General features: G+C 36.1%; 7 protein-coding genes and 1 pseudogene across 12 annotated transcripts; 6 read left to right on the top strand and 2 right to left on the bottom strand.

Moving 5' to 3' along the window:
* Positions 1 to 7,689: 7,689 nt before the first annotated feature.
* LOC132171578 (serine/threonine-protein kinase haspin homolog) lies at positions 7,690 to 13,925 on the top strand. Of its 2 annotated transcripts, XR_009439050.1 has the most exons (16): positions 7,690 to 7,821; positions 7,923 to 8,049; positions 8,147 to 8,233; positions 8,602 to 8,692; positions 8,934 to 9,532; positions 9,897 to 10,020; positions 10,515 to 10,624; positions 11,072 to 11,183; positions 11,519 to 11,611; positions 11,704 to 11,765; positions 11,845 to 11,975; positions 12,061 to 12,131; positions 12,212 to 12,264; positions 12,427 to 12,493; positions 13,181 to 13,386; positions 13,665 to 13,925. XR_009439050.1 is itself a non-coding variant. In XM_059582940.1 (15 exons), the coding sequence occupies exons 1-15, from the start codon at positions 7,806 to 7,808 to the stop codon at positions 13,304 to 13,306; spliced, it is 1,869 nt and encodes a 622-aa protein (XP_059438923.1). In that variant the 5' UTR covers positions 7,690 to 7,805; the 3' UTR covers positions 13,307 to 13,653. The 2 variants fall into 2 exon arrangements, 1 of the variants encoding a protein (XP_059438923.1); XM_059582940.1 differs by lacking the exon at positions 13,665 to 13,925 and having other exon boundaries at positions 13,181 to 13,653.
* Positions 13,926 to 16,457: 2,532 nt separating this feature from the next.
* Positions 16,458 to 19,489, top strand: LOC132171041 (uncharacterized). Its single transcript, XM_059582246.1, has 4 exons — positions 16,458 to 16,796; positions 17,026 to 18,471; positions 18,588 to 18,735; positions 18,844 to 19,489. The coding sequence occupies exons 1-4, from the start codon at positions 16,730 to 16,732 to the stop codon at positions 19,031 to 19,033; spliced, it is 1,851 nt and encodes a 616-aa protein (XP_059438229.1). The 5' UTR covers positions 16,458 to 16,729; the 3' UTR covers positions 19,034 to 19,489.
* Positions 19,490 to 20,505: 1,016 nt separating this feature from the next.
* Positions 20,506 to 26,359, bottom strand: LOC132172070 (nuclear envelope-associated protein 2-like). The gene is made up of 6 exons (XM_059583504.1): positions 26,141 to 26,359; positions 24,761 to 25,138; positions 24,484 to 24,591; positions 21,648 to 22,109; positions 21,423 to 21,524; positions 20,506 to 20,898 (listed from the first exon to the last, which is right to left on the bottom strand). Exons 2-6 carry the CDS (start codon positions 24,983 to 24,985, stop codon positions 20,731 to 20,733), a joined length of 1,065 nt encoding a protein of 354 aa, XP_059439487.1. The 5' UTR covers positions 24,986 to 25,138; positions 26,141 to 26,359; the 3' UTR covers positions 20,506 to 20,730.
* A 4,135-nt stretch (positions 26,360 to 30,494) lies between these two features.
* LOC132170791 (pentatricopeptide repeat-containing protein At1g63330-like) lies at positions 30,495 to 34,006 on the top strand. Of its 3 annotated transcripts, XM_059581896.1 has the most exons (3): positions 30,495 to 32,981; positions 33,259 to 33,437; positions 33,650 to 34,006. In XM_059581896.1, exon 1 carries the CDS (start codon positions 30,582 to 30,584, stop codon positions 32,766 to 32,768), a length of 2,187 nt encoding a protein of 728 aa, XP_059437879.1. In that variant the 5' UTR covers positions 30,495 to 30,581; the 3' UTR covers positions 32,769 to 32,981; positions 33,259 to 33,437; positions 33,650 to 34,006. The 3 variants fall into 3 exon arrangements, with proteins under 3 accessions (XP_059437879.1, XP_059437880.1, XP_059437878.1); XM_059581897.1 differs by lacking the exon at positions 33,259 to 33,437; XM_059581895.1 differs by having other exon boundaries at positions 33,259 to 34,006.
* Positions 34,007 to 34,975: 969 nt separating this feature from the next.
* LOC132168525 (pectinesterase-like) lies at positions 34,976 to 37,413 on the top strand. Its single transcript, XM_059579513.1, has 2 exons — positions 34,976 to 35,915; positions 36,716 to 37,413. Exons 1-2 carry the CDS (start codon positions 34,976 to 34,978, stop codon positions 37,411 to 37,413), a joined length of 1,638 nt encoding a protein of 545 aa, XP_059435496.1.
* Positions 36,575 to 39,397, bottom strand: LOC132171195 (uncharacterized). Of its 3 annotated transcripts, none has more exons than XR_009439014.1 (3): positions 38,600 to 39,397; positions 38,418 to 38,473; positions 36,575 to 37,095 (listed from the first exon to the last, which is right to left on the bottom strand). XR_009439014.1 is itself a non-coding variant. In XM_059582448.1 (2 exons), the coding sequence occupies exons 1-2, from the start codon at positions 39,323 to 39,325 to the stop codon at positions 38,468 to 38,470; spliced, it is 732 nt and encodes a 243-aa protein (XP_059438431.1). In that variant the 5' UTR covers positions 39,326 to 39,397; the 3' UTR covers positions 38,210 to 38,467. The 3 variants fall into 3 exon arrangements, 1 of the variants encoding a protein (XP_059438431.1); XR_009439015.1 differs by having other exon boundaries at positions 36,575 to 37,087; XM_059582448.1 differs by lacking the exon at positions 36,575 to 37,095 and having other exon boundaries at positions 38,210 to 38,473.
* A 3,076-nt stretch (positions 39,398 to 42,473) lies between these two features.
* On the top strand, positions 42,474 to 45,025 carry LOC132172306 (putative receptor protein kinase ZmPK1). Its single transcript, XM_059583782.1, has one exon. It carries the CDS (start codon positions 42,518 to 42,520, stop codon positions 44,921 to 44,923), a length of 2,406 nt encoding a protein of 801 aa, XP_059439765.1. The 5' UTR covers positions 42,474 to 42,517; the 3' UTR covers positions 44,924 to 45,025.
* Positions 45,026 to 52,170: 7,145 nt separating this feature from the next.
* Positions 52,171 to 54,568, top strand: LOC132168523 (putative receptor protein kinase ZmPK1; annotated as a pseudogene).
* The last annotated feature ends 1,494 nt before the right edge of the window (positions 54,569 to 56,062 follow it).

Raw genomic sequence — 56,062 nt, 5'->3', positions numbered from 1 at the left:
AGATAAAATGATGCATTTTGAGTTGCCCTAACGGCTGTTAAAAAATTTTAACGGCAGAAATTTTATTGTCATTTCAATTGACCAAAAGATTAAATTTTCGAGAAAAAAAAAAACTTAGGGAGATTAAATTTTGGAGGGTTGACTCAAAAACTTATTATACATTTTCCCTAAAATTTATATATAGAACTACAAATGATGACAATTTGGTACCCAATATAAGCTGTCAACTTCTTTCCTAGTACATTTCTTGTAGCCCAATCTCAGCTTTCACATAAAAACTTAATAGGGCACCTGGATTTGCTACCGGGGTCCAAAATAATATATTCCAGGATTACTTTATGAATTATATATAACGGTAATTATAAAATTAATTAAGCCAGGGTCCTATTAATTTAGTTGACTAGTTCATATAGTTTTTTTTTCCTCCTTATTAATTAGTCTAATCATAAGGGACCCAATCAATTGCATGTCTTCCTTATTTCTCTTATATTAATGGTCGTATTTCTAATGTTATTAGGCAGACATGTTTATTGGGCACCAAACTTTCAATTAATTTTTGTGCATGGCATTGCGTGTTAGCTGGAAACTCTTTGTGCATCAAATGCTTATTAATAATTTGCAAGCCAATTTGATTTGCTACGATTTTCTTACATTGAATAATGACAATTATAAGGCTCAATCATGGAAGACCACTATTCCATTAAACAGGCCAATGCTAAGTTATATACTCATCCAAATTCTATTAACAAGCAGAAACATGTCGCCCCTCAGGTTTGGACTGGTGCATGGTCCCTTACAAAAGGGACATAAATGTTAGGAAGAAGCCCTATTCAAAAGAATTTGCCTGGTAGATGCAATGGTTACAGTCTAATGTGCTGTTGATTTGATTTGATTTGATTTTTAAATTTTGGCGTAATTCTGTAACAATGTGTTTGGCCGATGAGAATTGGATATCTATATTTGTGACTGTTTAATACACAATTTTGTACAGTTGGACTGAATGATGAGTTGTCCGCAAAATAGAAAAAAGGAAAAATCATCAGAGTGATGCTGGCCTGGTGCCAACAAGGAAGCTCTATGGTCAAGTATGTGCGTTTGTTTGAGAAAGAAGACCTACTTGAATTTAGAGACCGAGCTTTTGTGAGAGTGACCTTTAATTTTTTTTTTCTTAATTTTTTAAAAAATAATTTTCATACCACTTTCCAAATATCAGTGGCGGAGCCATTTGAGGCTTTGGGGGTGCCGTGAATAGGGCTGTTAAGTGAGCGAAGCGTCTCGCGAGCAAGCTCGGGCTCGGCTCGTGCTCGACTTGAATATTAAATGAAGCACTTCATGAACACAAATCCTGGCTCAAATATTAAACGAAACAAGCTCGGCTTGATTCAGCTAAGCTCGTGAACAGCTCGTATAAGCTCGTGTGTGTGTGTATATATATATATATATATATATATATATATAAACTAAGTAATAGATAATTAATTATAAATCTCATAATTATTAAAACCTTAAAATTGCATTTATATTTAAGCGTTAGAGAATGAAAAATTCAGGACCCTTCGTGATCAAAGAGAGAGAAAGCAATCATTAAAAAGACCTCGATTCAATTAGAGCAGACCCAAACTAAAGGAAAAAGAATCAAGCAGAAACTATTGAGGGAGATTGCGAAAGACATAAACTATTGAAGAATCAAACAGACCCAAACACTATCACTACCTGTCTTGTGAGCGAGAGTGAAGGAGTGAGAAATGTTAGTTCAGGTGGAAAATCCATTGTGACTGGTGAGGGGGATTGAGAGAGAGACGTTAAAAAAATATTTTTTTGTAGGGGGCGTTGTCCCAATGCAGTATGAATGCAACCTGTTAACTTGTCCCACATTGTTAAGAAAACATCAATCTCCAAGTTTGCTTATTTATAAAAGTATGCATATCCTCTCTCTTTGAAACCAAATGTCTTACTGTATTGACTCAGGCTCCATACTCGACTAGCCAGGCTAAGCAAATACTCATATGCAAACTAACTTCTTAAGCCGTTTAAGAGTACTTGAAGTTAAAAAAAAATTTTAAAACAAAAACATTAAATATAAGAGCCAGCTCGCGAGTTGGCTCGGCTCGACTTATTATTAGCTCGAGCTCGATTTTTTTGGCTCGCCCTGGAGCTCGACTCGAGCTCGAGTAAAATTTAAACGAGCCAAGCTTGAACAAGGAAAGCTCGCTCAAGCTCGGCTCGTTTACGCCCCTAGCCGTGAAACCTTTAAAAAATAAAAAATAAATAAAATAAATTGTTGTTTTCCTACCCAAGTCCCCAAACAAAAAAAAAAATTTATTCTCTCCTATTTACGCAAGTTACCGCTCGGCAACCTAAAAAAAAATTTAGTGACACCCCCAATCAGAGACGGAGGGAGGGTGGACCGGGGTGGGCCATGGTCCCCCCCAAAATAAGGAAAAAAAAAATATTATTAAGTAAAAAAAAAAAGTAAAGTTAAAGTTTTAATTTTAGTCATTTAGCCCCCTCCCCAAAAAAAATAAAAAATTGGCCATATTTTTAAATTTTTTGGCCATATCTAATAAAAACTTTTAGCCCTATTTTTAATTTTGTTGGCCCATACTCACTAAGTTTTTTTTATTTTTGGCCCTTACTTTCAAATGTCCACTTTTTTTGGCCCTTACTGTTGTCTTTAGTTCATAAAAACACAATCAAAATATTTTTTTTTAATAAAAAATTCTAAAGAACCGAAAAAAAAAAAAAAAAAATTTGGCTGACCCCCTCCCATAAAATTTCTTGGGTCCGTCCCTGCCCCCAATATGAGTTGTCTGGCTCCGCCACTGTGAATATGTTTTCAAAACAATAGACAATATATATATTAAAAAATAAAAAATAAAAAACTTGTGAAAAGTATTTTGTGAATTGTGTTATGAAAAATATTATCGAAAAAGAAAATTAAAAATTATTTGTTGGGGGTTATATCTGAAAACTTGTTTAAATAACTAGTAAGTACTATACCGAAAGTATTTTTTGGGTGTTAGATGGCCTGAAATTTTAGGCATGCACTACCTGCCCATAAGAATTTATGAAAAATTAAACTCAAACCCATTATTGTTGAATTTGCTGCACCGGTGTAAAATAAATTCTCGTGAACCATCTCAGAATATATATATATATATATATATATATGAAATTCGGTGGATCCAATCCCGTGAAACCAAAAAGGCATGCAAATAACTTTTTTTTTTTTCTTAAGGGTTAATTATTTTATGTGTCACTCGACTCACTCGTACTAAAGTTAGCTCCCTAGGTTCTGTTATCCTCCCCTGATAGACTCAAGCTGATTCCAAGACAAACGCACGACAGAAGGACAAAGGCATAACTGTTGTTCTTGTTTTTTTTTTTTTTCTTTCTTAAAAATAAAATAAAAAATATATAAAACTATAAAATGAGGAAGAAGATTCTCAATACAATCATAACAGCACAAAATGAATTGAAAATGATCCAATCCCATACCTCTTTAACCAAAGGGGCTAAAAAGAGGGCCGTCTTTATGGCGGGTTTTGAAGCAATCCAAAGGTAAAACCGCTAAGAAACATTTTGTCACACGTTAGCAAAAAAATGTACATTTGATAATAACTTAGATGAGACCGTTGATAAAGATTACCTTTCTTCTTGGCGTTCTGGCATGACGTTTTTTTGACAATAATGTATGAATGCACAGCATTAAACAAATCAACATAATTGTCACATTATGCCGTAATTAAAGCATATGATATGATACCTACTGATGTAAGAGTTTGGTTCCTGTATGTGACATAATATGTACGCTACTTGCACAACCCTAAGATTGTGACTTCCCCTTCAATTTCATTTGGATTACATTTCCCGTGACCCACAGATTGAAATTTTACATTGCCCTAGATTCCTAAGATCCCGGGGATTGTTAACTTAATCTCTTAATGATGATGTTTAGATTAATAAATCATCATAAAAGCATACCATAATTCTATCTAATGTTCATCCGAATTGGCTGACGTGACACTCCCAAGTAACTCTATGTCTTCCCCGAATTACAATGTTTCGGAATCGACTCTCTAATTTGATAATAATTTGCAATATCTACCACACATGTCCAACTCAATGTAAAAATTAAAAGATTAATACACTGTATTTACTATTTAGGTAGATATCACAAATTAGTGTATACTTATTAATTTCCATTATTGCAACTTCATGTCTAAGTGTGTGGTTTATTGTAGTTATCAACCCTAAAAATTAGATCATTTGCAAATTAATACGTACCCCCTTATACTACACATTTTTAACCAGAATCCTAATTTAAGATTAATTTATAATCTCTATTTGATCATCCAACTTAGTGTACAAAATTAAAAATTAATTGGATAGAATAGTTAGATTAGATGCACTAATATGTAAGAATTAATATATAGATTAGTGGATATCTACCTTACTTACTGCCTGTCATTTTTTTTGAATGGTGAGGTGGGCATTTGCAATTACTCTCAAATTAGGATGTTGATTATAAACAATTGTAGTTTAAAGGGACATTGTGATTAATCTCATGATGTAGATAGATAGCTATAATTAACATTAAACTAAACCCATTTTTACGGGCCAATAATTGAGATTAGGACTAATTAAGATTGCACTAACGTTGGAAGGCTTGTGACGGCACATAGGAAAACAAATATATAAAATAAAAATATACAAAATCACCAACATATAGAATGAATTAGATTCTTAGGACTTCATGCATCAAGCCATCAAACATATGCTCTATAACATCTTTCTTTAAATATAATTCCACATAAGAAAAACGTCTACTTGTGCAAGGACATTTTACATGGAATTATTTATTTATTTATTTTGGATGAATCATGGAATTATATATTTATTATTCCCTACCAAGAATTATTCATATATTACACAAGAGTCCAAAGCATAAAACGGCCTGCTTTATGTTTCTTCTATGGAGTTTGAAACCGTCACCTTTTCTTACGTACTTCTTTGACCCTTTGATAACAAAGCTATGGCTTTTATTTTATTTTATTTTATTTTCTTAATTTTACTTGCTAGGCAGGTGTTTTTATGTGCACTTGTAAAGGTGACAATTTAGTGGTCTAATATACCATGTGTAGTTCATAATTGTTGTTTGACCAACAAGTCTCAACTAACATCTCTTTGGAAGATCTCCGCCGCGGTCTCAAACAATCACCAAGCTCCTTAGGAGCGTAAATTTTCACGCTCATAATTTAGCTAAATGAACCGTTATGTCTAAATTTATTGGACGCATTCTCTTTTATTATTTTCCTCTATTCGATCTTCGACTTAATTGATAGTGAAAATACAACACCCAAGTAGTATATTGGGAAGATAAATATATAGTTTATATAAAATGGATAAATTATAAATGTATTTACGGGTGATAGTACAGATGTAGCTAATGCTTTCTCCCGGTCGTTACAGATATGAACCTTGATCTCTTTGTAAGTCATTTTTTTTTTCTTCTTTTAATTGTTTATTTGGTTTCTTTGTTATTCTTTGTGCCTTATTCTCTCTAATAAAACCAAAAGAAAGAAGAAAAAGCAAACGAATTCAGAAATGACAGTCACAATTAACACGAAGGAGATCAGTAGGTTGGGTAGTCGACCTAGCCCATGAAACATGAAAAGGAAATCCTAACAAATATGATTTGAAAGACATGGGTCAACTATAATTAATAGGAAGATTATGGGTTCAATTAATCAAAAACCCAAAATCCACAAATATTCAGCAAGATCATGATCAATGGACCCCTTGCCTTATTATATTATAATCACTTGCAAATGAGGCTCAAAGTTTTATACATGTCGGTTTTCGCACGCATGGCGCCATGGAGTGCATGCTGTTAGCCAGTAGCAGTCCCATCTGATCAAATCACAAGATTCACAAGATTCATGTGTTGGATATATACATAATTAGTATTAGAGAGCTTAATGATTGAGATTAGCTATGCGAAAGAAGCTTCACTTCCCAGTGATTTCCTATTAATTGAGCATGTTTTTTTCTGGGTTCTTCTTCCATTTACAATTAGCAATAATATGTCACATCCGCGTGGATGGTAGCATAGCATTATCTAAAATCTCACGGGGGGGGTGGGGAGGATATATATTTGGTGGGTTGTTCTATCTAATTGTCCCATTGAAATGATTTATATCTTAATCAAAAATCTTTAGATCAGGATCAAAAGCAAGAGTGCATGGTATCTTGATTGATGAGGCCTTTTGTGGGACACAACAAGTTGAAAGATTTTTGACTTTTACAAATTGGAGTCTTTCTTTTTTAAAGGATTTGATGCTGGATGTTACTACTGAAAATCGATGTTGGTTGTTTAAGCTGAAAATATGGAGTTTTGTTTTTGCAGCTTTTCTGTTTATTTGTTGTATTATTAGAACTTAACTTTTTTCATAAGCAAAACAATTATCTCTAATCCTTTTTTTAAAAAAAAAAAAAGAAAAAAGAAAAAAAGAAAAAGTAGTGCAACAAAAAATTGTAGAGTAGTTTTTTTTAGTACAACCGTTAAAGAAACCCGTTAGAAACAGAGGGCGGAGCATCCGTTACGGATTGGAGAAGAGGGTAAGGGATGAATGGGAATGCTGCTAAAACATTTTCTAATCACGGTATAATAAGGCACATGATGGAAGAAGAATTTTAGACTTTTGTGAACTTTTCTAACCTTTTAGGAAGAGGAAGAAGGAAAGGTGGAGAAAATGTCTAAGAGTCTGTTTGGAAAATGTCTATGTCTACTTTATCTCTTCAAATTATTTGTAATTTTATGAATTTTACAAGCTAGTCATCATATTTAATAGAGGTTTGGATATTTTACTCTTGCTCAAATCTTGATGTGACGACTGATGAGCATTTGTTGTCGATGAGCTCTTATTGAGATTTTCTAACCTATCTTGCTCAAATGACTAATTTCATTGAATTACTTATATAAGTTATACATGCTATCTCAAATGTCAAATGACAAGCATTCAATATATTGAATTGCTTAAAATTGATGTTGACAATATATTATTTCAAATTATTGACTAGAAAGAGAACTTTTAAGGAGCGTCGATGACTTTTCTTATGATTAATTGCTACATCATAACGACATTAATGACATGTGCAAAACTTGTAAACAATAGCACAATTAGGTTTGGTAATTGCAATGTTTTGGTTTTTATAATTTTTGTGAGAAAATTAGCGAGCTTTGAAAAGCTTTAACCCTTTTATTTATTTATTTATTTATTTTTTATTGTACTTTTCCTATCACAAATGTCAGAGAAACTACTACTTCTATCCTATAGAGATCACAATCAATATATTCACAAAGCTTTGTCATTTGGCTTTAGCTTTGTCTCTGCCTCTCTTTTTTTTCGGTCGTTTTTATTATCGCATATATTTTTTAAAGAGAAATGTTACTTCTATTATTACTCTTATACTTTTAAGTGCACACTTCTTGATGTGACAGAAAAAATCATTATTAGATACAAAATTCAATAGTAAATTTAGATATCATATCAGGAAACGTGCACTTGAAAATGTGAGAGTGGCAACGTTTTTTTTTTTTCAAGAACTCCCTCCCTCGTACTTGACCATGGACGGGTTGCCCATGAGATTTTACAAAAATTTCAAATAGACGTGGCCCAAAATGAAATCACTCCGGTCCAAATGGAACTTTTCCCACCAAAACGCACCGTTTTCAAACTCCACTCCCGCCCAGAGAGAGCCATTTTCAAACACTCTCTCTCTCCGCGTAACAGTTTGATCCGATGAATTCCGAAGCAGGTAGAGAGAGAGAGAGAGAGAGAGACCCTTATTTTTCATTTGGATTTTTCTCATTTTCAATTCAATTTTTCATTTCTAGAATGTGTTTTATCTGTTTTCAGGTGGAAGTTCCATTGATTTGTGGTCAGAAATCGTAGCCACTGAAAACCAACAACAACAACAGCCACAACAAGTTGGAGAGATTTACAGAAGGAGAAGAACCCAGAAAACCCATCAAGATGTAGACTTGTAAAAATCCTTCAACCTTTCAAATTCTCATTTTCTGTTTTTTGAAACTTTTTTGTTGGGTGTTTTTGGGGAATAAATTTTTTGTTGTTGTTTTCAGGAGGCAGTCAGGTTCTCGTCGAAATGGGAACCGGGTGAGTTTGGCCGCCCCCAAGCGAGTTAGTTGGAACCGCTCACTATCCACCAGGTTATATAATTTGGTTCCAGTCTTTAATATTCACATTTACTTGAACATTTGTCTTCAAATTAGTTATTTAGTTATTTTGTTGTGTTCGTATTGAATTTTTTATTGGGTTTTCTCTTTTTATTATGGGGGGTGTTTGATTTTTTTGACATTTTACTTGTATTGGGATTTTGCATGTGTTTTTGAGTTTGATTCATTGGTAATTGGTTTATTAAGTGTTAGTTTGTTTGTTTTTTAGATGAGACCCTTCTAGTGTGGGAATCCATTTCACTTGCTTGATGATACACAACCGGCTTTGACCCATTTGGTAGTGTTGTTTAAGGTTGGCTGCTGTTGTATTTTCTGATTGAATTTAATTTTCTGCTTGACAGAGGAAGGACAAGTATTGCTGTTGGGGCTTGTGTGGATTATCAGCCTCAACTGAAGCAGGCGAAGAGAAAAGGAAAACCTGCTCTACCCAAAGTATGAATCTGTTACTTCTTTTTGGTTTCTCTGTTCATGCCATTAGTGGTATATGGTATCCCCTCAATTTCAATTACTCTCTCTAGTTTTGTCAAATTGAATTATGTTGTTGGTTCGTGGTTTTCCAATTGTTGTTCCTATTATTTTGTAATAGTTTATGATTGGTCATTTTGATATTATAGGTTATTTGTATTTTTCTATCTGATAATTTCATGCTGTCTTTTGGCTTTGCTTTTTCAAGGGAAAATTTGTACAACCTCCAGCCTTTGAGAAGGAGAGGACATACTTTCAAGAGGTTGATGCCTTTGAGTTGTTGGAGGAGAGCCCGTCACCCAAGAACTTTGGTACATGGGCCATGGGCAAGCAAAGCAACAATATTGCAATACCACATTTGTCCTCAAGATTAGAGAAATGGCTGATTTCCAAGAAACTAAATCATAGTTGTGGACCTTCCACCACACTGTCGAAGATATTAGAAACACCAACCATGCCCTTGGAACCTATATGTGACGATGATTTTGAACCTTCGAATTTGAGAACTCCAGAAAAATCTTCTACGAAGATTGATTCACAGTTGCTTTCGATCAATAGCAGATTTAATTCAATTTTAGTCGAAAAAGATGTGCTTGAGAGGGAAAACAATTCACAAAAGACAACTGCAGTATTAGTGAGTGAGGGTCATGAGGATTGTGAACATCTAGAAGTTGCGGTTAAGAAACTCTCCCTGACATCAACAACAGCTTCATTAAATCACGATCAGTTAGATCCATTTGCCGCACTATTAGCAGTTTGTGGACAGTCATCTCCTTCAACGCTAAAGGATGCGTTCTCCAAATATTGGTTTGTCTCTTATTCTCAACTTGCTAATGTGTTCATGAGTAGGTATTTTATGTACATGGAATGCCTTGCTTGATTTCCTTTTTATGCTCTTCTATATGTTTGTCACGAGCTTTGTGGATAAATTTATCTGATATTTTATTTTTGTAACTTGATATGGGTTATTGTTAACTTTAGTTTTACAAAGATAAAACTATGAGCTTGTAGAGAAAATTAGAGAGGCATATACTGATTGGAATTTCTAACTGTTACAGACTTACAGTCATTTGCGACACTTTACTTTTTCTCTTCCTTTTTGCACGATGTTTTAGTTGAATGTGGTACTGCATCCTCAAGCTGATTAGAGATTAAACTTTTTTTGCACCAGTGAACTGGAAAATATCATTAAAATTGGTGAAGGTACTTTTGGAGAAGCTTTTAAAGCTGGTAACTATGTCTGCAAAATAGTTCCCATTGACGGAGACCTACGAGTGAACGGTGAAGTGCAGAAGGTATTTATTACAATTACATTTCTGGATTCTATAAAGTTTTTTTGGCTTCTGATAATATTTGAGGCTAAGGGGAGGGAAAGGAGGGGGGAAGGGGGGAACATGTATAAGCAATGTGGGCAAATAGCCTTCTCTCTGGTCAACACTGCCATGTATATATATCTTGACGCTTAACTTTTGAAAATTGCTTGCTTTCGGAAATGACCTGAGGCTGTCATCTGAGATAATTGTTTGAGTGTCAAAAGTTCTTCAAATTTTCCAAAAGGGGAAAAAACAAAGTTGATTTGCTGTTTTTGTTGTGCAATGAATTGAAGCATAAGGTGACACTATGTTTGGAGTAAGAGAAAACACTTTAAGATATTTTTGTATGGGAGGACTTCTAATCTTCTATTAATAGTGTGATGACCCTTCATTTTGTTTCTTCTTTTTAAAATATTTGTAGGCTGAAGTTAGTGAGTGTTGATTTATTACTGAACTATGTCGTTTTGGTGCTTCAGAGATCAGAAGAATTGCTTGAGGAGGTCATTCTCTCTCGAACTCTTAATTGTTTAAGAGGAGACGCAGGGGATGTTTATAACTCATGCACTACATTCATAGAAACAATAGAGTACGTATTCCACTTAATATGTTCAAAACGTTTTCCATACTGCAACTACTTAGGATCTTATAGAAAATAAGATTGCAAACTTTAGATTTCCCTTTATTTAGTAGGGTACTAAGCTCACATTTTAGTAACGAGTAAAGCCTACTGCATGGATATGCCCTATGATGTGCAAATAGTTCTGCAACTTGGATTTGGCTTACGCAATGGTTTCCTGATCAGCCCCATTGCCGAGACCTCTGTTTTAATGTGTTGGGTTGGGATTGGTATTGGTCAAACAAGACATCAAATTGAATTTAGACTGGATGTAGACAGAAGTTTGGCAAGGTCAAACCCTTCATATGCCCAACATATTGCAAGACATGAACCTCACTACTAAATGTGTTGGTGTATATTATTACTTGTACTGTATTTATAGCTTTTCAGCCCTTTACTGATTTGTTTCTCCGACAGTTTAAGGGTATGCCAAGGTTCTTATGATGCTGCATTGATCAAAGCTTGGGAAGATTGGGATGAGAGACATGGTTCAGAAAATGATCACCCTAAGGGGTTTCCAGAGAAACAGGTTACTTATTGTCTCTATGATTGATGCTTGTAAAAGTCGTGTGCTAAGTAAACTACTCTCCACTTCTAACACCAAAGAAGACACACAAACACAGTATATGAAGACATTTATTTGGGCCGACAGTGCTAATTTTCTGGAAACATTTATTATGTTAGAACTATGTTAGTTTTTTTTTATTCGTCGTATTAAAAATTTTAAGTTGTGGTGTTAAGCTTCCATGAATAAGAAAAATGACTACTGTTCTAAACTTAGAGGATTTAAGGTGTATAAAATATGCATGCGCTTTTTTTTTTTTCTTTTTTTTTCCCCAGTTTAACTAACGAATTTGCATTCAGTGCTATGTCGTATTTGTTTTAGGACATGGTGGCAAAGATCTTGAAAGCTTTGTGCTTTTGAACTTTGATGAGGCACGGAGTTTATTGGTACAGGTAAATTGCAGATTAGAATCAGATTTTTAATTTGAACTTGAGTCATGAAGCTTCGATCTTTTATTTAACTGATTGTCCTTTGCACATTGCAGGTTACAGCAGCATTGGCTGTGGCTGAAGCTGCATATGAATTTGAACACCGAGATCTTCACTGGTCTGGTTACTCTGGAATCTATACGTGCAATAGTGCCTTCTAACTGGTTGGCTAACTCATGATCATGCATTTGTTACAGGGGAAACATACTTTTAAGCCGGAAGGATTCTGAAACATTGAAGTTCACTCTTGAGGGGAAGCACATGTTTGTCAGAACATTTGGATTATTGATATCAATAATTGACTTTACTCTTTCAAGAATCAATACTGGTGATTTTTTTTTTAACTTTTAACTGTGATAATTTGGTGGGGTAAAGGGTAAGTTTCTTTCTAACAAGGATTTTATAATGTACAGGTGAAGATATACTCTTTTTAGACCTATCCTCGGATCCCTATCTCTTCAAAGGTCCAAAAGGAGATAGACAAGTAAGGGATTGGAGTGGAATTTATAAATTTCTTTTAGTAAGTTTATTTTTCTAATTTTACCCAGTGTTTCTCATATGCAGTCAGAAACATATCGAAAGATGAAGGAGGTAACAGATGATTGCTGGGAGGGAAGGTATAGCTATTGTATAATTATTTTTTTAGTTATGAAATTTGTATGGGAAATATTTTGGGGGGTATTTTTTGATTCCTAAATCTTTTAAGAGAACGATCCAATTGTTTTTTATTTCTGTGATTTTTACTGATGCTGAATCATTTTTAATTTCATATTTTACAGTTTTCCTAGAACAAATGTGTTATGGCTGCTGTACTTGGTGGATATATTACTCCTGAAGAAGTCATTTGTAAGTTTCCTCTATAATTTTAGCAAAGTGGTAACTCCTGATTTTATGTTTGATTTAGAACTTTTTTTTTTTCCCTTAGCATGTTAGTTTTTAGAACTTAAAAACTATGGGAGCATGACACTCAAAGCAAACTATTGTTTTTATTTGTTTATATTTATGTTACTTCTAAATTCTAACCTAGTGCTTCTCACTCGGCTGTCGTGCTCAACATATGCCCCTCACAATGTGAAGCAGCATCTTCAAGATTCCTTGATTATTAGAAATCTGACATGTTTTAGTTGATGTTATGACAGTCATGATTAAATTTTTATCCTAATTTAGCATCCATGGGGTGAACTTCAGATTGATTAATGTTATCTCTTTTCTGTAAGAGTGTTATTAGGGATACTACAACTTTTACTACAAATTTCTTACAAATTAATGTGACAATTCACGTGACACTTATTATTTCAACCACTAAAATGCGTATTATTACATAACAGTCCACATGACACTTACCACATTTAAATACGGATATGACAATCTACGTTGTACTTATTTCTATAAAATATGAACTGTCACGTGAGTTTATAAGGGGTTGTAGTAAAAATTCTAGTCCCTCAAGCATTTTCCTTTTATGTATTCCCAATATGAACCTCAAGAAGAATAATAATGACTCAAATTATTTATTGATCAAATATGCGTCAGGAACGCACTTCAAAAGACGAGAGAGATTTGCGCTCCTTGAAGAAGCGTCTAGACAAGTATCATTCCGCCAAAGAAGCAATTTTTGATCCTTTCTTCAGTGACTTAACTGTTGATCATGGCATGTGAGTGATACGTGGAGAAGCAGAAAAGGGAGAAAAAAAGAAAAGAAAAGATGAGTCTCTATCTTGTACATATTTAGCAGGAAGGTGAGCAGATGATCATGTCTAAAACCTGGATTCTCTTCAATGTTCTGTGAAATGTATGCTAATATAATTTTGAAAGGATATGGCTTCAACTTCAAGAAAAACAGTTGGGATAACTTAATGGCCACGCTAATTACCATGGCTGATTTTGCTAGTGAATGGCTTTCACATATTGCTTCAATCACTTTTTTTGACCAGAATATACAAGTTCTTTTTGCATAGTTAAGTTTTCTGGATCATGTTTACACATCACCACATTGGAGGCTCTGAGGTTTGTACAGGCACTAGCAAAAATCAGTGGCTGCGGTGCAAGTACATTATGAACAAGCTGACAAGCTCAAAAGTTCAAGGGGCTTTATATGATCAGCTCAGACTACTTTTTATCTTCTCTCACCAGAATATCGCATGATATGTTTCCAAAAGTTATGGACATACACCTCATGTCTAATCTTATTTCCACCGTTCCCTGAAATTTCTTATTCTAGAGTACCATATGACAGATTAAAGATTTGGTAAGATAAAGATAACTTCTTCTTTCTTTTTCCCTTTTCTTTCTCTCTTTTTGGTTTGGCATGATGGACCGGAATCCAATGCAATTAACGGCTTTTATTGCATGCAATACGAGTAGCTCATTTGAGAGGTGTTTGGCCAGAAGTTTGCATTTGCTCAAATTGTGTAGAGCTCACCTATTTTCTCACATTAACGGTCTACATTGCATTCAATACGAACAATTAATTGCACCCGATCCAAATCTTGGTATGATTAGTCTTGTACATCCAAATCCAAATCGAGGGAAGGAGTTGGTGCTCTTTACATGTAAACTATTTCAACTTCCATTTAAGACTTGGCCAAACAATACAAAAAAGCAAAAGACATGAACTTAATGGTGCCCATATCTCTTGACTGCTTTTTTTTTTTTTTTTTGGTTGTCTTTTCGAGATCTATATGAGGTTACTTTTCAAATTCTTATTAAGTTTATGACCTCATCATCGCTGGTATGACTGTGCAACCATCTCCGCTCTATATCTTGCCTGCTTGCTTTCGGCTGTGACCTAGTCAGACATGGAGCTTTTGATTCACTAATTTGAAAGAAGAGAAGCACAGTAGATTATTCCACGTGGGGTGTCCCCACTAGTGTTGTATATTCTATCTTAAAATCTCCAGAAAGAAGATGCCGCTGACAGTGTTGCTTAAAAGGATGATCCCCATTCCTTTGCAAAAGGACAGTCTGTGAAGCCCTGCTATATAGTATATAGTCCTACCCACTTACCCAACAGTTTTCGGGCAGCTCGTCTCCCATGTTCTGGCAGTTCGAACTTATAAAATTTTTTCATATTTATTGTCTAAATTACTAGTAATTTAAATAGCAAACTGTTGAATCTCACATGTTCAAACTACTCAAATATTTGTCCGAATAAATAGACCGACCTCATGCCCCTTCCTGTTTCTTATTGGTTAATAGTTTGTTTTGTTTACATAACTTTGCCTACTTTAACCACCTTTTTTAGTGGAACTTGTGCTTTTGATGGGTCGAGTCATTTAATTGACTCATTCTCAATCATTCTAAGAATGTTTTTTACGCTTTTATTTTTTATTTTCTTATAATTTTTTCTCTTTTCCTTCTTTCCTGCATTGAATAGGAAAAAAAAAATTTTTAAAAAAAGAAAGTAGACCGACCCTTTTACATGGGATGCCCTAACATTTGTAAACAATAGATCTCATTGAAATGCATGCCAAAGCAGGGCTTATGCATCAACGTGTTTATGTGTTGCTTTTGCATAGGAAATTGTGTCAACCCATTTATGGGCACACATTTATGTCCTACTAAGGCTTTTTGCCTATAGCTTAGGAAAAACATGGTAAAGGTTATGAGTTTGAGATCCATTATTGGGTGGGTTATATCATATATGTTATTTATTAATTAAAAAAAAAAAAAGTTATACTTTAATCCTTATTCACGTAGCCGAATTAATAAAATAATATTATTTAAAATATAATTTGTGAAGTACTAGAAAACGTCATTTAAATTAACAATTCTTACAGTCTGACAAAAAGTTTCGATTTTCAGTTATATATATATATATATTGTACAAAAAAACGTAAAAACACTTGTCTACTACTGACTAAAGGATTTTGTTCTCCAGTAGGTTGAATTAGGGTTTTTCGAATATTGTTGGAATAATTTTTCTTTTGATTAGGGTTTTTCTTTTATCTTCCATAATTATAAGATTTTTTTTTAAAAAAAAAATTCTTAGTAATTCGTTTTTATAATGTTTTTTTTAAGGAAATTTTTGACTAGGAGTTTTTTTTTTTTTTTTTTCTGAAAAATTTTGGGATTTGAGGGGGAAGCTTCGGAGGGGCCATGGCCCCCAGGGGGTCTCCACCACTGCGTTAATGATGTCCCTTATCATAGTAGGGAGACAAAGGAAGCAGCACAAGATTTGGTACATCATACATGGCAGAAATTCACATGGATCTTAATCATTTACAAAAAGGCCCATGTTGAAGTGCCTTGTTACAGCATATTGTGGGATACAGAGGCTTTTTATCCCCAGAAAACCTTTTTTCACCTTTCCTTTTTCTCTTTCTTTACAATATATTTACCTGTTCTTGTAATGGTTTCTGCTGAGCTAAGCCTAATTAACTTTGTTATCCTCTTTGGTGCCATCCAGCCAGGTTCAAATCTTTCTGTCCCATTATAATCCTAACCCTACGGACTATAGTTAAACAGTTCATTCATATCGGTTTAAGCTTTTAATATAAATATTGATTTAATAAACGACAAAAAATGAATAATATCTTTGCGGGTTTTATGGTCAGAAACTTTTGATCATCTTCCTTTATTTAACATTACCATATTTATCAATACCCTTTGACACCAAAATGTGGCCCAGTGGGAATCCACATTAAATATCATGAATTTACTTGAACACCTTACTGTAATGCATGTGTGTTTGTACATGCATGTGCACATGTTCTTCCATTTGCTTTAGACTTTGAGGCCATGGCTTTGGGAAAGATAACAAAGCAAAAAAGCATGTTGATTCTTTATACTGTTATGAGTTATCAGACAGAATATTTGCAGCTCCATATCCTTCATGACAAAGTAACATCTTTTCTTTGTCATCACAACTTGGTCATCTTTCTTTAACACTTTTTTTTTTCTCCCATTTGCTCTCACCTTTATCTACAGAAGCTTTAATTTCCATATTCCCCCTTGCCTCTAACGGCGGCAGTTATAATTCCAGGTGCAATTAATACCCTTGAGGCATCGACATTATATGTATCACATTAAAAATCCAGTCTGGTCTCTTCCAAGTGCCCAGACACAGATCCTGTCGTTAATATGGTCAGAGGAGCTTCTAAATGCCTCTTCCTACTCTTCCTGTCTCTTCTCACTATCTGCTGTTCTGGTAAGCAATTACTATTACTCAAAAAGACAGTTTCTTTTCCTTCAAGTTTCTATGGGAAAATCCAAGGAAATGTAAACTTTACTCTTTTGAGTTTGCTTTCATTTCTGAAACCCACTGGTGATTTATGATCAATTTCTTGTTGCTGTTTTGGTTTCTCACTTCTCAGTATATTGCAGCTGCTTAAGTTAAAGTAATTTGAAGTTCCTCTCATCTTCTTTCTCATTTGCAGGAACTCTGGTGGGTTTCTCCTATCATGCAGGAAGCACTGCAACTTCATCAACAGCTAGAACTTTATCATTCCTGAAGCAAAACAAGGTCACCCCGTCTCAGATTCGGGTTTTCGTAGCAGATCATAGGGCTTTAAGTACTCTGTCTGACTCTGGTGTAACTGTTGATCTTTACCTAAGTAAAAGCCTACTTGGGAATTTGTTGAATTCGAAAGCTTCTGTTATTTCGTGGCTGAAAGCCCATGTATTGACATTTCTCCCGCATGTGAACATCAATAGCATCATACTTGCTAGTGGCAATGACAGTTCAGAACAAAGTGAGCTACCAATGCTTTTATCCACCTTAAAATCAATCCATTCGGTCCTCAGTGCTCTTCATCTAGAAAGCCAAGTTAGGGTTTCAGTAGCATTTTCATTGTCTTTCTTAGAGAAGTTGAATAGACCACAGGAAAGAGACCTGCATAGGATTTTTGGTTTTATCATGAAAATGAAGTCTTATGTCATGGTTGAAGCCAGTGTTGATGGACAGATAAGCATGGGAGATCAGTTTGTTCAGTCTATGATTGAAAGAGCTACCCTTTCCAGTTTTCTTCTTCCTCACAATGATGTTCCAGTGGTTCTGACAATTAAGAGCCCTGCTGTTCCTAGTGCAACAGAAGTAGCTCAATTCAGTGATAAGGTTTTGAAGTCTTTACAAAACAAAACTCAGATTACAGGACAGATAGTTGGGTTGTATGCAGAAGTATCATCCATGGAAGATTTTGTGCAGAAAGAGCTCAAAAGGGAAGAGGAACAGATCTTTCCTTCTTCCCACAGAGAACTCCTAAGCAAATCCCACCTCAAAGCAATTCTACATGACACTGTCAACCCGCCAACAACAATCTTTCCCACAACTCCAGGCATCACCCCTCCAGATAATCCCACACCACCCATTATCACAGTTCCTGCTACTAATCCTGTCACAATTACGCCAGCAAATCCTGGTTCCACACCATTAACATTTCCTTCCACCCCTCCCATCACAATACCCTCCACATATCCTGCCAATTCACCAGTACCAATCACCAATCCAGTAACAACTCCTACCACAGTCCCAGGGGCACAACCAGTGACTAACCCTGTGACAACTTATCCAACCCCATCAGGAGCTGTTCCCATCACAAACCCGGTGGCGCCTCCGGCAACAACAAATGCTCCAGCGATTCCAGGACAAAGCTGGTGTGTGGCCAAGGCTGGAGCTTTGGAGACAGCAATTCAGGCAGCACTGGACTATGCATGTGGAATGGGAGGTGCAGACTGTTCACCAATCCAGCAAGGTGGGAGTTGTTACAACCCAAATACACTTCAAAACCATGCCTCATATGCATTTAATAGCTATTATCAAAAGAATCCAGCGCCAACTAGCTGTGACTTTGGAGGGACTGCCACGATAGTTAATGCCAATCCAAGTAAGAGCATCTTTCAATGATCATTTAATTTTGTGTTTCTCATGTATTATAATTAGTGTGTGCAATATGCTTTGCAAAATTCAAATCACAGCTGCGACCCTTTTGATTGTCAATAGGCATTGGTTCTTGCATTTTTGCATCATCAGCAACAGCAACAGCAAATCCAACGCCAACGCCAACGACGACAGCAACAACACCACCAACAACACCAACACCAACACCAACACCAACAACACCATCACCATCAGGAGCAGGTGTATCAGGGTAATGTGTTTTGTTCTCTTGAATCATGGCTATGGAAACTCTCTGTTACTTCTAATCCCTGAAGAATAACCTTGTACATGCCTCTGTTTTATTATATCTACTTTGCAGATATGGTACTCCACCTTCAGTGTTAAATTCAAGCGAACCAGCTTCTGGTACTACGCCCTTTTTGGGGTCTGAAGGCCCTCCTGCTGCTGCTAACACATCAACATCCTTTTCATCTGGTTTACATCCCATCATTGGCTGCATCATTTTGGCAACATCCTTTGTTACTGGAAAAATAGTTCTGGAAATGTAGAACTGCTACTTCTCCATGCACGTCAATGGCTCAAGAGATAATTGCTTCACTAGCAAGTAACAAATCTGAGTTGTAGCCGTTCAAGCCATGTACAGATCCATATTTTGCAGGTTAGTTTAACAAAGCAGAACTATAACGACCTACATCCTGCTAAGTGCTAACATATTCACTGGCGTGCATGAGCTTGCCTGGGATGCAAAACATGTTTACTTCTGAAGCTAAAATTTCTAGTTGAAGCAAAATCACATGTTCGATATATAATTTTAGCTACTGTGAGAAAACAACCGTTTCAGGTAATGATGGTAGGAGTTCATGAACTTGTACATATTTTAGACGTTGTGGAGATCATAGCGTGCGTAGTGATAATGACAAATTGTACGATCGAATTGCTTCAGAAATTACCCTGATCTGCAATATTTTGAGGCAATTTCACCATATATAGTCAGCAGTTATTCATTCTAATCATCTTTGAAAGCAAGTTCGTCCACTAATTAGTAAATTTGTAAGACTAGAGCAAAGCTCGATGTTCTAGTCAAATAGAAAGGAAACATTTCACGGTCTAAATTAGATTTTACAAATCTAATAGTATATACAATGGTGGTACCAAATACACTATTAGATATAACCAAACAAAATATGAACCGTGAAATGAAAAGGACCATATTCTAACATTCTATAGAAAATGAATGCATTTATTACAATGTTCGCATAAAGAATTGACTCATAGCAAAGCATTGGACACCATCCTACAGGAATTGGCCAACCACTCGCTTGGGATGGTCTGCTATCCCCACAAAGGATGAGTGATGGTTAGACTAAACACATCACCCTTTTGGGAGTGGAGGGTGATCGGATTACCCCAACCAACCATTCCCCTTGAGGGTTGCCAACCGTCTTAAGAGGTGGTGTGGTCACCCCTTGAACTGTTTTGACTTTTTTTTTTTTTTCCCTTTTAATGCTTATGTAGCTTAATCTAAGATGTTCATTTTCAATGAACAGCCCAAATTGCTTAATTTACACAGCCCCTTTAAGATGTCTTTTCATTTCCATGTGGTGCGGTTCGAGTTAGGCACGAGGAATATACAACTTAGTCAAAAAAGCATATCCTAATGTCCATGACAACATAATAAAGTAAAACAAAACCAGTGTTTATCATGTGCTTGGTTGTTGCTAAGAAAATTTCTCCTGACAACTATTATTAGTAGGGCCACTGATATGTCTTCCATGCATCGGATACCAAATGTATTACCAATAAAGATGACTTTGATCAGCAGTTGAGGATCCAATGGATGTGAGATTCCAATAGCAATAATCCGCCACTGCAGGAGGAATGATGCAAATTATCAAATCGTCGACATTTTTAAAGAACAAAAATTCAACAACCTCCACTATGATAGAACTGGCCAAAATTGTAAGCAGTTGGTCACCATCATGGTCGGCAGCTAATGAACCACTTAAAGAAAACTAGCCAGTACATAATGACAATACCATACATTGATTCAAGTTATGAGTACAACTGATGCAACAGAAATAACAGTGAGAACAACAAAAAGGCATTCTCAGCTAAAACTACATAAGAGAACCTCTAAAATGTGCATTTCTACAAGGAAAATGGCCTCTGCAGCTTTATCTGAACTCCTCAATTAAACTAAAAGGCGTCGATTCTTTATACACAAGAACTGGATAACACAATGATTTCATCTCTTTGAAAACACCACCAAGATCAACATTGACATGGAAACAACCATCTTGAAACCAGAAGTTTCCCAGAAATTTTGTTTTTCAGCACCCAGAGCTTCATTTTGTTGTTTTGCTGCTAACTGATCTCTAAGTTCTTTTAGGGCTCTGTCCCTTCTCTCTCCCACCTGTTGATGAATGGAGTAGAGATTAGCGATTCAAGTGTTTACAGGAGCAAGCAGAGAGGTAAAAGGCATGAAAGCAGTACAGAGAACTCAAATTTATTGGTAATGAGATTAATTTATGAAGCTCTCAAGAAAATCGAATCTTTTTAAGTTGCTGAAAACTAAAATATTGATGAACTGGCCTTATTAAGTATTCTCATTTGTCAGGGTGAAAAAAGAAACCAAAAAGAATGGGAATAAAAAAAAAAAAAGAAAAAGGCTACAGCATTCAATAGTGGCACTTTCTACAAGGAATAGCATATCAGAGGTCAATTACACCGTGATGGTGCGGAGCATTAAGTTGACCAGGATCTGATCCAAAAAAAAAAAAAAGAGGACCACTCACACCTTGCAAGGTGTGGTTCATCAAGTCAATGAGAAACCTATATGTTGTGTAGACAGGCTTATAATTAACTTGTGTGCTTAAGGTTTGTAATGCAAACTCTGAATATTGACCAACTGCAGACAAGTGAAGCATTAAATGATACCCTTTGGAGCTTTCGTGTCTGGGAACGAGCTTCCTGGAGGCAGAATTCCAACTTCAACACCCTCTTTTTCAGTTCCTGATCAGCTCGCCGTTGCTTCTCTAACTGTTCATCAAAACAGGTTGAAGTGCATAAACAAACAAGAATAGGGGACCTTAAAGAAGTGAAGCACTAAAATAGTGAACAAATGGACGAGTAGATTATAGAAGGAACTGAAGGTGAATGTACCTGTGACTCCAACTCCTTGGTCTTGTGTTTCCAGTGAGCAGACATTATCTTGATTTCATCCCTCAGTTTTGCTATTTCTTCATCCTTAACAATCAAAAGCTTATTAATCTTCTCAACGTTCTTTGGAGATACCTCATCTAATAATTTCCTCAGTTCACAATCCTTGCTTGCTCCAGCTTTGGTAACAGCCTGCATAATATCCTGCTCAACTCTCAAAACTTCGTCTTTTAGTTGCTTTTGTGAAGATTCTCTTGCTTGAAGATCCCTTTGCAGATTATCTAATTGCTCTCCTAACCTAATTACACGATCCTCATGCTGTTTTAGCGAACTGCTCTTCTCTTCTAATTCCTTTACAAGGGCTAAACACTGGAGCTGTGCTGATTGAGCTGATGCAGCACTTGAATCTGCAATTGCTTGACTAGCTGAAAGCTGTGATCTAAGACCATCCAACTCCTTGAGGTACTGTATCCCATAAACAACTTACAATTAGGATACAGAATGACAACATGATGAGAAATAACAAAGCTCGAACTAGAATACGTAATGAATTGAATGTGAATATGTTTCAAAGTAAAAACCGTTGCTAAATATAATTCATGAAATTGAATAGTGACTGAATCATTCAATACTAATATCATTGAATCATTAGAATATAAATTCCCTTAAATATGCTCAGCAATATGGTTATTAAATTCACAATCAAAGTCTTAAAATCTTAAAACCCAAAACAACCTGGATATTAACTAGGATCTTAAACAGTTACCTTCTTTTAAATACTCAGCCAAATTTGTTCAAGTTACGGGAAGAAACATCTGACAAGTCATTAATGAGATGAATAGTGCATGATTAGAAAGTGCAAAATAATTTTGGTAGTAATTAGGATAAGGAATTCATAGTGTTATATCTTTCATTTTCACTATGAAGCCAAGTTATTTTTATCACACAGATTTAGCTACTCCCCATTTTCACTTGAAGTTATAAAATAGATCATTTTCTAACTAATAATGAATGCATGAAAGGATTTATAATCTAAGGCTCTTCTATTGCAAAATCAAACCCTTTCATGAAAAATATCGGAGGGCCCCCCCCTTCTGTTTTTGAAGACATTTGTTTCCATGAAATCCCTCTGCCACAACATCTTTAGGGGGTGCTATATATTGTTATGTCGATAAAATCATTTGAGTTAAGACTTTTTTTTTTTTTTTGATGTCGGGGAACCTCTCCAAGGCAGGACCCTTCGGACCCACCCCTGCAAAGTAAACCCCGGTCCCGTGCACCGCATCCTAATCATTTGAGTTAGACTTTACCATGTTAATCTTCAATAGCATAGCTAAATTGGGGTTTGAAATGCAAGTCCTTCTCCAATGTCAACTAAATAAATAATAGTATTTTCTGCTTGACTCTGTAAGTCTTAAAGATAGCATAATATAACACGTGTATATAGCACACTTCACTATTCATGTAATAAATACCAGTGAAAGATTAATACACATTAATTACATAATTATTTAAGCTGTTAAACTATTACATAAGCCATAAGATGTTATTCAAATTTTCCTTTGCTACAGAAAGACACTTAACATTTTTTTTTTCTTTTTCGTAATATTTGAAAAGGCTAAAGTTCAGATGATCTTTTTCTTCAAGGGTAGATGCTATTATGAAGTGCTTGCTCGAATGTAAAAATATGCCAGAATTGAGGGCAGAATTTGACATTTTCCACATTCAAAACAATTTATTTGCTAATTTGCCAAATCGGTTGATGGAAAATGCTGTCAAATTTTTATTTGTTTAATTACAAAATTTAACTAATATCAGATAGACTTAAGACTTCATGGTTCCAACAAACGCAATCAGCCCCATCATTCCACACATCATTCTTTCTGTAATCACCCAAGAGATAAAGAATGCAATCTTTCATTGAATTACAACTTTCCAACCTTAATTTCAACAGCAACTATTTAATTAGGGGAAAATGGCAAATGCATTAATATTAAATCACCCCAATACTTGGTTGTCTTCAAATTGAGGATCGATTTGAATCACCAGTCAGTATAATACTTGGGTTTAGAAAGTGTGGGTAACGTCAAAAAAGTTTGATCCAGAATTGGATTCATGTCTTCAGGGAAAATCAACTGTAGCAGTGAGTAGTGACTATCTCAATAAACAAGCAAATGGTTGACCATTAACTTTATAAAATTGGTGGGTTGGACTTGTTGGATTAAATTTCAGGTAATTATGCATTTCTCTATTAATTTATACAAGTTTTCCTTATAAGATGAGTGAAGAAGTCTACCTTGCTCCCTCCGGCACAAAAAAAAATGTATCACCACAATATGCCCTTTTTAAAGAAAATTCAATTGTCACAAGTACAGCATAGCAAAAAGATTGAAAAGTTGGGGCAAAAAAAAAAAAAAGAGAACAAGAAATTATGGTTATAAATGATTTTATTATGAATCTCCCTCATTTTTGTCACCCATGCAGACAAAATTTTCTTAAATCATTCTATGTAAATAAAGGAAACAGTAATATAATATCAAACACTTGATATCTTGGGTCATCTTTCCTCGCATGGGCTCCGCCAAAAAAACTAAAGGGAAAAAGCCAAAAGGCATCCAGCACCTGAGCATAAGATGCTCGGCTTATTTGATTACTTCAAAAGAGCAAGATGCGAAAAAACAAATAAACAATGCACGAAAAAGCAAAATGACCATTATTAGTGAATGATGGCCAAAGTTCAAAGGATCAACCAAAAGCCTAAAACAACTTAAATTAATTAATCATTAAATTAAAATTTGATGAAAGAAACAGAATAAAAAGACTGGGATATGAATGAGACCTTCCCAGCAGTAGATGCTGAATCCTGAAGCTTTGCATTCCTCTCCTCCAATGTTTTATGCAATCGACCAATTTCATCCTCCATGTTCTTAGCTTTTGTCTCAACTTCCTGAGAAAACATACCCATAAAAATCACACTAAATCCCAACCGACCAACTACAAATGCATATGACCCCACAAACAAAAACACCCATAAAGAGTATGATGATTGACTTTCAAGATTCGAACTATATATACACAATACAACAAAAATAAACCAGAATCGCAAGATCACATGCCTGTCTTGTTAGAGCTTCTTTAGCATATGATTGCTCCTGAAATGATAGGCGGCTCCGAACCTCCTTCAACTCTGCCGCCAACGACACCACATTCCGCCGGAAGCTTTGCTTCTTTTCATTCAAGTCCTTTAACAAAGGATCAATTTCTCTAGCTGACATTGACGATGCCGTCAGCTCCATCACGGATGATGACGAAGATGATGGTTTCTCCTCTGAAACTGACATGAGGACTATAAAGTTTTGGATCAACTGGTGGCTGTAGCTTTGTTGTTAAAGATCTAATATTGTGGCCATACACTGAATCCAGGGCTAAGGATCAGGCATCAGTGGCCACGCCCCTTGCAGTGCAAGCCATTAATTTTTCATATATCTGGATCACTGCATGTGAAAATGGTAGTTGTGTATTAAATTTGAGAGGTCTCCAAGAAGTAGAACACTTGAAAAGTATAGAAAATAATAATTAAAATATATATATATATATATATATATATATATAGAGAGAGAGAGAGAGAGAAACAGTGACTTCGAAATTACTAAAGAGGGTTTGACAAATTTTAACTAAAAAAATTTCGAATATTGGAAGTCAATCCAAAGAGATCTTCCACACTTTTTATTATTTTCTCAGGAAAAAACTAGCTCAAGAAAACTTCACTCATTTTTCTGGGAAAATCTACTCCAAGAAAATAAAGTTCACCTATTTTTTTTCTGGTGCAGAATAGAAGCACAGATACCTCTCCACCACAACTATTATTGAGTGAGAGAAACAGAAAGAAAATGGTAGAGAGCGATCGACTCCAAAGGGCTTGTCAACCTCACCGGATAAATTATTTTTTTATTTTTGAAAAACTCACCGGAAAAATTATAGTGACAAAGACAAAGACAGAATAGTCTTTTAGAGAGAGAGAGAGAGAGAGAGGGAAGGAGAATAAATGGGCATGTGAAATTTGAACTAAAAAATTCAAAGTTCGAAGCTGTTTTCAACAAACACACCTCTGTAATTTTTGTCAGGAAAATTTATAGAGAGAGAGAGAGGCGCAGAGACAGAGACAGAGACAGAGACAGAGAGAGTAAATAGGCATGTGAAATTTGAACACAAAAATTCAAACTTTGGAGCTATTTTCAACAAACCCACCTCTTTGATTTTTCTCGGGAAAATTTAAACTCCAAGAAAAAAAAAAAAAAAAAACCCACTTTCTTACAGCGTTGAAACAGCTGATCTAAGACCACGCGTTATGTTCTCTCACATCACATGCTAATCCTAAACTTGAGGGACTCCATGATTTCACACGCAACATGTTGCTTAACAAAACCAACCAACTAAATCAAATAATTAAATTAATTAAAACACACAGAGAGAGAGAGAGAGAGAGAGAGAAATACCAGATTTTGAGCAGAACCCAGTTCCAGAAACAGCTTTCTCAGCGAGAAAATGACTTGTGCTTTTGAATTATGTGTCTTCTTATTCTTCTTCCTCTACAGTTCTTGTTTAGCTTAGCAGCTGTAACGCTAAATGCAACGTCGTAATATCCGAGGGCGCTGGTCAGCCTCCGATGCCATCCGACGATCCAGAAATGGAAGGCCAATCAGTATCGCTAACAACCCGTCAAGTCAGGGTTTTTAATTAGCAAGAAAAATAAAACCCCATAAAAATCAAAAAAATATATATATATAAAATGTAAAATCACTTACTTAAGAGTATCTGGTTTTGTCTGTAGTGCGAGAGTCCCTGTGTTTAAGCGACATGTCTTTACTCGGAGACAGCGAGGGCTCTAGGTTCGGAGTGCACGAGCCTCGGGTTCGGTCGAAATGCCAAAGCCCGAGGCTGTTTCAAAAGAGGGTTCCGTGGGTCATTTTGAGTCACAGCGCGGCAAATCCAAATTTTCGCCCTGGCCAATTAGTTAAAGACGCGTGTTAGAACAAGGGCCGTGGGATGGGCTGCTACTGGGCTTCTCTCCCTGTTCCTTCTCTTGTCATGGGCCTTTTTGAGGTTCTTTCGGCTTTATTTTGAGGGGAAATTAAAAATTACTCTCTGATTTAAAAAAAAATCCGTAAATATATGAATTTGTTAATTAAAAATAAAAAAAAGTGGTGTAAATCAGGTTTGCAACGTGGCAATTATCAATTTATTATAGAAGCATTGTATTAAAAATGGTACTATATATATACTACTAGTTCTAGCATTTTCCAAAAGATTTTCTTAGTGGGAAAAAAAGATAAGATTCATACATTTTTTAATGTTATTTTAAGATGGTCAAAGTCGATAGCCACAAGTTGCTTGAAAAATGGCAGCTATAGTAGGTAGGTGCTGCAGACCTTGCCACTTGCCATCCTCCTATTGGATCAAATTCGAAAGCCTTCCTTTTCTTTATTTCTCATATTTAAGATCCAAATAAATAAATATTTTAAGAAAAGAATTCGGTGGCCCCTTTTATTCAATGCGTTCATACAATATTATTATTATTATTGTTTTTTTATTTGGAGTGCTTTATTGCTGTCGGTCAAATTTCACCAGAAGCTTTTTAAGGCCTCGTTGTCAGAGACTTGTTGTTGGTATGTCCATTGTATTTGATCCTCCCACTCTCATTCTTTTGTCCCACTATAAATTCAAATATAGGTTTCATGTAAGTTTTGGATAGTTTTTTGAAATTAAATTGAAAAAATTATTTTCTTATGATTTAGAGAAAACTATGTTGAATATATAAACTATGACAAATAGGAGCAACTATCATCCTAATCTTCTTGTCTATATGTTAATGTAATTGGGTGGGGTCAACTGCTTTTATCTTAATCCATGCAAATGGGGCAATATTTCTTTTTTGTTTTTATTGGATTACCTTTTGAAAATAACACTTTCATGCAAATGGGGGCAACTTGCCATTTGGCAGTGGAAAAGGTTGCAAATTGAAAACTTTACGTAGGATATATAATATGGTCAAGGTCATTCTTCAAGAAGGGATATATGTCTATATTTAAGTTCTTAGCCTTAAATACAAATGTTTTAATTCATAAAAACAGTGTATATATATATTCTAATTGAATGAGAAAAGGGTTACAATAGATTATTATTTTCATTCTTGATCCGAATGGATGTATATAGGTCATTCGTCAAGAAGGCATATGCTATTCATGGACGAAATTAAATGCATTTCTAGAATAGGAGAACTTGCAACTTTATTAAGGAACTCACATGCATTAGGAAGCGGATTTTGTGAAATTAGGCTACTCAAATTTTATTGGAATTCAAGTAGGTTAAAAGAAGGGATTATGTAGCTTATTTACACAAGACAAGTAGGCCCTGCACTTTAGGTTGTGTCTGGGATAAGTGAATCTTGTAATTTCCCTTTTGAGACAACTAAATTTCAAGAAATCCTAATCTCGAGTAGCTTTCTTTCAATTAAGGAACTTTCGCTATCCGCTTTATTTTTAGGGAAAAATCATATTTAGTCCTTAGGTTTTTTTTTTTTTTTATAAAAAAAAAAAAAAAAAATTATCTAATTTGGATTTATTCGTTGGCTTTGAAATTCAAGAATACGGTCTTTAAGTCTTGTCAAAGTTTAAAATAAGATCTATATATCACTTTACCCTCAAAGTTAACAGTTTATCATTTATCACAAGTGTCTCATTTAACATGTCAACATCCATCTCAACACTCTAATGCCATGCCACATTAACAAAACCGAGATTTCTGTTGTTGTGGGTTTGCTCTTTAAATTTTTAAGTTTTGTGTTTCTTTAAGTTTCATGTGTCAAATAAATTATTTTTTATATCTTTTTTTTTTGTTTTTCCTATGAATGACTTAACACTTGTTGATGTAGCATTGCATTTAAATATTCATGACATACCAAATGAGACATATATGACCAATGACAAACCGTTAACTTAAATGATAAATTGACATAATAACCTATTTTAAACTACTATCGTTGCCATCACCGTCACCAACACCGTCATCCAACCCCACTCAATGAAGGCCCAAAACCTGATATTATCACCATCTTGTTGACAATATCATTAACCATGAAACAGCCTTCAGAACCCACCAATGTAATACCCCATCACCACCGATCCATTTGCTCCTTACAAAACTCCAACAAAATGGGCCATTAAATTTCATATGCGCATATAAACCAGCCCAAACATGTCTCCATTTTGGGCTCACGCTCTTCCATTTCTCACTAAATTCCCAATGGATTTTGACCCCTCTCCTTTCTGTTTCTTTGGTTTCGCCTATACTTATTTTATTTCTTTTATCCTTTTTCAATAGCCTTCTATGCTTACTTATTTATACCCAAAGATATTTCTAATTTGAATAATATTTTGTGAAAATCAAACAAAGTCTTAAAGTTAATTGATGATTTCACAATGTGAAATATATATTAGCGTATGTATGTTAAGGCAAAAAAAAAAAAAAAAAAAACTTAAGATAAACCAAAACAATCAAATGGGATTTTAAGTCAATTGATTGCTTATATACCACAATGTCTTTAAATGTTTATTTGATAACTATAGTAATTTTTAATTTATGGGAAACAATCAAAATAAAGAAATTAAAAAGAAAAATAATTGAAAAAAAAAAACACAAACACAAACACAAACAACTAAGACCAAAAAAATTGAGAAAAAAAAAAAAATAGAAGCTTTAGTACTACTGCGAGGCCTTAGGCTATATAGTTATTATCTTCGTGCTTTGACCCTTCTCAATAAGAATTGAAAAATGTCAAGTTTACAAAAAATCTTTTACAAACTGACGTGCCACAATTAGATTGGGGCTCTGTTTGGTAAACGGTTTAGCAAGTATGTGATTCATTACTATTCATTGATGGACTGCTGACATTCCAACCCGCAAAAGAAAAAACGTTCGCCCAGCTACCCCATTGAAAAAATGCGCCCGGCCTCGTTAACCCAGCCTTGCTTGTTGACGAAATTGCCCCTACAATTTGTTTAGTTGTCTAACTTGTCCTTCCCTTTGCATGCGAAAACGAAGGGTAATTTCGTAACGTAATTAGGCATTGTTAACGAGGAGTGGCTTCGGTTTTCAAAAGCTGAGGAGTCCAGCATATGATTCTGCAGGGAGTAGGCTGACGGGCTGTCCATCAAGCCACAATTGAAGACCACAAACCCCTTGAAACCATTTAACAAACGCATCATGGATTTCTCAAAATTTGAATTTATCCAATTTTTAATTATGTTATGTCATATCAGTTTGTAAAAGTCTTTTTATAAAATTTATTTGTAAACCTAACATTTCTCATAAGAATTTACAGTTCCATTCCTGACAATTTAGACTATCAACATTTCTTAATAGTGTGGGTTGACTCGGGGCATGGTGGAGCGAAGCTTTAAAGAGAGACGTTGACGAGTAGGGCGGGGTTGGAACGACAACAGTAGCAAGCTTTAACGTTTGGCATGGTTTGCGAGAAAAATAATAAATCTCATAGGATAATAATATATCATTTGAAAACAATATATATGTGTATATACATATATATATATATATATATATTTTTTTTTTTGGGGGCGGGGTAAGACCGTAAGAGTAGCATTTTCCATGTTCTATATGCCAAGGCATTGAATAAAACTGCAAATGACATGAGTGCAGAGGAACAAAAGCCGGCTTTCCTACACAAAAAAATAAAACAGTAAAGAGGGCAAATCTTCCTTTGGCACAATCTGCTTCAGTACGTAGCCTCTGCGTATTTCACTGTCTGTTGCATCTCTTCTCAGGTCAGTAATCCCTCTCCGTTTGAATTTTTCTTCACACTACTTCATTTTCCCGAGAAAATAGTTGCCTGAGAAAATAGAGGGTTCATGAACTGCTTCAATGGCTGTAAAGCTTTCATCTTTGGCTATTTGCAAGAGAATTCCCAAATGGGTCAATCAAAATGCATTCATTTCTTCAGTTTCATGTGCTAGTAGTATCGAAATTTTCCCGGAAAACAATCAGAATCCACTGAATTCATCGGATTTTGAACAAAATTTTCGGTTTTTAAGGAATAAGCTTTCTCCGGATAACTTAATCCGGGTTTTGGATAATACCAGTGATTTGAACTCAGCAGTGAGGATATTCAAATGGGCTGCCCTCCAAAAACGGTTCTGCCACACCGCTGATACGTATTATCGGATAATTGTGAAGTTGGGCATGGCTGGAAATGTTAAGGAGATGGAAGGGTTTTGTCAGAATATGGTGAAAGATAGGTGCCCAGGTGTTGAGGAGGCTTTTGTGGCATTGCTTGATACCTTTGTAAGACATTGTAGGCTAAGTGAAGCTATACGAGTTATTGTTAATATGAATTCGGGTGGTTTTAAGCCCTCTATAGATACGTTTAATGCCGTTTTTGCTGCTCTAGTGGATGAGAAGAGAGACTTTCAAGATTTAATGTTTGTTTATAAGGAAATGGTGAAAGCAGGAGTTGCACCTTCTGTTGACACTTTGAATCATTTGTTGGAGGCTTTGTTTGAGACCAGTAAGGTTCAGTCTGCTTTGGATCAGTTTAGGAGAATGAGCAAGAAAGGGTGTAATCCTAATAGCAGGACATTTGAGATAGTCATAAAGGGTCTCGTTGAGAAAAGCCGAGTAGATGAAGCTGTTAGTGTTTTAGGTGAAATGTCTGAACTTGGGTGTCAGCCTGGTTTGAGTTTCTATACCTGCACAATACCTTTATTTTGTATGGAAAATAAGCCCGAAGAGGGAATTAGGTTGTTTAGATTGATGAGAGCTTCTAATTTTGTTCCGGATTCATTCATTTGTGAGGTTCTAATACGGTGTCTGTGTGAGAACCTTTGGCTGGATGATGCGATGAACATTTTCAAAGAGATGATAGACAATGATATAAAGCCGTCTAATAATGTGTTTTTGGATATGATAAATGTTTTTTGTAAATTAGGGAAAATAAATGAAGCTTTAGAATTCTTGGAAGACAGACATGTTTTTGAAACTTCACCACGCAATTCATTGCTTGAAGGTTGCTGCTGTGCTGGTAAATTTTCCTTGGCAAAAGGTCTACTTGATAAAATGTATGAGAGGAACATAGCCAACTGTGACTCCTGGAATATTCTTATCAGATGGCTTTGCAAGAATGCAAGGATCAGGAAAGCATTTGAACTTCTAGGGAAAATGGTTGTCTCCTCATGTCTTCCTGACTGTGCCACATACTTGGCATTAGTTATTGGTAACTGTAGATTGAACAAGTATGGAGATGCATTGAAGCTATTTCACGAGATTCGTGCTAACTGCTGGGTTTTGGATTCTATATCTTATTCTGAGCTAGTTGAAGGCCTGTGTCAGGTGGAAAGAACGCTAGAGGCTGCTGAAGTGTTTTGCTATATGTCTAGTAATAGATGCTCTCTTCAGTCTTACTCCTTTGATATGTTGATCAAGAGTGTTTGTGCCAGAGGAAAGGTCGATGAAGCGATAAATTTACTGCAGTTAGCTTATTATTCTGGTACTTCGTGTAGTAATGCAACTTACACTATAATTATGCTCGAGTTGTCTAAACTGGGCAAGGCAAAAGATGTGGTAGTAGTTCTCTCTCAAATGCTGATAGAAGGTTGCAGTCTTGATCTGGAAGTATATAGCATCCTCATACAAAGCATGAGTTCACAGAATCGAATCAAGGATTGTGTATTCCTTTTTAACATGATGGTTAATGAGGGTTTGGTACCTGATTCTGAAGGGCTATTTGATCTACTTTCATGTATAGCCAACCATTCTCAGTTGTATAAGGTGTCAAGTTCGATCGATAAACTTATTTGTAATTCTGAAATTGTAAATCCAGCAATTTACAACATGCTGATTAATGGCTTTTGGAAAGAAGGTAATAAACGTGAAGCATGTCATTTATTGGATTTGATGTTGGAAAAAGGTTGGGTACCAGATTCTACGACTCATGGATTGTTGATTGGATCTGTTGCTAGAGAGGAAGGGGACAGGGGGGCATTTGCCTATGGGAATTCCATCGCACAAGATGCTGTTAGTAACATACTAGCTGAGGGCTTGGGAAATACTTGATGTACCTACTTTTCGAAGAATAGCAATTTGATCAGCTGAAGGCCCAGTTCCCTGGCGAATGATACTCTGACTCACAACTTCATGATTATAGATTTTCTCTCCAACTCATCAGGAACACGAGGGATTGAAACTGCTTTCAGACATAGTTTTGTGTCTATGGTGGCATTCTGTGACAAATGGTCTTTTTGTGGAATGTGATTGCTGGCATTCCAGGTGAGCAATAAATTCATCTTTTGATCTCTAAGATATGCAGCGTACTTGTATACTTCAGAATGTACTTTGAGCAAGAAAATCTTTAGAAATGATAAAATATGATAAGTTCATCACCATGCAGCTATTTGCTGTTCTTCTTATTTATTCTTGCATGTCTGCCTGTTCATACTTGTACGAGCATAGATTGTAATTCCTCTTAAATGCAGAAGAGTCTACCTAGTCGTTTTTTGGGAAATGGGAAACGGGAAACTTAACCTCACTGATATATGCCTTGCAGATGACTTGCTCTGTTGCTGTAATCCTTTTGACCTAAGGAGTTCTTTCTTGGGGGGCATCAGCTTGTCTCTAAACATGGAGAAGAGTGGCATTTTCGGTTGGTAGAGGAGGATGAAATGTACAAATAATTAATGAATAATTGAGATTTGAAGAAGGGAAATTAAGGGTGCAAATTGCAATGTAAGGATTCCCCTTTTACAGCCAAGTTATTGACCACAGATTTTCAAATCTAATGGACAAGATAGTAGCTGAAGTTGCTGGCAATAGACTAATAGACAAGCTAATTCAAGCACTTCTATTTAGCATTCAAGTTACTAGTGCAAATGTTTTTCTTCTGCCATAGAAGTTGATCAAAGGAATACGTACTGAGGTGTCACTTTTATTTTGGGCAGGTATAGACAAGAGCTAATGCATGGACTATCTTATCTGTGAAGCTCTTCGAAATTTAGAGTTGAAGGCTACTCAGGAATTAGAAGAATGGATTTAGACTAGATTGCTTCTGCTGTTTCAACCCCAAGGGGAGAATTGGTGAAGACAGCACCGGTAGGTGACAGGAATTTGAGAGATAGCCGAGTGGTTTACCACTATGTTTGTGTAATTACTGTAAAAACCAAGTGAAGAAGGGAAATGGGTCATCATTATACGTGGGGTATTCAAACTACTCTGTCACTGTTTGTTTAAGATCTGTTTCTGTTATTGACTAGAAAAACTGTTGTGACATTGATATAAAGGTAAAAACTGTTCTGTTCTGTGTTAGGGTTGTTAATATTTCTGTTTTGAGAAATAGTAAAATAAAAGACAAAACAAAATTGTAGTCAAAGTCAGCCTGTAGATGGCTTGCAACTGCCTTGCTTGATTTGCTTGAATTGCTTCCCCTGAGATTTTACTAGTTTGTTCTGGTCAAAAGTTCCCCTCACCTGCTGACCTGGATATGGTTGCACCTGTGACCAAAGATGCTGACTTAGTCATGCAGAGCAAAAGAGATGTGGTTGCAATAGGATATGGGCGATAAGGGTGGCGGGGAGAGAGGGATAGGCATGTATGTATGTACCCCGTAGCTATCCATAGAGAAAAAAAGGGAAAAAGAAAAAGAAAAAGAAAAAAAAAAAGTTTTTCAATACTTATATAGAGTAATGTTTTAACAGGCTGATATGACTAAAATATGCAAAATATCAATTAAAAAGGTTTTTTTTTTAGTACGAGAAGTTCTGAAAAATATAGTAACACTTATTAAAATTTAAGAGTATGATTGCAAAAATGATAAGTATAGTTTTTCCTAAAAATTATTTTCATTTTCAAGAATTAATTTATGATACTAGGCACCTCTTTCTAGAATGATTATGAACAAAGTTCCAGTCAAATAAAGTGATGATATTATTACGTGATTTATATATGTATTTGGAGGATTGCACGTGAGAATCACTCTATTTAGCCATGCATGTCGTGGTGGGAAACGCGTGAAGAAAACGCACGCTACCCAACCATATACCGTTAGCGTCTTAGCGGCAGTATATTATTCTGGTTGCCTTCGTGAGGCCCCCAAACTCATTTCTCCTACTTTTCTGACCTCCATTTGACTCCACGCAGAAAAACTAGAGATCACCCAATTGTCCTAACATCGATCTGATCATCCCATTTCCTCATCACAAGAACAAGAAGGAAAAAAAAAAAAAAAAAAAAAAAGATAAATTTTTCTGTGTTCATCTTCGTCCTCGCTAATGGCACCGTACGACGAGGAGGAAATATCACCGGATGACTTGTTGACGAACATGATCGTAATGGGGGCGTCTCTCATAGTAATTGCCGCAGTTGTCATCGGCGTTGTTGCCGGAGTAGATAGCAAGGGCGGTCCGGGGAAACTGGGCGAGAATGTCACCCTTGATAATATGATGGGCGTCGATGAAATATGTAATCAAACTGATTACAAGGAATCTTGCATGGCTAGCCTACAACCGGTGGGCGACAAAGCCAGCGTGAAAAAGTATTTAACGGCCGCCATAAACGGCACCGTTTCAGAAATGACAAATGCAATGCAGAAGGCAAAAGTCAATGCTGACGCGATCGGGGATCAAAGTTTAGAAAAAATGGCGCTTGAAGATTGCGTGGAGTTGATGGGGCTGTCCATTGAGGAGATGCAGTCTGTGATGCCATTGGAAGATGTAGGCGATGGTAGGAGCAGCTTGAGCGCTGTGATTGCATATCAAAGAGCGTGCGTTGAGGGATTAAAGGAGTCTCTGTATGCCTCGTTTGCAGATTTTGATGGGGGTCTGCAGAAGGCCAGAGAGCTTGCGAGCATTATCTTGGCTATAATTTACGAGAATTTTCCAAACGATGACGCTAGAGTTGAACGGCAGTTGATGGCGGATCAGCGCAAAGTATTGCAGGATTACAAGAAGGCCGGTGGGCAGATGATTCCCCATGCTTCTGTGGCTAAAGATGGGAGTGAGGAATACGGGAGCATCAATGCCGCTCTTGATGCATATCCAAACGACATCAAAGGACGATATGTCATCTACGTGAAGGCCGGGGTGTACGAGGAGAACGTCGTTGTCGCCAAGAATAAGACCAATGTATTCATGTATGGTGATGGGGTTACTGAAACCATTATCTCTGGAACAAATCTCGACGACACTACCACCTATAGGAGAGCTACATTATGTGAGTTCCTCAATCTTTCTCTTCCTCGATCTTTTTACAAATAAATATTTATTGTTTTGAGGCTCTTATTATCTTATCTAGCAAGGTTGACAAATTCGGTATCCAAAACAATTTGACTTAAAAGAGTTTTTTAAGAATCATATGTAGATTCAATTGGTCAAGACAAGATAAGTGAGTGTTTAGTCCAGACGAGGCGTGTTGAAGAACAAATTTAAGTCAAACAGTACTGCTTGTTTGGTTTGAACGAGCTGATTTGAAAATAATTCAAGATAGACAATGTTTCTCATTCGCAATCTTATTCGCATGTTAATCAGAATGAGCTGTGCTTTATTCTTCTCCAAATTTTTTATTTAAAAGTTAGTTCTCAAATGATATGTCAAAGTCATATGAGATTTATTATTTTGAAAATGTGTCACCAACTCATATGATTATGACACATCATTTGAGAACTAACTTAAAGGAAAAAAAAAAGAAAAGAAAAATTAGAAAACACGCCATTTCTCTTAAAGATTTGGTGATTGTTCGGGTTTATTTGGGTAAACACCTATTCTAACTCATTTAATTTCTAGGTGTTGTTAAGAGATGTTTGGCCATTTTCAAAATCACCTTGAGAATGTCCAATATTAAAATAATGATGCAGCCTTAAACTCAAAAGCTAATTATCAATGCGAGCAAGTAGTATATATGAAAGAGAATTTGAAAAGAACCAGAACATGTGTCTAAAGATAAACCCATACATAGAAGCTCCATTTTTTTTCCCCTCATTGTTTGACACACTGAATTTCCCTATCTTGTTGCAGCGGCAATTGGCAATGAATTTATCTGCGCGAATATTGGAATCAAAGTCCCAGATAAAAGCAGTGGAAATTCCATAGCGGCGTTAAAAATCCAGTCTGATAAAGCAGCCTTCTACAACTGCAGAATAAATGGTACAACATCAAACATATACGCATTAGCGCATCGACAGTTCTTCAAGGAGTGTGAAATCTATGGCGTCACAAACATCATCAAAGGTGACGCTGCACTTGTAATCCAACGCTCCAAAATCGTCGTGACGCAGCCATCTACGCCGGTGGCAAACATCATAACTTTGCAGGGCAGGAGCGATAAGCGTGAAAACACTGGTTTTGTGATCCACGGCAGCGTTATTGTGGCAGACGAATCTAACTCCCCTGAAAAACTGAAGAATTGGACTTACTTGGGCATGGCAGTGGATAAATATTCAAGAACAATCGTCATGGAATCATTGCTGGGAGATTTGATCAATGCACAGGGATGGAGCAGCAGCAACAACTATGGAATTGAAAATGTGACGTTTGCAGAGTATAAAAACAGGGGGCCTGGAGCTCAAACCAAAAACAGAGTCAACTGGCCGAGTCACACTGTCATCACCAATAGAAACGATGCTCTGCTTTATACGGCTGACCGATTCATCGAATTACAGAAATGGTCGCTAGACAACATAATCGGCCCCTTACACGCCGGTCTTTTTTCATGAAGATAGATAGAGAAACATGTAGGGGAGGAGAGTACTAGGTACAAAACCTATGGCTGTTCATATGCAAGTGTCAATTTCTTTTGTTTATTTATTTATTTATTTATCTTTTTTGTCAATCACAATGTTAGGCTACATAATGGGAAGTTGCCGTCAGAACAATTTTAAAAATTAAAAAGAAAAAAAAAAAAGTAGAACCCTCTTTCCTTCAACCTGCCATGAGAGAAGTAACATCAAACAACGGGTATTTGAGTTTTCATTACCTTGCTTACAAAACCAAAAGTGGAACTCTGCACACATGGTGTCATTGGATCCAAATCGTTTTCTAAGAATTCCCAAGTATCCTGATTGTAAAGCAATAGAGTAATCTATTCTTCACTGACTAATATGAACGTGTTTTATGTGGCTTTCATGACTCTGAAAAGTAACTACAAGAAGTCAGGGGACAAAAAGCTAATGAATAAAGGAGTTTGCTGGTCCAAAACGATAGCATTACTTATGAGTCATTCTTTAATGAACTTCAAAAAGTTCAAATTTGTTCAACCTTTATAGCCAACAGCAAGCACTAAGCAGCATTTTCATTGAGTGTGATATTTTTATGACATTAAAACACATAGGACTCAGTGCTTTGGCTTAGCAGATACTCAAATCAGAGGAAGCAAATTCTTTCAAGCTCTCATACCATTGAGATTAATTGCAAAAACCCACATCAGCAAACATGTGGACTACTCATTTACAGGAAAAATTACATGCCATTATTTCACTACAAAGAATGACATCTGCATCCTTTACCCACCAAAAAAAAAAAAAAAATTGGAAATTTGGAAATTATCTCTGTACGCTGGCTAACAACAACATCAATGTGCAGAAAGTTACAATCGAGCACAACCTATGTATTAGTCACATCATTCTTAGAATCCCTAGAGCAGAAATAAAAGCAACCAAATGAATGTATCAAGACAATGCATGATGCTCCGGCAGAAACAAACAACTCACTCATCACTCACTCATATTCCCAGAAAGAGTGACGAAATTCCAATTCCTTGAGCCCCCAATTTCATACCTGCATTTCAAAACCAATGAGAAAATCAAGATCAAAGACTAAAACCCAATAAAGAAAATCAAGACCAAAGACTAAAACCCAAGAAAGAAAAATCAAGATCATCAAAGACTAAAACCCAAATCTTACTTCAATCTTGGTGGCAATATTTGGCTTGGTTTCCACCCTCTCATTCCCATTACTTTGCATTGACTCGACCACCTCCACTTTCATCTTTACATTGCTATCGCCATTGCTATTCCCATTGCCATTCTCGTTCCCAATCTTCCTCCTGCTGTTTTTCTCTCTGGCCTCCACCATGGCGGCCAAGTGCTCCAGCGCCTCATGGGCGCGCTTCTTTGCGATTAAGGCCTCCCTGACCTTCCGATCGGCGTCGGCGCGTGCCACGATCACCGCCCTATTCATCGACGCCGACGCGATCCTGGCCGCGCAGAGCAGCACCGAGGACAGCTTCAAGTCCATAAAACGCTGATTTTCGTCGAGGTCGAAGAAGGAGAAGGTGGGGTTGGAGCAGGGAGGGCAGATGTAGGAGACTGATGGCTTGGTGGCGGTGGGGAGGCAGCGCGAGTGGGCGAGAGAGGAGCACTTGGAGCAGGGGACGGTGTTGGGATTGCTTGGAATGGGAGGGGGAGAATGGGGATTATCGAAGTATACGAAGCAGAGCGGGCAGAAGGAGGAGGGGTGGAGGCGGAGGACGCAGGAGGTGCAGAGCACCCGGTCGATACCGCGCAGGCGGACATGGTGGAGGAGGAGGGCCCACCAGCCCCACCCTTTCTTTCCCTTGTGGGTCCACCCGCAGTTGCTGCACTCCGATGCTTCTTTTCTTCCCCCTCTGTTGGTGGTTGGGAGGTTCATCTGGGTGGGATTTGTTATTCCGATTTGTAGGGTTAGGGTTAGGGTTGCAGGGCGCGAGAGAGAGAGGGGGACGAGAAAGAGACGAAGATGAAGACGAGGACAAGTTTGTTGTATGTGTAGTTTGCACTTATTCGTACGACGCCGTTTCGCTGGAGTAAGGTTGGTTTTTCTTTTTCCTTTTCTTTTTAGTCTTTCCGTTGATTATAAATTTATAATATCAATAATTTCTCAACTGCACAGGCTCAGAAATTAGCAAAAGAAATATGATTTCAATGTTGGGATATATATATATATATATAAATTAAATAATATAACAGCATCTACACCGTTATATTAAATAATTTTAAAATCTAATTGGATGATAATATAACAATAGTGCAATTGGTCCTCAAATAGATGATAATTAAGCTTACACCTTTTTCATTACTAGCATTGCTTGGATCCTAAACCCTCTTTTCATTAGGATTTTGAACAAAATCATCATGCCCCTAGTAATAATTTTTAAACCGCTTGTTATAAATTACAAACTTAAACAGACTCTTAGTAACCGTAAATTAGAACTATTATTGTAGTTGCTAGACATGCTGAATCTATGTCTTTCAACAGGAAATGTTGAGACCCTGCTACATATATTGGGCTTTGGATTCAATTTGTTATTGTAAATGTACCTTTTTCATGAATAATAATTTACTCAAACAAAAGAGAGCAACTAATTGATATTATAAAGAGAACAACCTTTATAAACACATAATGTAAATCAAGTCGTTTACACGCTCTAATGAAGAACTGTCACGTTAATTTGAAACACGGTATCAAAAGTACACGTTCACATAAGATTGACTCGAGTATGTAGAAGCTGGATAGTTTGAATTGTAACACCTTCTTTACTCTTCCACGGCCACCACCCTTTTCCACACGTAAGTGCATAATAAAACATTGACAATTTGGATGATAAATCCAAAATAAGGTTTGTTTTCCATATTCAACAATAGACCAATAAAATTAATGTCTATTTATTGGTTGGAGGTCAATAATGCCATTCCAACATTGGAACTTCATACCTTAAAATAATACTAATTAAGTAATATATAAACACAAAATAGGTTTTTTTTTTTTTTTTTAGTTACTAAATGAATCACTTTTTAAAGAACTAAACACAAAATATTTTTTAAAAATAAAACATAACATACTTTAGTATAAAAAATTTCACACTTTTTTTTTTTTTAAATAAGAATATAGAAGACTATTTTAAATGAAATACGTGCTTATATTTTCATATGTGAAGTCTGATTTAATTTGTTATTTGTAAAATAATAAAAAAGTAAAAAATATATATAATTGAAAGTTCGCACCACCCCAATCAAAACACAAAACGGATAGAGATCTTCAATAATTTTACTATTTGGATGCTAGTAATTGAGACAGGCTTAATATGGAGCTAATTGTTCAAATAAGTGATGGGTTGTCCGCTTTTCGTAAAAACTTTGGGGAAACTTCACTTACCCCTCACAAACTTTCGCGCTTTTTGCGGACACCCTCCATTGTTCAAAAACTCTCACTTTGATGTATCCAACTTTTGTTTCCTTCCACTTTGCCCCTTTCGTTAGGATTTCACAAGACATCCTAACGGAGGGGTGTAAAATTTCAATCTTGCCCTTATTTTTTTTAATATAATAATTATAATATTTGGAGAAACTTCACTTACCCCTCATGAACTTACGCACATTTTGCAAACACCCCTCAATCTTCAAAGTCTCTCACTTTGATGTATCGAACTTTTGTTTTGTTTCAGTTACCACATTCCGTTAGAATTTTATGTTAAATCCTAACGGAGGGGTGTGAAATCCCTAAAATGCCCTTATTTTTATTAAAAAAAACTCTAGACTTGTGGGTTCATCGATATTCTATCCGTTCCTTACACTTTTACGAATTAGAGCAACACTGCATTCTAACAGTTTGAAAGACCTCGGTGGGTCACAAGTGTGGGTCACCTTTTTTTTTTGTTTTTTGTTTTTTTAATATAATAATTATAATAATAAATTTTTATTTATAAATAAGGGTAAATTTGAAATTTTTAAAATTTTTAGGGGTATAAAGGTCTTTTACTTATTCTATCGTTTGATTTAACTCCAATATCTAATGGTATGGAGTATTTGGAACGAAATAAAAGTTCGATACACCAAAGTGAGAGACTTTGAAAATTGGAGGATGTTTGCAAAAGACGCGTAAGTTCAGGAGAATAAGTGAAGTTTTTCCTAATTTTTTATTTATAAATAAGGGTAAATTTGATTTTTTTTTTAAAAAAAATTAGGAGTATAAAGGTCTTTTACTTATTTGACCGTTTGATTTAACTGCAAAATCTTAACGGAAGGAGGAAAGTGAAAGGAAATCGAAATTAGATACATCAAAGTGAGAGTTTTTGAACAATGAAGAAGTGTCTGCAAAAAACTTAAAAGTTTGGGAGGAGTAAGTGAAGTTTTCCCAAAAACTTTTTTCATATTTAATGTTTTAATTGCTAGTAAATTGCTGAAAATTCAAATAACACGACATTGATGATTGATTGGGATAAAAAAAAAAAAAAAGACACAAGTTTCCTCTAAATCAATTTAGAATGTTTTTTCGACCCACTGTAATAAATGTCAAATATCTTCTAATATATTTGATTTTCTAAAAACTTAATATTTAGGTTATTAGATTAATAGAAGGTAGTTGGAAGATAATTACGTCGAAGTATCTATTAATTCCATATCCCTATCACATGCTATATATTGCCAAATAATTATTATCAAGTCCCCCCACCCCCGCCGGGTCCCGAACGCCTGCCAGGCTGCCATGACTGGACCTTAGTCATTATAATATAATAGGTTGACTAGATACCTTCGATTTATGCATAAATTTAGGGAGCCTCATTGGCGTCCTCACGGGGCCTGCTCTTAAAAAAACAAAAAACGACAATGCCCTTTATCCACTTTAATAAAAGGTTAGTTGAATATAGCCATATAGGCATTGAGCATGGGCAAAATGGCAAGTCGCCCTGTCGGAAGAGTAGACTCGACCAGCAAAATGGAAAGTCGCCAACGTGCTCAATCTTCTCATTGGTGGCTGTGAGCATTTGCTTTCATAATGCGGCTATATATGCAGTATATATGAAGAAGACGACTTCTCATTAGGCAATCTCTGGCATATCCATATATGGATATCTCAATTCTATTCCTTTTTCTGCTGTGTCTCCTGCAAACTCCTTCTCTATCTTCATCTAAAACACTTGACATTCTCAGAGCCTCATCTCTGTCAGTCGAGAACCCAACCGACGCATTAGTTTCAGCAAATGGCGAATTCTCTGCCGGCTTTTTCCCCGTTGGGGATAACGCCTTCTGCTTTTCCATATGGTTCACCCGCTCCTCGGCTCCCACCGTTGTCTGGATGGCTAACCGAGATGATCCAGTAGACGGAAAAGGTTCCGAGCTTTCCCTTTTGAGAGACGGCAAGCTTATCCTAACAAACTCCGTCGGCATCACCGTTTGGACCACGAGAACACCAGCCTCGGCCTCATTAGACGCCTCCAAGCTACAGCTACAACTCCTAAACACAGGCAATCTTGTGCTTCATAATTCTGATCCGAGCGTTATCATCTGGCAAAGCTTTGATTCACCTACGGACACCCTTCTTCCTCAACAAGCTCTGACCAGAATTTCAAGCCTTGTCTCCAAGAAAAGCCAAGCTGACTATTCTTCCGGCTACTACAAGCTCTATTTCGACAACGACAATGTTCTCCGCTTGCTCCATCAAGGCCTGACAGTTTCCAGCCTCTATTGGCCAGCTCCATGGTTCAACGACCCCGGCCAAGCCGGAAGGTCTAGGTACAACTCAAGCAGAGACGGAATATTTAACGTCTCGGGCTCTTTCCTATCATCCGACCATTTTGAATTCCGAGCAGCAGATTTTGGCGAGGTGATTCCCAGACGGTTGACGGTCGATTCTGACGGCAACCTGCGACTGTACAGCCTGCAAGTGAATTCGTCTCGGGATTGGGTTGTGACGTGGCAAGCCTTGTCTGGGCCATGCCAAATTCATGGCGTCTGTGGACCCAATAGCGTGTGTAGTTATGATCATGCCTCCGGCAGGAGATGTGAGTGCATACCGGGCTTCAAGATGGAGGATCCAACTGACTGGTCTTTTGGGTGTACGCCGGAATTCAATATGTCTTGTAGTCAAATGAATGAGTCCAGCTTTGTCCAACTTGCTCATGTTGAATTCTACGGCTCTGATATAAAGGCCCCATTGAATCTTTCCTTACAAGGCTGCGAACAAGAATGCCTGAGTTCTTGTGCTTGCGTAGGGTTCCAATTTAAGTTTATAGCCGATTGGGGTCAATACAATTGTTACCCCAAGTATATGCTACTCAATGGACAACGGACACCACATTTTGAAGGAGATTTGTATTTAAGATTACCCAAAGGTGTTCTTTCTGATAACAAGACGGCGTCGGATGATGGCGAATCAAGCTTGAGGTGTTTAGGCGAAGTTTCTAAGCAAGTAAGAAGAACGTATGAGAATAAGACGGTGAAGCTTTTGCTTTGGTTTGCCACTGCAGTCGGCGGTTTAGAGGTTACGTGCGTTTTGCTGGTGTTGTTTTTCTTGTTCAGGACTGACAAACATTCGGATCCGACTGAACAAGGATACCTCCTGACATCTCGATTTAGGCGGTTCTCTTTTGCTGAGCTGAGAAAGGCAACGAAGGGATTTAGTGAAGTTGTCGGACGAGGTGCCGGGGGAACAGTTTACAAAGGTGTACTGCCTGATCAACGAGTATGTGCAATCAAGCGACTCAACGAAGCCAACCAAGGAGAAGCAGAGTTCCTAGCAGAAGTGAACACCATTGGGAGGCTTAACCACATGAACTTGATAGAGATATGGGGATTCTGTGCAGAGGGAAAGCACAGGCTTCTGGTTTACGAGTACATGGAGCATGGATCCTTGGCGGAAAATCTTAGTTCTAATGCACTTGATTGGAAAAAGAGGTTTGAAATTGCAGTGGGCACAGCAAAAGGCCTTGCTTACTTGCATGAGGAGTGTCTAGAGTGGGTTCTGCATTGCGATGTAAAGCCTCAGAACATACTCTTGTACTCTGATAATTATCTGCCGAAAGTTGCAGATTTTGGGTTGTCTAAACTTCTCAATAGAAGCGAGCTTGATCACTCGAGCTTCTCAAAGATGAGAGGAACTAGAGGATACATGGCGCCAGAGTGGCTTTACAATCTTCCCATCACATCTAAAGTGGATGTCTACAGTTACGGGATTGTTGTGTTGGAAATGGTTACCGGAAAGAGCCCGACCGGTATGCATAGCTCCGGCGACAGTAGAGGGGCGGGGGAGTATACGAGTGTGGTGAAGTTGGTGAAGGAGAAGATCAACAACATTGCAAACAACACTGGAAGGGAGTCATGGATTGAAGAGATTATTGATCCTAGGATGGCTGGGAAATATGACTCTGCTAAGATGGAGCTTTTGGTCAAAGTTGCTTTGCAATGTGTGGCAGACGACAAAGATAACAGACCCACCATGAACCAAGTTGTAGAGATGCTTTTGCGCCATTAGATCATTTAATATTGTTGAAAAAATGATTTAGCTAGAATTTTGTGTAATTTAAATTATGATTATTTTCATTCTGTAAGAACTTTTTTTTAATGAATACTTGGGTATTTCTAGACCTTAATAAATAGATTGATTTGACGATTCATTAACACTTCTAGAAGTTTGCGGGCCAAAGGATCTTATCATTCAGAATTGCATATATATCCGAATCCCATTAGTGACAAGTTAAGCATGAGTCTTCCCTAACAAAATAAAGAAAATTAATTATCAATGCGTTTTTTTTTTTTTTTTTTTTCAATTATCAATGAGTTAATTAGTAAATGTTTAAGACAAATAATTAATTGATTAATTAATTAAAAGTTGACAGAGATCGAGAGGAGTGGTGGCCACATTCATGGTGGGCGAGACCACGTCGACTGAGGATCCCACCAGCCTAACACGCCGCGTAGAAACAAAACAACGAAGAAGAAGAGTAGAGGAAGGTTGGTATGAGAGATATTAGCGAGTGATTTCTTTTTATTATCTTCATTTTGATGTAAGAGAATATTGTTGTGACAATTAAGTATTTCTAATTTATATTGTTAAGAATGGATTTTGTTGACCATTCCCAAATTAATACTCCTCTTTTTTTATTTATTATAAAAAATTGCAAAGTTTAAAGTGTTTATTTTTAATAATAATTAAAAAAAAAACATATTTGCTATTAAAAAAAAAATCAGGGGTATTTTGGACATTTTGACAAAAAATAATGGAATATCCTAAGTAATTGAAAGAAATTGAAAGTTTGATACCCTTAATTGAGAGTTTTTAAATTTTGGAGTAGTGTCAAATTAAACAACTAAAAATTCATTGAAGTTTTCCCTTGTCGCAATGATACATTAAATAAAAAATTGTAAGCATTTTAGACGGCCACTTGTCGCAATTTTAACCTATTTTCTTGAAGTTTCAACTTTTATAGATGGATATGTATTTATTAGTTAGGTTAGTATAAATCAATATTTTTAGGCAAAATTATAGGTGTGTGGGACACTTTTTTTTTTTTTTAACATGTCTACACAAGAGGATGAAAAATGGGATGAGAATTTGAACTAGTAAGTTTTATTTCATAAAACGTGATTTCCAGCCGATTGAGCTACCGCTTAGAAACCTTTTATATATAGGGCTTGACTTTGGTCAGAGTAATGGTAAATATATACCACAAATATTGGTTGGAAAAGTATATAAATCCAATCAATATACCGATGAACTAGAGGAACTAGAGGATACATGGCTCCAGAGTGGCTTTACAATCTTCCTATAACATCTAAAGTGGATGTCTACAGTTATGGAATCGTTGTGTTAGAAATGGTTACTGAAAAGAGCCCGACGGGTATGCAAAGCTCTTACAGAGGAGGAGCGGGTGAGCACATGAGAGTAGTGAAGTTGGTGAGGGAGAAGATGATCAGCAACATTTGAAGTTGTAGTGCAAAGGAGTCATGGATTGAAGAGATGACAGACCCACCATGAACCAGGTTGTAGAGATGCTTGTGCGCCATTAGTTAATTTAATTTTGTTGGAAAAATAATTAACAAGTTTTGTGTACTTTAAATTATGATTATTTTCTTTCTGTAATACTTTTTTTTTTTTTAATAAATACTTATGTTGAAATACATATTAAAATATGAAAGAGAAATAAAAGAAAGCGCGAAAGCGGAGAGAGACGTATGAGCTACATCTTATATATTCACTGTATCAAACAATATTACATAACTCTCTGTTTATAAAGAGACAATGAGTAGTGACTAATAAACCTTAAAGTAGACCTAAACTAATTAAAGAAGAAAATAAACCTTACAAGAAAATATAATAACGGAGGATAAAAATATTCTAATATAAAGAGAAATAACGTGTTAAGGAAAATATTAATAAATCTAATTTAGAAAATATAAAATATTTCAACATATTGACGTAATGACGTTTATGCATATGAGTGTAAACGAGCCGAGCTAATTGGGCAAGCTTTACTTGTCCGAGCTCGGTTCGTTTAAATTTTATTCGAGCTGAGCTCAAAGACGAGTTGAAAAAGTGTGTTCGAGCTCGGCTCACATATTAAATGAACTGGTCCAAGCCGGCTCGACAACCAGCTCAAATATTAAATAATTTTTTTTACAATTTTTTTTTTTTTCACTGAAACAGCTCAAAAAACCAACTTGTGCATGTGTATATAGTTAGCCAACTATTGACTTGCACCTAACCTGCTATTGCAGCAAGGACGCGCCAAGCTCTTGTCCCTCAATTGTTGTGTGCTTCCCTTTTATAGATGGGTTAAGGGTGGCAGTGAGTTTGGTTTTAGCAATGTGAGCAAAAGTATGCTTTGTGTTTTTTGAAAAGGTTGGACAAACACAAGGGAAAGTGGGACTTTGACCCGTGTTGGGCACTTTGACCATGTGGGAGGCTTGAGGTTGGACTTGGATTCTTGGCATGGAGATGAAATGAACTTGTGGTAGGAGGTTGGATCCTTTTGGCATGGAGATACTCATCTACTGTGGGACACTCATGAAATCACATGAGCAACTATTAGAACACCAAAAAAAAAAAAAAATCATTCACTTTAATATTAAAAGTCATATGAATAATTATACCTAGTGGGACACTTCCTATTTCCCAATGTAAATATATTGAATGAAGCAATTACATATCTATACTTCTTATTTCTCAATGTAAATACATTGAATGAAGCAATTACACACATGTATATATATCGAGCCGAGCTTATACGAGTTTGTTTCGTTTAATATTCGAGCAAAAATTTGTATTCACGAACGGCTCATTTAACAATTAAGTCAAGCTTATACAAACCGATCTCAAGTTTGTTCGCGAGCGGCTTCGCTTGCTTAAACCCCTATTATGCACATACCTGGCAAAATGCCACTAATAAGGTAACTATTGGCCCATGGACTGCACAATTTGTTAGGCCCATACTCAATATTGCAGAACCGAACCCACGTGTGAGGTGCAATTGCCCACTTTCTCCTAGTAGTAGTGATGCGCATCCACCGCTATAATCACGACACGCGTTGATGGAAAAGCTTAAGGGCCTCCTCTTGCACCTGCAATGTCCTCCTCTATGTTCACATGGGGATGATGGTTGTGCAATATCACACTCTATTTTCGGCTCCAAAAATATTAAAAATACCCCTTACATATTATCAACTCGGTATTTTCTAGTTCACATGAACTGGAGAGGATCATGTTCATATTAAATTGATGTGTAGCTCATTTATTGATATTTGGTAGTCGTTACATTTCTCTTAATTAATTGTTTTTTTTTTTTTTTTTTCCAATGAATAAGTTACACATCAATTTAACAAGTTTCTATTAATAAAAAAAGTTAATACCCATAGCATTTTTCTTTGACCTTGGCATCAAATGGGGTCACCTCTCTATTTTGTTAGGGTGACTTCTTTGTTTTTGGTTAACTATTTTTTTTTTAATAATTTTTATTCGTCATTTGGGTATTTCAAGTAAAGAAAATAACATGTGGGCATCATATATGTGCCATTTGCTGTCCATTTTAACACTAGGAGCAAATAGAGGACTTATAATTTACAATAAAGTTGTAGTTTGAGTGACTAAATCTTACTTTTTAAAGCTTATTTTTTCTATTCGGATATCACTTTGATTTTTTTTTTTTTTTTTCTGGCACCAAAATTTACATCAATGGTCTAAAAAAAAAAATGAAAGAGAAAAAAAAAAAAAAATTCCCACAACACCTATTAATTCCATATCACTGGCGCATGCTATCCATTACTTATGTATTATCAGTTTGATCTACAGAGAACTTTGCCCCCCCAGTTCCCCATCAAACAAGGCATGTACTTAAACTTATTTTATTGTAACTTGACTATAGTTTTTTTTTTCTTTGGACCAAGTATTAAATATATATGTAGATCAACATGAGACGTTTAGACTTTCTCATAATTAGTTAAGACAAAAGTTGGTCTTTACCGGCCAGCCGGCAACCACAACTAACGAAATCAAACCATTGATGAAACAACTGTCGATGAAGATAAGTTGGAAGAAAATTTATTAAGAAAAACATGTGATTTTCATTGTTATTTAAAATTGTATGTGCGATATCTCACGTGCAAGTTGATTGATGACATTTTTATAGATTGAGTTGAAAGAAGTTTCTCCAACTTAGTTTGGAGAAAAACTCAGTCTCATCTCGATCGCATACAAATGAACACATGAAATTTTATACACTGGGTTTGAGGAAGTTTCTCCAATCAATTTTAGAGGAAGACTCTGTGAGATGCACATGTGTTTTTAATATAATAAGTTCATATATAGTAGAATTACAAAAGCTTAAGGAAAAAATAATACGCCTTGCTCAAACTACCACTCCATTGTCAATGTCCCCCAAGGCTAACAAAAAACACAAAGATGACCATAAAAAATTGTCAACAATACAAACTAAAGCTATTATTGTAGACATGCTAATTAAGTATGTACCTATTACTTACAAATGTGTTTAAAAGAAAGATATGAACCCCATAGAAGTAAACTCATATTAATTGATGCCTAACGTACTGATGGATGCCAAACACAAAACAATCCGTTTCACTATTTGACCAAGAAAATCATTCGGCAAAATCTCAGAGTCAGAGCACAAAATACTAGTATTGTATATTGGTGGGTGGTCAATTATGTCATTCAAACCTTAGAGACATTATATCGATCATCAAGAATTGGCTTTGATTGCTAAGAGATATGCTGTATTTACCAGATTTTCTCTTCAAAAGTTGGTTCCCAATCAATATGTTTCGGAAGGTTTTATGTTTTTTATTTGATATAATTGTTTGGATGTAATATAAAGGTTAAAATTATTTTTGTACTTTTATAAGAGTATTTTGTATTCAAGTTGTTTATTAATATTTTTGTTTTAAAAATATATATATATGCTGTGATCATTGAATGTGAAACTATATATACTCTTATCATTGAATGTGATCAACATGCACGAAATTTTTAGGGAAAAATATAAAAAAGCCCCCTCAAACTACCAGCCGTTTACGATTTAATCCCCTAATATTCCAAAAGTGATAAAGTAGCCCTCAAAACTACCAAATTGTTGCATTTTGGCCACTCCGTTAGTCAAAACCGTCAGTTTGGACAGAAAATGTAAAACGACGTCGTTTTATTACGGGTAAGTTACTACAATGTCCTTTTATGAAAAAAAAAAATAAAACAACAAGCAAAACGGCGTCGTTTTGTCCTCTTACATCCAGCTCAATAAAACGACTAAGGATTTATTGAGCTGCTATGGTGCTCAGCAAATTTGTTGAGCACTGTAGCTCAACAAATCCTTATTTATATTAATAATAAAAGTAATATTGGTCTCTCTCTTTATTGAGAATTGAAAAAGTAGATAAATAAACAATATTTTAAATTGGCATGTGAAAGTGAATAGCTAAAATGTTGGGCTGAATGTAGGTAATTTGAAAAAGTTGATAGCTAAAATAGAAAAATGTGTTTTATAGCTAAATATTTGTTGAATCGGATGTGAGTGCTCTAAGGGCCCTCCACTTGCACGTGCAATGTCCTCCTTTATTCTATTAGCTAGGTAGCTACCCATCTACCCGTTTGCTTTAGAAAAATGCTAGGGGTTAATAAATTATTCATTTTTTTTTTACAAATTCAATAAATCAATATTACATTTGTGGAATTCACTATTGATAAATCTACAAATACATTTCTCTTTGCTTTAGATAGGGGTTGTAGTACACCCATCTGTATGTTTACATGGGATGGCTGTGCAAACATCACTCTCAATTTTGGCCTTTGCATCAAATGGCAGTCACCCTTCTGTTTTGTTAGAGTGGCTGCTCTGTTATTGGTTAATTTTTTTTAATCTCCATTACTAAAATAAGGTGTGTCATACAAAATAAGCTATAGGGTAAATTAGTAATGTAAAAATTGGCTCTAAAGCATGTGCTAGTAAGATGTGATGTGTTTTTTGTTCGAATTAACAGCTAAATCTAACAATTGGGTTAATTCAGAATATTTTTATAGTTTACATGTCGGAGTTGCCTAATGAGTTGTAGTTTGGAGAACCAAGTGCAAATAAGGTTTATGTTCCGGGAGGTAAAGTGTACTTAACTTTTTTATTTTTGGTTCTTTATTGTACTTTTGTTTCTTTTACATCTTTTATTATTAATTTTTAGGAGTAATTTGGGTATTTCAAGTAAAGAAAAGGGTTTGTGCGCATCACATGTGCCATTTACGGTCCATTTTGACACTAGAAGCTAATCGAGGATGTAATTTACAATAAAGTCGTAGTTGAAGGGGATTACTAAATGTCACTTTTTAAAGCTTAAAAGTTTAGGTTAAAAAAAGATGTTAATTTGGCGGATAAAACATAATTTCTCCTACTAAATAAGAAATCTCATTTTATCTCTTCTTAGCGTGATAGAGATATCACCTTAATCTTTTTTTTTTTTTTTTTTTGGAAAATTTTACTTACTTCCATTGAATTGTCATCCTTTTGCAATATACCTCTTAAAGTTGAAAACCTCTCAATCTAGTGTATCAAACTTTTAATTAATTTTTATTTTTCAATGTCCAATTCCGTTATGATTTTCCATTAAATCCTAACAAAATTCCAAAAATACCCCCATTTTTTTAGAAAAAATATTTATATATTTTTTTTGGATACATTAACTAAATTGAGAAAAATTGAACTTTATAGAGAACATTGCAAAAATAATGCAATTCAGGGAGTTCAGTGAAGTTTTTTATTTTTGGCAACAAAATCTACATCAATGGTCTAAAAAAAATGAAAAAAAAAAAAAAAAAAAAAAAAATCCCACAACACCTAGTATCAATTTGATTTAAAACTTAAGCCTCTGAAACAGCCCATGTACAGAGAACTTTGCCCCCCAATTCCCCTTCAAATAAGGCATGCATATACTAAAACTTATTTTCTAGCGCTGATTTAGCAACATATTAGGTAGCCTCCATGGTCCTCACAGGACTTTTCTAGCGCTGATTTCTCTGGGTGTTGAAAGAACGAAAAAGAAGAAAAAAGACCTTAAAATTCTACCATCTGTTCTGTAATCGATCGTCTTTGATTTTTGTTTCCCCAGTCATCCCAAAAAGACTTGGACTGCGCATATATGGGATAGGGAGCAGTGCTTTCTTTAACTATTTATACAGTGGGAAGAAGAATTAGAAAGTAGAAAGATATCGTGCAACCTCTAATATATCTAATGGATATCTCAATTTTCTTCCTTCTTCTGTGTCTGCTGCAATCCCCCCCTCTATTTTCATCTAAAACATTTGACATTCTCAGAGGCTCATCTCTATCTGTTGAGAAACCAAGCGACAATTTGGTTTCTGCAAATGGAGATTTCTCAGCTGGGTTTTTCTCTGTTGGGGATAATGCTTTCAGCTTTGCCATATGGTTCACAAAATCCTCAGTTCCCACTATTGTTTGGATGGCAAACCGAGATGACCCTGTTGATGGAAGAGGCTCAAAGCTTTCACTTTTGAAAGATGGAAGCCTTATCCTAACAAATTCTGCTGGCAACACCGTTTGGAGTACACCTGCAGCCTCGACCTCATTAGATGCCTCCAATTTGCAACTACAACTCCTAAACATAGGAAATCTTATTCTTCATAATTCTGATGATCAGAATGTTGTCATCTGGCAAAGCTTTGATTCACCTACAGACACTCTTCTTCCTCTACAAAAACTAACCAGGGTTTCAAGCCCCATCTCCAAAAAAAGCCAATTTGACTATTCTTCTGGCTACTATAAGCTCCAATTTGATGATGAAAACGTGCTCCGCCTGCTTTACCAAGGTCCAACAGTATCCAGTCTCTACTGGCCTACTCCATGGGTTAATGACCCTGAATCAATCGGAAGGATCAAGCACAACACTAGTAGAGATGCTGTACTAAACATCTCTGGCTATTTCCAGTCATCCGATAATTTTTTCATTCCAAGCAGCTGATTTTGGTGTGGTGATGATTCCCAGACGATTGACCGTTGATCCTGATGGCAACCCTCGATTGTACAGCCTGCAAGAGACAGATTGGGTTGTGACATGGCAAGCGTTGTCTCTCCCATGCCAGATTCATGGAATCTGTGGACCCAATAGTCTGTGTAGTTATCATCATGCTACTGGCAGGAGATGTGAGTGCTTAAATGGCTTCAAGAGGAAGAATTTAACTGACTGGTCTTATGGGTGTGAACCAGAGTTCAATATCCATTGCAATCAAACCGATGGGTTCAGTTTTGTTCAGCTTGCTGAAGTTGAGTTCTATGGCTCTGATATAGAGTTCACGCGTAATCTAAATTTTACAGGCTGCGAAGAACGATGCTTGATGAGGTGTGATTGCAAAGGGTTCCAGTTCAGTTTTATCCCTGATGAAGGTGTCTATCATTGTTTCCCCAAGTTCATGCTTCTCAACGGACAACGTACGCCAAATTTTGGGGGAAACTTCTATTTACGACTACCTAGAGCTGGTCTTTTCCATACCAAGACGCCAGATAAAGAATCAGAGTTGGAATGTTCACGCGAAGTTCCTAAGCAAGTACAAACAACGTATGAAAATGAGATGGTGAAGCTTTTGCTTTGGTTTGCCACCGCAGTGGGAGGTGCAGAGGTTACCTGCGTTTTGCTAGTGTTGTTTTTCTTGTTCAGGACTAATAGACATTCAGACCCAGCTGAACAAGGATACCTGCTGACAACTCGATTTAAGCGGTTTACCTTTTCCGAGCTGAGAAAGGCAACGAAGGGATTTAGTGAAGTGATCGGACGAGGTGCCAGGGGAACAGTATACAAAGGTGTACTGCCTGATCAGCGGGTATGTGCAATCAAGCGACTCAGCGAATTCAACCAAGGAGAAGCAGAGTTCCTAGCAGAAGTGAACACCATTGGGAGGCTTAACCACATGAACTTGATAGAAATCTGGGGATACTGCGTAGAGGGAAAGCACAGGCTTCTGGTGTACGAGTACATGGAGCATGGATCATTGGCGGAAAATCTTAGTTCTAATATTGCACTTGATTGGGAAAAGAAGTTTGAAATTGCAGTGGGCACGGCAAAAGGCCTTGCTTACTTGCATGAGGAGTGCCTGGAGTGGGTTTTGCATTGTGATGTAAAGCCTCAGAACATACTCTTACACTCTGATTATCAACCCAAAGTTGCAGATTTTGGTCTGTCTAAACTACTAAATAGAGGTGAGCTTGATCATTCAAGTTTTTCAAAGATGAGAGGGACTAGAGGTTACATGGCTCCAGAGTGGCTTTACAATCTTCCTATAACATCTAAAGTTGATGTCTACAGTTATGGGATCGTTGTGTTGGAAATGGTTACTGGAAAAAGTCCGACAGGTATGCATAGCTCCGACAGTGGAGGGGCGGGGGAGCACATGAGTGTGGTGAAATTGGTGAGGGAGAAGATGGTCACCAACATTGGAAGCAGTAATGCAAAGGAGTCATGGATTGAAGAGATTATTGATCCGAGCCAGAGGGTGACTGAGAAATATGACTCTGCTAAGATGGAACTTCTGGTCAAAGTGGCTTTGCAATGTGTGGCAGACGACAAAGATGACAGACCCACCATGAACCAGGTTGTGGAGATGCTTGTGCGCCATTAGTTAATTTAATTTTGTTGGAAAAATAATTTTCAAGTTTTGTGTACTTGAAATTATGATTATTTTCTTTCTGTAATACTTTTTTTTTTTTTTTTTTTTTAATGAATACTTATATTGAAATACATATTAAAATATAAAAATACTAAAATATGAAAGAGAAATAAAAGAGAGCGCGGAAGCGGAGAGAGACGTATGGGCTACATCTTATATATTCACTGTATCAAACAATATTACATAACTCTCTGTTTATAAAGAGACAATGTGTAGTGACTAATAAACCCTAAAGTAGACCTAAACTATTAAAGAAGAAAATAAACCTTACAATAAAATATAATAACGGAGGATAAAAATATTCTAACATAAAGAGAAATAACATGTTAAGGAAAATATTAATAAACCTAATTTAGAAAATATAAAATATTTTAACATATTGACGTAATGACGTTTATGCATATGAGTGTAAACGAGTCGAGCTAATTGGGCAAGCTTTACTTGTCCGAACTCGACTCGTTTAAATTTTATTCGAGCCGAGCTCAAGGACGAGCTGAAAAAGTGTGCTCGATCTCGGCTTGCATATTAAATGAATTGGTCCAAGCTGGCTCGACAATCAGCTCAAATATTAAATAATTTTTTTTACAATTTTTTTTTTTTCACTGAAACGGCTCAAGAAGCCAGCTTGTGCATGTGTCTATAGTTAGCCAACTATTGACTTGCACCTAACCTGCTACTGCTGCAAGGACGCGCCAAGCTCTTGTCCCTCAATTGCTATGTGCTTCCCTTTTATAGATAGGTAAGGGTGGGAGTGAGTTTGGTTTTAGCAATTTGAGACAAAAGTATGCTTTGTGTTTTTTGAAAAGGTTGGACAAACACAATGGAAAGTGGGACTTTGACCCGTGTTGGGCACTTTGACCATGTGGGAGGCTGGAGGATGGCCTTGGATTCATGGCATGGAGATGAACGTGTGGTAGGAGGTTGGATCCTTTTGGCATGGAGATACTCATCTACTGAAGGACACTCCTCCATGAAATCACATGAGCAACTATTAGAACACAAAAAAAAAAAAAAAAAAAAATCATTCACTTTAATATTAAAAGTCATATGAATAAGAGAAATGCTAAAGACCCAACTTTTTTGCCCAACAAAAGTCCAACTTTTACCCTTTATTTTTTTTTTTAAAAAAAACAAAATGAAAAATGGAAAAAATGTCTGAAGCAACCCTATCTATTTTTTGCCTTTCTTTTATTTAATATTTTTTAAAAAATGAAAAATAGTATTTTTCTTCATAATAATGACATTTTCTTGAAAAAAATGACATTATTATGAAAAAAATACCATTTTTCATTTTTTAAAAAATACCAAATATAAGAAAGACAAAAAATAGATAGGGTTGCTTCAAACATTTTTTCCATTTTTTATTTTATTTTATTTTTTAAAAATAAATAAGGCAAAAGTTGGACTTTTGTTGGGCAAAAAAGTTGGGTCCCTATCATTCCTCTA

Source organism: Corylus avellana, chromosome ca2 (genome assembly GCF_901000735.1).
Source record: "Corylus avellana chromosome ca2, CavTom2PMs-1.0".
NCBI classification, from domain to species: Eukaryota; Viridiplantae; Streptophyta; class Magnoliopsida; order Fagales; family Betulaceae; genus Corylus; species Corylus avellana.
The sequence above is the reverse complement of the archived record's forward strand: the minus strand, read 5'-3'. Positions and strand labels throughout refer to the sequence as shown.

What these genes read in the sequence shown, in the direction of transcription:
- LOC132170791 (XM_059581897.1), top strand. Translation starts at nt 30,582, where the DNA reads ATGGCTGTAAAGCTTTCATCTTTGGCTATTTGCAAGAGAATTCCCAAA.
- LOC132168525 (XM_059579513.1), top strand. Translation starts at nt 34,976, where the DNA reads ATGGCACCGTACGACGAGGAGGAAATATCACCGGATGACTTGTTGACG. An exon ending in CTATAGGAGAGCTACATTAT is followed by an intron (nt 35,916 to 36,715) that starts GTGAGTTCCTCA and finishes ATCTTGTTGCAG; the next exon opens with CGGCAATTGGCAATGAATTT.
- LOC132171578 (XM_059582940.1), top strand. An exon ending in GAAAACCTGCTCTACCCAAA is followed by an intron (nt 8,693 to 8,933) that starts GTATGAATCTGT and finishes TGCTTTTTCAAG; the next exon opens with GGAAAATTTGTACAACCTCC. An exon ending in GAACACCGAGATCTTCACTG is followed by an intron (nt 11,766 to 11,844) that starts GTCTGGTTACTC and finishes CATTTGTTACAG; the next exon opens with GGGAAACATACTTTTAAGCC.
- LOC132172070 (XM_059583504.1), bottom strand. Translation starts at nt 24,985, where the DNA reads ATGTCAGTTTCAGAGGAGAAACCATCATCTTCGTCATCATCCGTGATG. An exon ending in CCAAGGAGTTGGAGTCACAG is followed by an intron (nt 21,525 to 21,647) that starts GTACATTCACCT and finishes TTTGATGAACAG; the next exon opens with TTAGAGAAGCAACGGCGAGC. An exon ending in AGACACGAAAGCTCCAAAGG is followed by an intron (nt 20,899 to 21,422) that starts GTATCATTTAAT and finishes ATTCATCAACAG; the next exon opens with GTGGGAGAGAGAAGGGACAG.
- LOC132172306 (XM_059583782.1), top strand. Translation starts at nt 42,518, where the DNA reads ATGGATATCTCAATTCTATTCCTTTTTCTGCTGTGTCTCCTGCAAACT.
- LOC132171195 (XM_059582448.1), bottom strand. Translation starts at nt 39,325, where the DNA reads ATGAACCTCCCAACCACCAACAGAGGGGGAAGAAAAGAAGCATCGGAG.
- LOC132171041 (XM_059582246.1), top strand. Translation starts at nt 16,730, where the DNA reads ATGGTCAGAGGAGCTTCTAAATGCCTCTTCCTACTCTTCCTGTCTCTT. An exon ending in TCTCACTATCTGCTGTTCTG is followed by an intron (nt 16,797 to 17,025) that starts GTAAGCAATTAC and finishes TCTCATTTGCAG; the next exon opens with GAACTCTGGTGGGTTTCTCC. An exon ending in GATAGTTAATGCCAATCCAA is followed by an intron (nt 18,472 to 18,587) that starts GTAAGAGCATCT and finishes GATTGTCAATAG; the next exon opens with GCATTGGTTCTTGCATTTTT.